A 72,089-nucleotide genomic window follows, 5' to 3' on the forward strand; every position below is an offset into this window, starting at 1 on the left:
CTCCAACAGTGGAGGAGGGAGTGAAACCTGATGGTAAGCCATGCACTGACACTACACACACAGAGCTCACAGTGAGGACAGGTGAGAAGCCTGCAGGGGAGAGCTCAGAGGTGGAGGGAGGGGCTGCTATGGGCAGTGTAGGGCCCCTAAGTGAATCCAGCCTGCTGAGTCGAGGGCCTCTGCAGAAAGAGGAACAGGCCATGGGGGGAGGGGGCGTCCCGGGAGAGGAGCCACCAGGTAAGGCCCCAGGGCAGGAGTTCCCCACATCCGGGATGTCAGGAGGCCAGGGAAGTTTGCTTGACCCGGCGACTTGGTCGGGGGCCGAGGGGAAGCAGGCGCTACCTGTGGTCTCAGCGGTCGTGGCCGCTGTTACCAGGAGTAGGAGCGCCGGAGCCCAAGGAGCCTCGCGGAGGTCCGACGGTTCCCCTCTCTCTGACCAAGCGGCTGCCGAGTCAGACAGCGGCCAGGAGACAGATCCCGGGGAGCTGACAGAGGAGGTTGCAGTTTCGTCAATTCTTGCCACATCGAGTCAGGGATTTCAGGCAGCGTTGGAAGCTGACACTAGCCTGAAAGCTCTCAAGGAGCAGGCGGCACAGCCTCCCCTGGAGTCCGACCACGAGCGAGTGGTCTGGGACCAGGGACGGCTGTACCGGGTAACGGTCCAGCAGGGTTCACCGGAGGCGTGGCCCAGGGACCGACAGTTAGTGGTACCCTATCCGTTCAGGGCAGAATTGTTGCGGATCGCACACGAGATTCCCATGGCCGGACCTAGGGATCGCTAAAACCAGGGCCAGGCTAGCTCAGCATTTCTACTGGCCAGGAATGAGGACCGAGGTGATTGCCTACTGCCGTTCGTGTGACACCTGTCAGAGGGTGGGGAAGGCGGGGCGGCAGCCCAAAGCCCCACTGGAACTCTGCCCATCATCGAAGAGCCTTTCTCGAGGGTGGCTGTGGATCTCATTGGACCTCTGTCCACTCCCAGCCGCTTCGGGAAATGCTTCATACTAACAGTAGTGGACTATGCCACCCGGTACCCAGAGGCGGTAGCTTTGTCGTCCATTCTGGTCGACAAAGTGGCCACTGCCTTACTGGAGATTTTCTCCTGAGTGGGGTTTCCCCAGGAAATGCTCACCGACCGAGGGACCCAGTTCATGTCGCAGCTGATGGAGTCTCTCTGTAAGCAGGTACAGGTGCAACATCTGGTAGCCAGCCCGTACCACCCACAGACCAATGGCCTGTGTGAGTGGTTCAATGGCACTTTAAAGCAGATGCTGAAGATATTGGTCGACTCCCACGGGAGAGACTGGGAGCGGTATCTCCCACACCTGCTGTTTGCCTACCGAGAGGTCCCACAGGCCTCAACAGGGTTCTCCCCCTTTGAGCTCCTGTATGGGCGACGTGTACGGGGGCCCCTTGCTCTGGTGAAGGAAGCATGGGAAGGGGATTTGGCTACCCCTGGAGTGTCGGTCATTGAGTATGTTGTGCGCTTCCGGGACAGAATGACGGCCTTGACACGGCTGGTGCATGACAATATGGCCCAAGCCTAGGCTGACCAGAAGCGGTGGTACGACCAGAATGCTTGTGAGTGGACCTACAAGGTGGGTCAAAAGGTGTGGGTACTGGTCCCCGTACCTCAAAACAAGCTTCAGGCGGCCTGGGAGGGTCCATACCTCGTGTACCAGCGGCTCAACGCTGTCACCTATCTGGTCACCCTGGACCACGCCCGTGGAAGGAGGAAGGCCTTCCACGTGAACATGATGAAGGCCCGTCATGAGCGGGAGGCTTGTGCCCACCCAGTGTGCAACCTTCCCGAGGAAGGATAGGTAGAAACCCTCCTGGATCTGCTCACCTAAGCCAAGGCGGGTGGATCCATCGAGGATGTGGGGGTTGGCCACCAGCTCTCGGAGGAACAACGTTCCCAGCTGAGGGTCACCCTACACCCCTTTAGGGAGCTGTTCAGCAGCCTGCCCAGAAGGACTGAGACAGCCGTCCATGACGTGGACACCGGCAATCACCCCCGATCCGGCTTTCAGCATATCGGGTCTCTCTTGAGGTGCAGCAGCACATGCACCAAGAGACAGACGAGATGCTGAAGCTGGCGGTGATCCAATAGTGCATGGGCTTCGCCTGTAGTCCTCGTCCCTAAAAAGGACCGAACTACGCGGTTCTGCATGGACTACCGGGGGCTCAACGCTGTGACGGTCACCGATGCGTACCCAATGCCGTGCATCGATGACCTGCTCGATCGGCTGGCCGGGGCCAAGTACCAGACAATCATGGATCTGAGCAGGGGGTATTGGCAGATTCCCCTGACCCCTGGGGCACGGGAACGCTCTGCCTTTATCACCCCATTCGGACTGTACGAGTCCACGGTGATGCCATTCGGCATGAAGAATGCCCCTGCCACTTTTCAGAGGATGGTCAACATGCTGCACGAGGGACTGGAAGGGTATGCGACCGCGTACCTAGATGACATCGCCATCTTCAGTCCCACCTGGGAAGATCACCTAGAGCACCTGGCGCAGGTGCTCGGGCGGATCCAGCGAGCAGGCTTGACCATTAAGCCTGAAAAGTGCCAGCTGGGTATGAGTGAGGTCCACTACCTGGGGCACCGGGTAGGTGGGGGAGCTCTGAAGCCAGAGCCCGGGAAGGTGGATGCCATCGCATCCTGGCCCACCCCCCAGGACCAAGAAGCAGGTGATGTCCTTCTTGGGGATAGCCGGGTGTTATAGGAGGTTTGTTCCACACTATAGTGCCCTGGCCAAGCCCCTGACGGACCTCACCAAGAAGAGGCTGCCCGTCGCAGTCGACTGGACAGTCGCCTGCGAGACAGCTTTCCAGGCGCTCAAGACCGCCCTTTCTAGTTCTCCTGTACTACAGGCAGCCGACTTCACGCGGCCGTTCGTAGTGCAGACCGATGCCAGCGACTTCGGCCTCGGTGCTGTGCTCAGCCAGGTCGACACTACGGGCCATGAACACCCCGTTCTGTACCTGAGCCGGAAGCTCCTACCGAGGGAAGTGGCCTATTCCACGACGGAGAAGGAATGTCTGGCAATTGTGTGGACCCTGCAGCATCTGCAGCCATACTTGTACGGACACCAATTCACCGTGGAAACAGACCACAACCCCCTCAGCTGGTTACACACGGTCTCTGGGATGAATGGGAGGTTGCTACGCTGGAGCCTCTCTCTCCAACAGTATCACTTCACCATTCGCCACAAAAGAGGCAGGGACCATGGTAACGCTGATGGGCTGTCCCGGCAAGGAGAGGGTGCGGATGGGCGCATGGGGGATCACAGGAATGTGATACCCCCTAGCGCCCTCTAAAGCAGGGAGGTGTGATGAAGGAGCAGCCGCCATCTTAGATATGGGGCCACATGTCTGAGCTTGGCATCCATTTTGGTCTAAGTTCAGGAATTACAGGCAGCTAACGGCTTCTATACCCCCCAGGTGCTGTGTACTTAGTAAATACAAGCAGGATTTAGTGTTCCAATGCTAAATCGCCAGGGCCATTGGTGTGATAATGAGGATAGGCCCAAAACAAAGCTTCAAAGCTCAGGTACGGAGCCGTGCCAGCAGGGGGCTGGAAAAAAGCGTAGGGCTTCAATTAGAATGTACCTGCTAGCAGACTCAGGAATATACGTCCTTTGTGTGTCCCAGACGCTTTGGCTCCATCCTAGGATCATAAATTATGAACTCATCTTTCGAGTTATGGACACATGAAAATATCCGAGTGACCCTGAGGAAATCGTGTATCTGGCAGTGTGACTCCCGAGTCGATTAGAGCACTGATTCCTGAGATATAGAGATTGGCCCTCTACAGTGACCCAATGGGGCCATCTTTGCACTCCACACGACAGGCAAAACAAACCGCATTCACTGGTACCTCTCATGTTCTGATCCGATCATGCTGTAGAAAGTTATCCCCTATCTTATATATTGGAAATAAGTTCTGCAGAGAGCTAAAAGGGTGGAGATTATTAGCCCACCCTCTGACACAGGGGGAGGAACCTACCATGTTTAAGGACTAGCAGCCCCTGGCAGACATTCATTCTTTCACACAGAAGATCCAGACGATGACTATCTAAGAAGGACCTGGAGACAGACCTGCCGAGGGGAGCAGCGGCCCATGCTTTGGGGGTCTGTCCGGCAACTAAGATTCTTGTACCTGTGGACTGCAGAGCTCCCCAGCACCCACATGACTCTACAATACAATCTGGTAAATTGACCTCCAGCTTAATATCTCTAAGCCTTGTACCCTTATTGTTATATCTTTTCTCTGACTGCAAATTTACTGTATATTTCTGTAATTATCTAGTGCGCCCTTAAGGCAATTAAACTATAAACTTAATCTTGGGCTGATGCTTTTACTCTGATCACAAATCTTAGAACCCCCAGCGGGTAACAGGACCTCCTCCCCGGCGACCATTTGCTCTAGGTGCAGTTCCCTTACTGACCTGAGAGACAAAGGGGCGCCGGAGAGTTGTGTCTGTGTAGTTACGTCACGGTGGTGACGTGGGAGGAACGGGTCTGAGTGTGCGTTCCTCCACATTGTCGTTGCCTTTTTGAACAGATTCCTTGCAACTAGCGAATCCCTTTCCTTACTACATTATAAATTCAGGCTTGGGATTTCAACCATATCGGGTATAGTAAAACAGACCTGCCGGGCATCGTGGGACTGTTTACAGGAGGAGTACATCTCACAGCCAACACCGGAGAGGTGGCTGGAGATTGCAGAAAACTTTTAAAAGATTTGCCAGTTTCCCAATTGCTTGGGTGCAATGGAAGGGAAGCACATAAGGCTTGTCAAACCAGCTGCATCTGGCTCAAAATATTTTAATTATAAAAATATTTTTCAGTTTTGTTGATGGCCATTACAGATGCCCAAGGCAAGTTTATAGCAGTGGATATTGGTGCCTATGGCCGCTCCAATGATTCTCAGGTTTTTAAAATGTCTGCAATGGGGCGTAATTTATATGGAGACACATTCCAATTTCCACCTCCAATACCACTCCCTGGAACCTCAGGGTCACCATTGCCATTTGTGTGTGTTGGAGATGAAGCCTTCCTACTTTCACCACACCTGCTCCAGCCATACGGAAGTAGTGGCTTGACGCCAACTAAAAGAGTCTTCAATTATCGGTTAACACGAGCGCGAAGAGTGGTGGAGCGCGCTTTCGGCATTCTAACAGCGAAATGGCGAGTTCTGTTGACTGAAAACTGAAGACTGAGACTGTGGATGAGGTGGTGAAGGCTTGTGTGGTCCTGCACAATTTTGTCATATACAAGGAACAGGTTGCCATGGATGACAATGTGTTTGAAACCACCTTGCGTGATTATCAAAATATTACGTTTCGGAGTGCTGTGGCAGTTTCCAGAAAGAGGGACTAATTTGCCGAGTACTTTATGTCACCGCAAGGAAGAGTTGAATGGCAGGATGAGATGGTTTGATATCTTTGGCTTTTGGTATAATGTATGTTGGAGTCCCAAACTTATTGCTATTGTCATAGTTGTGATTATACCATGACTTGTGTATTAACAAAAGTTATGTACGGTTCCTTGTTACATAAAGTTGATATTGTTTTGGTATTTTCCCCCAAGTTTTGTACCTTTACACCAAGTTTTTTACGTTTTGTACCTTTTACACAATGTGTTGTAACTTATTAAAAAAAGAAAAACAATAAATGTTTTTTTAAACCAAAAAATCTTTTTATTTATAAACTATTTACAAATTAGTATAGTGTGGGGTGGAGATAGAGCTGACAGGGCGGACCTTGTCAATAGTGGGGGAATGGAGACCGGGTCGGGGTTGATCTGAAATGGAAGGGGGGGAGAAAACATGAGGTTGCGCAGGGAGTGGAGGTAGAGTTGGTGTAGGTGGGAAATTGTACGGTGAATGAAGCTGTGCCGGGGAAGGACTCTGTAATGGGGAAAGAAGGTGGTACTGGGAAGGAATCTGGTACTGGGAAGGAGGGGGAGGAGGGGAGGGCAGGTGCGGGAGGAACTACCGGGGCCGGTGTAGGGGCTTGGGAGGTGACCTGCACTAGAGCAACCTGGCAGGTTTGCATGGCATGCATCTGGTGGTCAGGAGATAGCTTGTCCATGCGCTCAAGTACTGCCTGAAAAAAAGCAATGTTTCGGCGACTGACATGCATCCTATCCAGACAACTGCTCAATTCAAGCATGCTGTTGTGCAAGAGGTTGAATTCAGCACTCATTTGCTCGGCCAAAAGTTTGATTGAGTTCTGGAAGGCTGCATTTAGATGCAAGAACTCGGGCGCATAGCTCCTTTCCTGACTTCTCTGACGCTGCCGGCCAGAACCCCAAAGGTGTTCTAGAGGTGGCGGCAGTGTCAGGGGTGGGGTAAAGGGAACGCTACCTCATCACCAGCAATTTCATGTCACGAAGTTTGTCATGATGCACCAGTGCTGGTGGATGGGGCCGAGGGACCAGATGTGAGGGAAGGTTCAGACGGGTCAGGTCTCTCAACGTGGTCCCCGGTGGCGGACACCTGTGGGATCGCTCCAGAAGGGTCCAACTCAGCAGCATGCTCCCAAATGCTGCAGATGGTGCTGTCAAATAAAAAAAAAAAAAAAAGAATATATTGACATTGCATTGCTCTGGCTGAAACAAAAAAATAATGTTAGACATGTAAACATTTTGACTTAATAAATGGGTTGGGGAATATTTACCTTCTGCTCACCATCATTGAACGGAGGAACGACAGGGCTCTAGCGTACTTGTACTTGCTCCTGCGTGCTCCCTATCCACTTGGGGCATGCATCTCCTTGTTGAACTCCCTCTTGAAGCGATCCCTGAGTGACTGCCGCCGCTTGATAACCCTTTCACCTGTAAAGTGAAAGCACAAATAGGTTAGTATACCACACATTACATCCTGCATCATAACTTTCTGAACCGTGAATACTTACTCGCTTGATCCTGGGACAGAGCATCGAGGTTCTCCCAGTTGTCCACAAGTATGGCCGGGGTCACACTAACCGACGTAAAATACGGTCCGTAGTTTACAGGCGTAATACGGATGAATGACCCCTAAACAGTGCTCCGTAGGTCATCCGTAAGCAAGGTGTGGTCGCGTATTTTGCGCATATAAGCATCCGTATGTAATCCGTATGCCATCCGTATGCTGAGATTTTCTCGCCGGCTTGCAAAATGGACATATAATGGAGCCCTATGACAGGTTTTATAACACAAAAGAAAGAATAGATATAGACACATTATATATATATATATATATATATATATATATATATGTGTATTCTATATATATCCACATGTCATTGAGACACATATATATATATATATATATTTATATTTCACAGAGTTCTTCATAGCAGAATAGCCGCTAATTCAATTGCTGGCTTTTGTCAAATCATTCCCCAACCCGACATGAAATGACACATGGTTTACATACAGAAAAGCATTTCATTTCATCTTTTGTTTTGTATGTCTTTCATTAGTAATTAGATGAGGGTTGATGTGTAAAATTTGGGAGGTGTAGGTGTTAATTTAAGGGGTTAATTCGTTGTAAAAAAATGTGTGGGCTCCCGCGGTAATTTGTCAATGCGGGAGGCAATTGAATTAGCGGCTATTCTGCTACACTGTGTTCCAAATTATTATGCAAAAAGAGTTTCGGAGTGATAAGGTTAGAATTTTTTTGTTTGTCATTTAACCTCATTGATGGTGATGTGTGTCAGGGCTCTTTATATCACTGAGAGCAATTGCAGATACCTGTGCAAATTAGTTTGGCAGGTGTGTCCAAATAAAGGCAAGACTACTTATGAAGGCTGTTCCACATTATTAAGCAGCCTACATTTTTTGACAAAATGGGAAAGAAAAAGGATGTGTCGGCTGCTGAGAAGCAACAAATTGTGGAGTATTTAGGTCAAGGCATGACTACAATCAACATTGCCAAGACACTTCATTGTGATCATCGCACAATCAAGAAGTATGTAGCTGATTCCCAGCACACACGTGTGCGTGCTGATAAGGAGAGATTGAGGACTCTTTCCAACAGGCAATTGCATCAGGGTAAAAGAGCAGCTGCAAAAATGCCTTGTCAAAGCAGCAGACAAGTTTTTGAAGCTGCTGGTGCCTCCAACGTCCCCCGAACAACAAGATGCAGGGTCCTTCAGAGGTTTGCAGCTGTGCGTAAGCCATCCTGTCGACCACCTCTATCCACTGCACACAAGCAGAAACGGCTCCAGGGGGCCAAACGATACATGAAGACTGACTTCCAAACTGTTTTGTTCACCGATGAGTGCCGTGCAACGCTCGATGGTCCAGATGGATGGAGTGGAGGATGGCTGGTTGATGGACACCCCATGAAAACACGGCTAAGGCGCCAACAAGGAGGAGGTGGAGTAATGTTTTGGGCTGGAATCATGGGGAGAGAGATTGTCGGCCACTTTAGGATCCCAGAAGGGGTAAAGATGAACTCCATAATCTATGTGGAGTTTCTAAAACAGCACTTCCTGCCATGGTTCAAGAGGAAGAACCGTGCTTTACGCAGCAAGATCATTTTCATGCCTGATAATGCACCGTCTCATGCTGCAAATAACACATCTGCATCTCTGGCTGCTATGGCATAAAAGAGGACAAACTCATGGTGTGGCCACCATCTTCCCCTGACCTCAACCCATTGAGAACCTCTGGAGCATCATCAAAAGTAATGTCTATGATGGCGGGAGGCAGTTCACATCTAAGCAACAGCTCTGGGAGGGGATTCTGTCCACAGACAAAACAACTGAAGCACAAACCATCCAAAAACTGACAAATTCAATGGACGAGAGAGTTCAGAAGCTTCTTTCCAACAAGGCGTCCTATGTGCAAATGTAACATCACCGAGAATAAAGTTTTGACTTGAAAACTGTTTGATTTCATTTTGTAATAAGCTGATAATGCTTATCATTTCACAATTCACCATTTTTTGGTTCAAAATAAAAAGGTTGAAAACTCTGCTGTGCATAATAATCTGGAACATGCATTGTGAGTGTTTCTTATTTTTAAAAATATACTGTTTTCATAGGCAGTTTGTTCAAAAACATTGCAATTATACTAGAATATTAAATGACTGGAAAATAACAATGACTGCAATTCATATAGGGAATTTAGGGGAAATATGAGGAAATATTTTTTGCATAATAATTTGGAACACAGTGTATGTCAGAACTCTGTGAAATATTTATATATATATGTGTCTATATCTATTCTTTCGTTTGTGTTATTAACCCTGTCAGTGTGATTTTACTGTATAGCGCACTGAATTGCCAGCTTTTCTAAAGGACACCGGGTGCGTATTTCTCGCAAGTCACACATCTGGTCCGTGTGTAATCCGTATTTTTTAGTGCACCCATAGACATGCATTGGCGTACTACGGGCGTAGTACGCTGACAATTGTAGCATGCTGCGATTGGCACGGAGCGTAGAATACGGATGAGAAATATACGGCTGATGGGAGCAAACCCATAGAGAATCATTGGTTCGTGTGTAATGCGCGCTTTTTGCGACTCTCACTCGTCCGTATTCCTCTCTAGTGTGACCCCGGCCTATGAAAATAACTTGCTCCCAGAGGCGACAGGTGATGACACTGTCAGCATGCCGGCGGTCCGCCATGTTCCACAGCGGCTCCAGCTCTCGTACCTCATCGATGAGGCGGTCAACATCAAGGCCAGCCTCATCACCCTCTGAGTCGGGAGCACACTGTGAAGACTGTTAAAAAAGAAAAAAACAAAACATTAAACTCAAATCATCCACATGAACTAAAAAAATAATATAACTAAGGAAAAAAAAAAAAAAAAAAAGGAGGATACTTACTCTATGCTGACCGCCGCGACGCTCACGTCGACGACCCTGGGAGGTCCTCTAGGCCGAGCTCCAGAATGTGAAGACTATAGAAAAATAAAAATAAATAATAATTATGTGCTTGGATGGAGGCATATATATTGTGTGCACTGTGATGTCTGTTTTTTATGTGTTGGGTGTACTGTGATATCTGTGAGAATGTGTCTCTGCAAAACTTACACTCTGCGCGCCCGCTCCTGGCATCTCTCCACCCTATCCGTCTCTTTCTGGAAGCCCGTAGGGTTACAAAAAATGTTACCATCACAAAAAATAAAAATAAACGCTGTGAGGGAGGGCTCCCAGAAGAAGACATAATGGCCTGGCTTAGTCCCTGGTTTCTCAAATTATCTGCAAGTATAAAGACACTTGTTAGATATTATACTAATATTATTTCTGTGCTGTCCGCTGACTTAGGAAAAAAAAGGTAGCTCCAGAGCCATTAGGATTTCAACCCCTCCCCCTAAAAAAAATCCCCCTAGGCCCCACAAACAAAAAATGGTAAATACTTTAGTAGGCTCCTAAACCACCCCCTCTGTAATTCTAGATATGCGCGATGCGCAGGCAGGCAAATCCCCCCCAAAAAAAACAAACCTACACCTTGCAAACACCTAAAACTCTCCTTCCAACTTGAAATCCCTAAACCCCCACTTGAATATGTATTAAGCACAGATGTTATGTTTTAAAAACCCTGGGAAAATTTTAAAAACCCAATTTCTGCATTCCCCATTTGTATCCACCTTTTTTAAAAAAAAAAAATAGAAAATCAAACACCTCTGTACTGCATGTTGTGCTGTCCTGTGTGACATAAAACACAATTTTAAAGTGAACTTGGTGAAATCATACTACGGACAGATTTGGGATCAATTTTTTTTTTCTTTTTTTTTCTTTTTGTGAAAGCAAGTAGGAGCTACACTGCTCTTTATTTTAAATACAAGTACAGTAAGTGAAAAATAAATAAAGCTTTTATGGACACATACACGCCGCACTCACACTGGCTGTATGGCTGGCACATTGAGGTGTGGGGCCCTACCTGTCAGGTTTATACAGCTTTGGGGCTGTCTGGCCAACTGGCCACAAAATCAGAATTGGAGCATGCTCAGTTAAAAAAAACAGAATCCATTGCTGGATTCCGTCTTTTGACTGACAGCGACGGATCCAGCGCCCATTGGCTTCCATTATAGCCAAGGACGGATGGCGCTTGATCTGTCGCTGTCCGACTTTTCGATGCAGACAAAAAAACGTTACTTTGTCCGTCCTCTCCAGGCGACGGAAAAACAATTTCCGAGGAATCCAGCTCACGACGGACGAAACGTGAGGCCATCCGTCGCTAATACAAGTCTATGAGAAAAAATCGGATCCAGCGAGACCATTCCCTGGATCTGTTTTTTTTCCAAAAACGACAGATTTCGACTGACGCCAAAAAACTCTTGTGTGAAAGAGGCCTTACCTGATTTTGCCTTCAAATACTGATGTGAAATACTGAATGTGTGAATGTGGCCAAAGAGAAAGTGGTGCAGTTACCAATAGCAATCAATCCGATTTCAGTGTTCCCTTTTCTAAAGACCCTTTGGAATATGAGAGGAGGGAGACTTGAGCAGAGGCGATATCATCTCTATATCAAGCATATGGGGTCAGAAAACCCACTGGGGACCCTTCCCCGACTATCTGCTCTCATGGCTCATTTCTCTTTTGCAATTTCTTTTTCAGTCTATAAAAGGCTTCATTAGGCTGGTTTCACATTTGCGCTTTATAGCGCAGCGGCGGCCTGCGCACGGCCGCCGCTAAGCCCCGCCCCCTGCCAGCCCCATCCGGTCATCGCCGCCTACTAGCGCACATGGGCGCTTGCGATCTGTGCACCCTATCTTTAGCATAGGGTGCACCGATCGTGCGCTGGCCGTGCGCTAGCAGGATTTTGCTGTGCGCTGCGCACTTTTGAAGGTGCGCCCGTGTGCGCCGAAAGCAGCATGCTGCATTTCAGCGCGCACGGCGCACCTTCAAAAGTGCGCAACGCACGGCAAAATCCTGCTAGCGCACGGCCAGCGCATGATCTGCGCACCCTATGCTAAAGATAGGGTGCGCAGATCGCAAGCGCCCATGTGCGCTAGTAGGCGGCGATGACCGGATGGGGCGAGCAGGGAGCCAGCAGGGGGCGGGGCTTAGCGGCGCCGTGCGCTGCAGGAAATAAACGCTAGTGTGAAACTAGCCTTCGCGCAGAGTTTTGGGGGCTTTAAATATTGCTTCATTTTACACAGAGAACCCACTTAAGGGAATGCTTTTTTTTGACCAGTTTTTTGAGTTTTTCTTTCCCTGAAGAAGTTATGAGCTACGAGTTTTTTGCAGCCTTTTGATTGAACAGCGTCTAGTTTGGAGACGTTTCCTTCAGGATCCGCTTCCAAAAAGTGAAATGCACTTATAAGGATCTATTCACATTGAGGTTTTTTTTGCTGAGTTTCCGGAGCAGAAACTCTCCAAAAAACATAAGGATTTAAAAAAGCATAAAGATTGATTGGAGAGTTTGAGCATTTCAGTGTGAACACACAAAAAAACACTAAAAAAGCCTCATATTAACAACAAAGTGGATTTCCCATAGAAAAAAAAAATGTTGTATTCACTTTTGAAAAGGATCTGCGAAAGAAAAAAATGCTAAATAAAACCTTTACTGTGAACAAGACCTAATTCAGGGTCTGTTTGGGTATGAGCACATGACGGCCCAAATCCTGCCAAAAAAGTTCTCTAAAAATGCTCAAAAAAAATTAACATTTGCATCCCTGTGTAATAACGATGCGCTGTTCACATGTTCAGGCTTTTGAGCTTTTTAACTGCTTCAATTTTCAAAACACGACAAGATTAAAAGAAGTGATTGCTCCGTTATAGCATTTTCTGCTCCACAAAGACGCTATACAATTTATTGGAAAAGATCAAAAGATGCCAGGACTTATTTTTGAGCTTTTTCACAGCATTTTTCCATCAGCATGCGTTATGGTCCCTTCCCTGTTGAATGGGAAAAAAAGCAACCTCAGGAAAAGCCAGTAAAAACGATGACCCAAAAATGATGGAAAAACACTCCAAAAAAAATGCCAAATGTCAAAAACAATGAAGCTAGCCCTCATGAAATGACCAAAAAGACAGAAAAAAGGCGAAAAATGCCAGTGCCCGTAAGCGCCTTCCTCTTGGAAAACCCACAATGACGTCTCGTGTACTCACCCTTTACATACGTATTCTGCCCTTGATGACCTACACAAACTTCTTCTACACTTGTGCAGAGCATGTCTTAGGCTAGTTTCACATTAGCGTTTTTTTGTGCAGCGCATTGTGCGCACCCGTGCACCTATGTTTAACATGACGTGCACATGGTCTTGCGCGCACTTGCGTTTTCGTGCGCATGCGTTTTTTTGGCTTTCGCGCCAGACGCAACATGTTGCATTTTTTGGTCCGCCCTGTCTCGTCAAAAAAACGCATGTGCACGCTTGTGCACGGAATGCGCAAAAACAACACATTTAAGTCTATGGGAACGCATGCGTGTGCGCATGGTCTTGTGCACACTTGCGTTTTTTTGCGCATGCGTTTTTGAGGTAAACAAGTTTGGAATGTGGTCTAGACAATGGAAAAAATGTCACACCTAAAAACGCATGCGCATAAAAACACAAACGCATGCAAAAGCGCATGTAAAACGCAAGCAACGCTGCATTTTTTTGACGCATCAGCGTACGCATGACGCTAAAAAAAACGCGCGTTTGTTTTGCGTTTTTCTTTCGTTTTTATGCGCTCGATGCGCTGCACAAAAAAACGCTAATGTGAAACTAGCCTTATGCAAGTTTCATTCATACATCTGATTTCCCCCCCCTTCTACGTGAAAACAACTTCTGGAGTTCCATTGGTGTGTGGAGTCAGTTTTTACAAATTTTTTCGTATGCAGAAAAACGATAAAAAATAATTGCAAAGTTTTTCTACCCATTAGAATATTAAAAACGGAGAGCAAATTGCTCGCAGAAAGCATGGACTGGTGAACAGCCCCAAAGGCTGGAGCTACCCAGCAACGGTGTCGCGTGACAGCAATTTTCAGACAAGTAGTGCAGCCAAAACCATTTGTGCAACTTGCTGTTGTGCGACTATATTGGATTTGCAATTTGGCTGTGAAAAATTTAGAAAAATTGACATCTGAGTGAGACCAAAACAAAGTTTGGTAATGTTGGATTTTAACCATTTCTATCTCAACCTATCAGTCACTTCCACCCTTGTTGGTCTTGTGTCTAGGTTTCCACCGGTGATAGAAGAGTTCAGCTGAGTGTAATGAGGCGTCAGGTGAGGAGATGGTCGTGTGATGAAGAAGGTATAAAGCTCTGCTCCCTCAAACCTCTCATTGTGTGTCTTTCTCTGCAGTCAGGATGGAGTTGTGGGTCAGGTGGAGTTGGCTGTTATTGGTTCTGCTCTGTGGACCAGGCTTCAGCAGTTCTCAGTTCAGACATCGGCGTCAGTCAGATGCTTGGTTGAGAAATTATCAGCCTGATCGAGGATCTTCTAGAGGACTTGGACAACCTGTGTCTGGAGTTGGATCTTCTAGAGGCATTGGACTACCTTCATCAAGAGTTGGTCCTGCTAGAGGAAACCCTTGGTCTAATTCTGTGTCTGGTTTGGGGGCTCTGAGAGGTGTTCAGTCTGTCTCTAGATGGGATGGCAGGTATAATGGAAGGGACAATCTCCGGGACCTTGCTCAATCCTCCCCTATTAGTGTGCAGTGTGGTGAGGCCAAGATGGTGGTGATGGTGAACAGAGACTTCTATGGGAATGGTAAGCTGGTGAAGCCCACAGACCTGACCCTGGGCTCCTGCAGGCCTGGACAGCAGACTACAGATACTATGGTTGTGTTTGATAATGGCCTTCAAGAGTGTGGGAACAGTTTAGAGGTGAGTGATCCAAAAAAGTCTTCATAGCTCTGGATTATCACTGGGCTGGAACATGACAAACGTCTTGTTTTCAGGCCTGCTGGGCTATGACAGCCTTGATCACCTGTTTGTAGAGTTGACTTGTGCAAAAATAGTTTAACCCAGGGACAAACATGGTAGATGCAGAATCCTTATGGCTTGCATGTGACTGGTCTAATGAGGACTTTAATCCTCCATCTAAGGACCTGCTATAATTAGTCTTTCCAGCAAGATGGAAGAATGCTATAGACCTCTGAATCTATGCTACTTTTGGTCCTGTTCCTACAGTAAACTTTTTTTTTTTTTTTTTTTAGATGACCCTGGACTGGCTGATCTACACATCTAACCTGCACTATGCTCCCACTTCTTCCAGAAATATTCCAATTATCAGGTCAAATTCTGCTGTGGTTCCTGTCCAATGCTTTTACCCAAGGTAAGATTGTTGGTGACATGGGCCAGACAAGTTTAAGGCTGGAACCAGATGGTGAAACTGCATGCATGGATCCACACCATACCCACCTGTGTTGGGCTAATTTGGGACTACTGGTCACCGCGTATCTGATTCAGCTGCATCTTCTTGTCTTGCTTTGGTTAAAATTGTCACTTTAATGGGTGTTAAGGCTTCTGGGATTTGCATGAACACACCACACTCGCCTTTAGCTTCCTGGTATGACTCTCATGAGCCACAAGTCATTATCACTGCAACTTTACAGTTCATCTCCATGGTGGGATCAGTTTCTGAAAGAAAGTTTGTCCCTTGCTAACACCTTGCCTATACCATTCCAGCACCATGCTTGGTTAACTGAACATTACTCCCCTGCCATGGCACCAAAGCTTCTCCATTTTATAACGACTCTGGTGCTTTTTGTTGGAGTCCCCAGCCACCACCAAGTCTTGCATGCATTGTTCTACTATTCAGTCCTTAATCATATTTGTAGAAAGTTTGGCTCTTACCTGGCTGGTGTGCTGGAAACATCCTTTTTGCGTTGCATAGTGTTAGATGGTCTGATGTGCCTAATGCAATATTGTCCTCAGAGAAACGTCTCACTTCATATGTCAAGGGATTGTGACTGTTCAGCAACATGGGAATGTAAACTGCTAACGTCTTCTTGCAGAAGTCATCTAGGGTCTATCTTGTCTCCAACTCCAGACATCTTTACATGACTGAGTTAGTGGACCATTAGATGGTTCAGGTGTCTTTTCTAGTTAATCTTGTTTCCTTTTCTAGACATGGCAATGTGAGCAGTAACGCAATCAAGCCAACATGGACTCCATTCAGCACCACAGTGACCTCAGATGAAAGGCTGGCATTCTCCTTGCAGCTCATGACTTGTAAGCATGTTCCCAGCATTGGGGTAATGGTGCCAAGTCGGTCTCTGCTAATCCAGTATTTTCTCTTCAGCGGACTTTAGTGCTCCCAGTTCAATACTAGTCTTCCGGTTGGGCGAAATGTTGTTCATAGAAGCCTCTCTGGATATCCAGAACCACGTCCCCATGATCCTGTTTGTTGACCGTTGTGTGGCCACCATTATGCCGGATGTGAACTCTAGACCCAGTTATGACATAATCTCCAACAATGGGTGAGTTATAAACATCAATATTGTACAAGGTTTCTAAAAGCCCAAGATCTAAAACTGATCTGTTGCACAGGTGCATGATTGACAGTATGGAAGAAGATTCCTCCTCAGGCTTTGTTTCACCAAGACCTCAAGCCAACAAACTCCAGTTCATGGTTGATGCCTTCAGGTTCACAGACAGTGCTGTTTCTACGGTGAGGACTTGTTTGCATCAGGCTGGGTCTAAATCAACCCTCCATTTATCAATAAAAGCTACAATAAGTTCTCATCAGTTGCTTTTGATTCCCACTTGCAGTTTTTCTTGGTTTGGTGTTAAAGCCAGGAGAAATAAATAAGACTGCTCTAGATTTGATCAGAGACCACTCAATCTAAAAACCTGAATGTGTGAACACACCCTTAATCTACCAACCCATACTTGTTTCACAAGGCCCAAGTTTAATATACCATAATCTGAAAAAGTTGTGGGAATGGGGTTGTAAAACAGATGTACTACTCCTGGTAATCTTTTCTAGATCTACATCACGTGTACCCTAAGAGCTGCTGACATCAACCAGATCCCTGATCCTATGAACAAGGCCTGCTCCTACAACAAGGCATCTAACAGGTAAGACTGAAAGGTCCGCCTAATGTTTAGGACAATCTCCCTCTTAGAAGGTGGCTGACCATTCAATGGATGAGACACTTAGGTGACTCTCAATCTTTCAGTTGGTCATCTGTAGAAGGATCTAGTGGGATCTGCCAGTGCTGCACCACCAGGAACTGTGCTACTGCTGCCGGCCAGAGAACACAATGGGGATCCTCCTCCGGCAGACAGAGGGGATTTGGGAAGAGGGATGTTGGTAAGTTTACCAGATATGTAGAAGTTGCTTTTATACCCACCTTTCTCTAGTTGCAGTTTGTAGACTGATCCTCTGCAGATCTTGTTAATGAGAACATAATTTTTTTTTTTTCTATAGCGCTGACATATTCTGCAGCACTTTACATTTTGGAGGGGACTTGTAGAGACAAAAGACAATACAGCATAACAATCACATGGAGCATAAGAAATACCAAGAGGAATGAGGGTCCTGCTCGCAAGCTTACAATCCACCTTTGGTTTTTTTGGGTTTTTTTTTTTCCCCTCATAGATTGTAACAGTTACACTTATTATGGCTGGTCCATACAATCAGGGCAACAGTACAGATGCAGAGGGCTAATGGATGCATAAAGCATGTGGGGAACCTGGTTATGGTGAAACTTTTGGCTGTGCCACAGGGATAGATTGGGTTAATGTGTTCAGGCGGTAGGCCAGTCTGAATAAATGAGTTTTCAGGGCACGCTTAAAATTGTGGGGATTGGGGACTTCACATTCCATAACCTTGCTTTGCTTCTTCCATCAGGTTCTCATCTAGAGAAACATGGCACAGCCACCTTGGGCCCCATACTAGTGACTGGATCCAAGTCCAACCAGGTTACCAGTGCAGGAACCTTCCAAGGTTCCAGGATGACTGCAGACCGTGAACCTCTACAGCTGTGGGTGCTAGTGATCATCGGATCTGTCACTTCAATAGTTGTTGCTGTTGCTCTTACTGTGGCTGGAAAATGTCTTCTGAAAAGATCTCACAAAGAATCTGTGCAGCAATAAACTCAATTTGAGTAATCCTTGACTTCAAGTGTATTTTGTTTAACTCCTTCACCACCCCTTGACACTGGAATTGTGTAACATGGGTGAGGTACTGATGTTCCCCCAGCACATCAGATGAAGGGGGAGGTCCTGGCTAGCTGGGGGGCTCTACACCCTTAGGGGGGGGGGGGCTCTTATTGGCTCAGGCTGGCCAGGACCATGTGCTAAGTCAGCACCAGTCAAATCTCTAATCAATGAGAACTTGGAAGGGATTATATATTGTAGAGGGACAGTAAACATCTTGATAGTTCCTTTAATGATGCAGATTTTTTTTTTTTTTTTTTTTTTCTCCACCATTCCTCTCTGCAACTCTAGAGATGAGCAAATATGTCTGGAAACACTCACCTAATTTTTATATATTGGTACCCTATTTGTGCAACATTTGTTTGACGATCATCTCCAAACATATTTGCTCATTCAACTGCCATTGGTGCTCTGGCACAATATTCACCAGTGATCGGAATTCAAACTGAATATTGAAAACTTCACTCTACATCACCACAACCCAGATCAACATTAGCCCTGTTCAGCAAATGCCTGAAGATCCTCTTTCCTTCATGACCAGTGCTTATCTTCTGACTCCTGACTCCCACCTAGGACAATCTATTCATCACAAGTACTCAGTCCTGTCTAGGCCCTTTGCCTTCAATGGTCTTACACTGGACCTTTTCTGCTATGCATCCCCTCCAGGACCAGTCTCAGATAAATCACTTCTGCTCTGACTCTTCCTTCAGCCTGCTCTCACTTTAGGAACACTCCAGAATTTGGTACTGCTCACACAGGACTTGAGGCCTGGAGTACATAGAACAAGAACTGTCACTTTTCCTCTAACTCGCCTCCTCCCACTACGGGCAATCCTAAACATTAACTTTCCCTATCCCTACTACCAAATGACACACTAACATCTTCAACGCACACCACAACTCACACTTATAAATCAAATCTCACCATACTGCTCATGTACCCCCCCTTAAAACAAGTGTCTTTTCCTTACACTCGTATTACAGAGGATTGCCCCTAGATGGAACAAATGTCAATCAACCAGACCCATATAACAAGCATGTATACCTGATGGGTTTCCTTTATGAAACTCACTGTTTAGACATATCATATGTAAGGACATGGTTCACATACTGAAATTTTTCCAATTTTTAGTAGCTAAAAATATTACTGAAGACAATTCTTACTGGAATGTGTTAATGGGAGAGCTAAAGGATCGGATATGAAATGTAAATCTGACATGGAGCAGAAAAATGGTAAAACAAACTTCTAAATGGTTTGCATCAAATCAATGAACTTCCAGATTTAAGAAGCAAAAGAGAAAATAAAAGGGGAATGTGGGGGGGAAATAAAAAAGGCACCTATTAACATTTTTAAATCTTCATTGTTCCAACTATATGGTACTTAAAGGCTGGCATTGAACGCTGCAAACTGGAGCCAGAAAAAGTCAAATTTCTCACAATTTGCAACTACTCTTTGTGACTCTTGATTCTGTGTAGATATAAAAGGCTTTCAATCAAATCTGGAACTGCCATGAACTCTTGAACACTGGCCCAAGTGGTGGCTGCCACACGCTAACCTTCCTGAACCAATCAGCCACTTAATCGGTCCAAAAACAGTGTCCCAATACTGCCTGCAGCATAGCAGTGCTACTAATACAAGCTTTATGTAACGAGCGTCAGTTTACACCCTGAAAATAAAAGGGTGCAGTCGTGACATGGGGTAAAGATGAGTTGAATGGGGCACCAAAGCTATTGTAGAGTTTCCTGACTCAGTGCTTTTGCAGCCTTCTGATTGGACGCTGCTTAGTTTGGAGCACTTCCCACCAGGAGCCACTTCAAGGAAATGATAACCCCATTCTTCTCTCCTGCCAGGTGGTTTTCATCACCTGAAGAATAAATCTCAAAAAACTGAAGATCTGAACAGCAAAGACATTTTTCAATAGCAATTAGCCGTGTGTTTTGAGCAATTTTTATTTTTTCGGCAGCACTCACTCCAAAATTCTGTGTGTACAAACATTAAGAATAGAAGCGGCACGGTGATTGCTTCACAATGCTCACAGACTCGCTCATTTCCAATTTAGTGATATTTTCCTGTATTGCAACAATTTTTTTTATGGCTCTGTACACACTACGATTTACAGCAGATTTTTCGGCAGCCAAAAAAAGTTTGGTCAGAAAAAAAGTTATGCAAAATACGTGAGTTTTTGATGCATCATTCATTTGGAGGTGTCTAAAAATGCTGAAAGAATTGACATGGCAGTAGTGATGAGCGAACGTGCTCAGATATGGCGTTATCCGAGCGTGCTCGAACGCTAACCAAGTGACTTTGGTGTGTTCAAAAAATATGTTCATGTCTTCATGGCTGCTCGATCGCCACAACGCATGTAGGGATTACCTAACAAATCCATGCAACCAACCGCGACATAGAGTCTCCAATGTTTCCAGATGTGTTTGTTTCTGTTTCTCCAGCAAATAACGCAAAATAATTGCCCACGAGGTAAAAACAAAAGTCTCATGTAAATGTTTTGTACCATTGACCAAAACTATAACATGATCACAACATATGAGTTAAACTCAAAGGTTGCCTTCACACACTCAGGTTTTCAGATGCAGTTTTAAAATCCAAAGCCAAGTGTTGACTGAATAATAGGTAAAGACTTTCCTTCATAGGTGTTCTCTGTTTTATTTTATCTATCCCTGGCATTGACTTCAAAAGCTGCATCAAAAAACTTGAACAAGGGACGCACCCTATGAGATTCGTGAACTCCACTTCATCCCATGTCCTTATCAGATGTGGAGAAGAAGGTGGTCAGCTGAGTGTAATGAGGCATGAGGTGGAGCAATGGTGGCATGATGAGGAGGGTATAAAGCTTTACTCCCTCCACTTCCTCCTTGTGTGTGTTGCTTTGTAGTCAGGATGGAGCTGTGGGTCAGTTGGAGCTATCTACTAGTGGTTTTTCTCTATGGACCAGGCTTTGGTAGCTCCTTGATCAGACACCAGCGCCAATCTGATGATTGGTGGAGGAATTCTCAGCCTGGTCAAGGATCTTCTAGAGGATTAGGACAGTCTGTACCTGGAGTGGGCTCTTCTAGAAGAAACCCTTGGTCTCCTGCTCAGTCTATACCCAGTTGGGACAGCAGATATACTGGAAGATACCATAACCTCCGAGAGCTGTCTCTGTACTCCCCCATCAGTGTGCAGTGTGGTGAGGACAGGATGGTGGTGATGGTAAACAGAGACTTCTATGGCAATGGTAAGCTGGTGAATCCCTCAGACCTAACCCTGGGCTCCTGTAAACCTGGAGCACGAACTACTGATTCTGATGTGATCTTTGAAAATGGTCTTCAGGAATGTGGTAGTGCTTTAGAGGTGAGTGGTGACACAGTGTAAAATTTGTGGTTATATTACTCCATATTAAACTGTTGGTACTCTACATGTTATGGTAAATAGACTGGACCCAGACTTTAAGCTTTTGGCTATCACTGGTATACAATGGCTTTCTACTTGCTGAACTCTAGGTAAAATGAAAGATCAGGGTTTCCCAATAGTCAGTTGCTCATATTACAATTGCTATAATCAAGGCTTATGGGTCTCCTGTTGCCACTGCGGTGTAAGGCCAGGTTCATATTGCGTTAGAGCAGTCCATTCAATGCATGTGTTAAATGGACTGCGCTAATGCTACTGTGTTCTGATCGTGTCATGCGATCACGCTAGCATCTGCGCTATCAGTGATGGACCTTCGGACGCTGCAGACCGCGTCTGAGGGTCCGTCACAGAATGACGGCACATCGCTAACACATGCAGATTATGACATGCGTTAGCGATGCGCTCGTCTATGGGTGCGTTAACGCATCTATTATACAGCGTCAATACCGCTAAGTAATGGATGCGTTAAACGCAGCCCCCGAACGCAATATGAACCCAGCCCTAACACTTAAAGGAAAAAGGTCTGTAGATTTTTGTCTTCTCCGAGCAGCAGGAAAAAAAAACCTGATTCATGGGTGGGATTTGGGTCTGTGCCCCTAGATTATGCTACTGACGGCTTCCCTTAACTTTTCTAATCTGTGTTCATGGGGTTTTTTTTTTTTTTTTTTTTTCTCCCCTAAGATGACTCCAGACTGGCTGATATACACAAGCCTCCTGCGCTACTCTCCCACTTCTAGCAATGTGCCCATCACCAGATCCAACCCTGCTCTGATCCCCATCCTTTGTTACTACCCTCGGTGAGTGTCCAATAGTGTAGTTTAACAATGCAGAGATTATCTCCTACAAACCATCTACTCAGTTTGTGCTTCACTCAAAAAAAAAAAAAAGGCTCTGTAGGTACACCCAATCATGGGGTAATGCCTTTTATATTTCCTTGTGCTGTAAAAATGGATCATATAATTAGTATGGGCTTAGTTGACTTTGGATACCATATAATTGAGAAGTCAAGTCTAACAACCCAGACTGTAATATACAGAGGTGTTCAATGTACCTATTTGGTTGACCAGAAGATGGCTGGCTTAATTATATTCTGCATCTAATTGCAAAGTATCTGTTTTGTCTAGACATGGTAATGTGAGCAGTAACGCCATCAGGCCAACATGGACTCCATTCAGCACCACAGTGACCTCAGAGGAGAGGCTGGTGTTCTCCTTGCAGCTCATGACTGGTAAAGAGCTTCTGGCACTAGGGTAGTGGCGCAGAGTCTGTTGGCTCTATGCTAATGCTCCAGTGTTTTCTCTTCAGCGGACTTCAGTGCTCCAACTTCAGTATTGGTCTACACTCTTGGTGAGATGTTGTACATAGAAGCCTCTCTGGATATCCAGAACCACGTCCCCATGATCTTGTTTGTTGACCGTTGTGTGGCCACCATTACTCCTGATGTAGACTCTAGACCAAGTTATGACATAATCTCCAACAACGGGTCAGTTATAAATGTCAAAACTGAACAAGACTGCAAGGAGTCTAATATCTACAACTAGTCTGTTCTCCAGGTGCATGATGGACAGCATGGAAGAAGATTCCTCCTCGGTCTTTGTTTCTCCAAGACCTCAAGATGAGAAGCTCCGCTTCATGGTTGATGCCTTCCGGTTCACCAACAGTGATGTTTCTTTGGTAAGGACTCTGGAAACCAAATTGATGATGGCTCAGCCCACCTTCATATATTGTCTATTATTGGCTTACTGCCAAGACTTCACAAATGTCTAAACTTGCAGCTAGATGTAGTATGTGCCACTAATTACTTTAGTATATCTTCAGCCTGCCTAGACTAGCAATCTTGCAGTCTACATAGGTTGATGATGAACTAGCAAAAAAGAAATTTGTCAGGTGACAAGACATCTTGTGCTACTCAAAGTAAACGTTTGTTCTGCTGAGAACAATAACAGCCTATGTGCATCCTATGACAGATTTAGTGTGGATGTGTGGTGCCCCTGAGGCTTCAGTCGCCACAGAGGTACTGCACCTCCTCCTGAGGTGTGGTGCCCCACCATCCAGGTAAGGTGGGAACTCCTAACCACGCTCCAACACCTGCACCCGTGACCACAAAGTAGTGTAGCAAAGCCACATTGCAGCTCCTTGCTTAGAGAGTAGCGGAGCACCTTTTGGTGGTTCCCTGCTTGGAAACACGAAACGTGCTGGGAGGTGGATGGAGTTTAGAATATATAAAAGAGCAGGAGGGGAAAGGAGTTAGTTAGGTCAGTCGGTCAGGAGAGCCACTCAGAGAGGAGTGAGGAGAGAGGATCCCTAAGAGAGGGATGGAGGAAGGAGTTGCTGCAGCAGATCTCAGTGACCTGGGTCTGCTGGCATGGGAAAGGAAAGAAGAGAAAGACATTGAACTGAAGCCTGAGCATCCATAAGAAAGAAAGACAAGTATGGCACGTAGGAGAAAAAGGGAACACAAAGGACGTGGGTTAGAGGAAGAACCCTGCCTAGAAGTTCTAAGCGCAAGGCCGGGTGCGCGGTCCCCGAGGTTGTATGGACACTAATGGTTCTGCAGCAGACACCGGTGGAGTAGTGGGCTGTAAATGCACTACTCCCATCTAAGACTTGGGGCACAACAGCAGCTTGGATAGTGAGCCGGGAATCAGGAGTAGGGAGTCCCTGAAGCAGGCTACAGCTGTCTGCTGTACAAATAGAGTTCTTGGGAACATCTGTCAGGATTCACTCCAGTGTAACTCAGTACTAGGAGTACTTCACTTAAAGGTGCTATAGAGAAGACGTTCAGAAAGGTACATGTTGGTGGAGTGTTGGAAGGGAGCATCCTATCTTGCCTGGAGGTTGACTGAGCCCAGGACCTGGAGGACACTTATTCCCGCACTACTACATCTGGGCACCAGCCTCTACACTGCCTGTGCCTCTCCTCCATGGCTACATCTACACTGCCCTTGGACTACAGCTCCACCTGTGGGGAGCTTCACCATCTTGGCTGCAACCCACCACCAGTCCCAGAGGATCTGCATGCAGCGTCAGCCTAACACCTCACTTGCTGAACACCACAGGTGGCATCATGAACTATTCATAAATTTTATTTCATTGTTCATTCATCCCCTTTTTGCCATGGAGCCCCAGGGCCACGGACCGGGTCACAGCTTCCGTGACAACTCCCATTGAGATCAACAGGCCCGTACAGAGTACCCTGCTAGGCCCTGGTGGGGCGCTCCAGATGCTATACAACATTCAATTATCTTTATAGATCTACATCACATGTACCCTGAGAGCTGCTGACATCAACCAGACCCCTGATCCCATGAACAAGGCCTGCTCCTACAACAAGGCATCTAGCAGGTAAGGCCCACCCTAACTTGGTTCAACATCTTAAATTGCACCTCCTTAAGTGTTCATTGATGTTGTGAGTCTGACCTCAATCTCTTCCAGTTGGTCATCTGTAGAAGGATCTAGTGGGATCTGCCAGTGCTGCACCACCAGGAACTGTGCTACTGCTGCCAGCCAGAGAACACAATGGGGATCCTCCTCAGGAAGGCAAAGGGGATTTGGGAAGAGGAATGTTGGTGAGTCAGCCAGATTTCAGTTGCCTTTACTCGCACTGCCCTACATTAGATGCTCTGGGAGTGGACTATCAATTTGCATAAAGGTGTTGTAATCGTCCAGTTGCACAACTTTATTTACTTGCAAGGCACCAAGCCATCATGCATGGGATGTCTGTATACCTTTCCAAAAAAAATGAGGGAAAATTTGGATGTGCCATGCTTCTGGCTAAACTTGGACTGCTACTAGTTGGCTGTCCTAGTTTTGCAAGCTTGATGTGTCAAATGTTCTAAGCGCTAGTAGGTTCTTCCATAAAACTGATGCATATAAGATGGTGCGTGTACTTCAGAAATGTTCTTGGCCACACAAGCACACACTGTTCCCACCAGTTGGCTATTACAGTGTGTTCTGTGAGACCAGTATACTGTTCAATGAACCTCTGCAAATGTTACTTATTATATTGATTCTACCACCAGGTTCTCATGTAGAGAAACATGGCACGGCCACCCTGGGTCCCATACTAGTGACTGGTTCCAAGTCCAACCAGGTTACCGGAGCAGGAACCCTCCAAGCTTCCAGGATGACTGCAGATCGTGAACCTCTACAGCTGTGGGTGCTGGTGGCCATCGGCTCTGTCACTTCAGTAGTTGTTGCTGTTGCCCTTATTGTAGCTGGAAAATGTCTTCTGACAAGATTTTCCCATAAAGAATCTGTGTAAAAATAAACCTTTTTGTAGAATCTGTGTTCATGAGTCTTCTTGAAATTTTCAACACTCACATTCCCCTGCCCCACTAATATACTGTATCTCTATATGGGTTGCCTAACTTGGCCACTACTGACACGGCAGACACTCGTGAGAGCTTGAGTCATAATTGTACAGTAGCTGCCACACTTGGAGCAGGTTAGTCTTGGTGGTAGTGGACTGCCTCTTCTGTAAAGGAAGAATGCAGGTATAGATGGGACTCCAGTCAGACAACGATTTTTTTTTTTTTTTTTTTTTCTCTTCGCCACGAGAGCACCCACTGAGAGAGGGGATCCGCCCCTAGGAACAGGAAGCCTACAGAGAGATAAATGGGGCGGTCCCCCTCAGTTTTGTTTCCTGTTCCTAGAAGGAACCCACAGAGAAGAAGATTCCTGGACTAGTAGCCGCCCGCCGTATATGAGCAACGGGGGCCCCAGAGCTGGAAGCAGCGACGTGCGGATCCAAATCTGGGAATTCCCCCCCCCCCAGCTGGTAATGCGGGTGAGGCCTTGGTGAAGGCTGCCTGGCTTACCTAGGAGTGCAGTGGAGCAGCACCAGAGGATTTCCTTTGCTGGGGATATCACATTACTGAGCGCGGCACAGCGTCGGGGAAAACGCCCCCATGGAGATGGCGAGGCCAGGGAAGGAAGTGGGTTTCCTGAGCTCGCGCAGGAGGTGTTGGGAGCGCTGAAGAGGAGAATCGACATACCAGATGATGTGCAGCGGTATTTCGCTCTGGCAATGCAGGGGTAGCGTCGGGTGACGCGCAGCGGCCAGAGGAGGTAAGGAGGCTGGCGCCAGTATGCAGAGACCAGGCAGCCCGGAAGTGAAGGAGGAACTTCCGGGGCAGGGGGAAACATCGCGGGATTGCCGAGCGCGACCGCGCATGCGCAGAAAAATGGAGGACGAATAAAAAGGGGGGAGAGAAAATGAAACTGGAAAGCTGCATAAAAGCACCGGCCAGAGGCATACTGGTGTGCAGCCATGTCGTCAACAAAAGACCCGGTTTAGCTCCAGGAGGTACAGCCAGGGAAATCCCCACAGGGTAGCACTAGGAAAAGTGGCAGCACAAGAAGGACTGAGGGCACCAGAAGAAGCAGCAGTTCCAGGAGAGATACTAGTGAACGCTCAAGGCAGAGCGAACCCTCGGAGAAAAAACGGATAAAGTCATCTTGCGCCTCACCTCAGCCTGAGTCTCGAACCCCGCAGCCGGTATAAAGCTGACGAACTTCACGGGTGAGTGTTTGGAGTCGAGCTCTTAGCTGATGGTGTCCTGTCTTTGTCTGTTTATGTACCCTTAGGCCAAAAGAACGGAGAAAAATAAAAACAGGGAATGTGTTTTATGCTCCCAACCCTTCCCAGATGGCCACCCTAAGAGGTTGTGTCAGACCTGTATTCAACAGACCTTGAGAGAGGAATCCTCAGGTGGGAAGGAGGATATCCGGGCAATAATCAGAGAAGAGTTGCGGGCCTTAGGCGGTTCCAGTACTCAAGGAGGCCAGACCTCCGTTAGGGGGATAGCCTCACCAGCATCTAGATCACCTTCAGAGGCGGGGGAATTGAACTCAGATAGATCTCAGGAGTACCCAACCTCAGAAGAGGAAGAGCAGGCTTGCTTTCCCACAGACAGTGTGAATAATTTGGTTAAATCTGTGCGGAATACCATGGGGTTATCTGATGTTAAGTAGCCCAAGACCCCGCAGGAGATAATGTTTGCGGGTATCTCCCAAAAATAGGTCAGGGCCTTCCCAGTAGTACCAGCAATAAAAGAGCTGGTAAAAAGGGAGTGGGAGAAGCAGGGGCAAAGAATCTTCATCTCCTTAGCTTCCAAACGGAAATACCCGTTTGACGATGACGATTTGACGTCTTGGTCAAGAGCCCCCACGGTGGATGCGGCAGTGGCCTCCACCTCCCAACTATCTTCCTTGCCAGTAGAGGACACGGGGACATTATTGGACCCATTAGACCGTAAGGCTGATACTTTCCTCAAACGGTCTTGGGAAACATGCGCAGGGGCCTTCAAACCGGCTATAGCGGCAAGGTCCATGATAATATGGCTAGACGAATTAGAGGAGAAAATAAAAAGCGGAGCATCCAGAGACAGGCTCCAGGCCTCTATTCCCCTGATTAAGGGCGCAGCCGCCTTTTTATAGGACGCCTCAGCTGACTCCCTACGTCTATCTGCCAGAGCGGCAGGGTTAACCAACGCAGCCCAGCGGGCCTTGTGGTTGAAGGGGTGGAGAGGCGATGTACAGACTAAGACTAAACTCTGCGTTATGCCCTGTCAGGGTAAGTACCTGTTTGGCGCACAGTTGGACGAGATCCTGACGAAAGCGGGAGAGAGAAGGGATTCCCTAACCCATACATTCCCTTCAACAGGAGAGTCTTCAGGAAGCCTCCATATGGTAAAAAGAAGAATTTCAGATCCTAAGACCGCTGGGGCAATAAAGATCCCAAGCAGAGAGGCAGCCTATTTGGGAAACGTCCCTTCAGATGGGGAGATAGGTTCCTGTAGCGATAAATCACCGGTAGGTGGCAGGCTACTAAAATACAGCCACCAATGGGAAAAAATAACTTCCAACTCCTGGGCCATTAATATTGTATCATCGGGCCTAAGGCTAGAATTTGTTCGGTTCCCACCGAACTCCTTCCTATTGACTTCTCTGAAGTCCCCAACGCAGCAGAAAGCGTTAGAAAAAGAGATAACGACGCTCTTGTCTAAACACGTACTGGTAGAGGTGCCAAAAGATGAATGGGGAATGGGATTTTATTCTCCCCTATTTCTAGTCCCTAAGCCGGATGGTTCCTTGAGAACAATAATTAATTTAAAAAAAGCTCAATGCATTCCTGAGATTACTGTCCTTTAAGATGGAATCAATATGATCGACAATAAAACTCTTGTTTCCTAGGTGCTATATGGCAGTTTTGGACCTAAAAGATGCCTATTACCATCTCCCTATTTGCAGAGAGCACCAAAAATACCTATGAGTGGCAATCTTGTTAGAGGATCGAATACAACATTTCCAGTTCACGGCAATGCCGTTCGGGTTATCCAAGGCACCCCGCGTTTTTACCAAGCTAATGCCAGAGGTGATGTCATATTTAAGACTAAAGGACACCTTAATAATTCCGTACTTGGACGACCTGCTCATAGTAGGAAATTCGGTTTCCCAATGCGAGAGTAGGATTGCTGATAGTATCTCATCCCTACAGAGACTAGGCTGGCTGATCAACTGGGAAAAGTCCAGACTGCAACCAGTAACCTGTCAGACGTTCCTGGGCCTTCAAATAGACTCTGTAAGTCAAAAATGCTTTCTGCCAGAATCCAAAACACGGGCCATTATTAACAAGGTATGGAGGGCAGGTAATAAAAACATGATGTCCTTGAGAGAGGGCATGTCCTTATTGGGGTCCCTAATATCATGCATTCCGGCGGTACAGTGGGCCCAATTCCACTCCAGGAAATTGCAGTGGGACATTCTGCGAGAAGCAGATAAACTACAGGGCCGGTTAGAGGGGAGAATATCCCTATCACCAGAGGTAATCAGCTCCTTGGAGTGGTGGTTGAACCCAAACAATCTATAAAAGAGAAAGAAAAAGCACCACTGCAAAAAGCGCACACTGAACCAACAATATAATATGAAAAATGTGAAAATATTTATTGATGCAAAAGAGTTATACATTAAAACCATGATAAAAACATGACAGGCATCCCACGAGTACATAGCAATTAAATGTAACATATGAAAACATATAAAGCATGATATAATTGCCCATACCCAGTCTGACCCAACTATAAAGATATATCAGCAAGCCTCCCTACAACTAGGCTCATGGGGACCATAAGGCCCTAATACTAGACAATCACTGAATTAAGTTATTCAATCTATATAGCCATTCATGCTAACTGGTTTGAGCATACAGGCCATAATAGGCCACACAAAAAAATCACCAAAATTAACAATGCAATACTCAAGAATGCCAAACCAGACAATATCCAAGACACAATGGGAGGTTGAAAGCTGTAATACAAAAGCAGACAAGACTAAGCCCCGGAAGTATTTTGCTGTGTTGCGGGGCTTATTTAACCGGCACATGCGCAGTCCGGCTTTTCCCGCAGTTGGGCAAAGCATACTGCGCGTGCGCTATCTATGAATGCTTAGCGCACGCGCAAAAAATGGTCTACACCTACTCCAATTCAGCAATAACCTGCGGACAGCGGGCAAGGATGGGGAGGCGGCACACATCGGCAACACCGCCCATCGGACCGGACCGACCTCGTTTTCATCGCCCGCCAAAGGGTAGGTGACAAATTCCCTTTAAAGATGTACACGTGGTTCTCCTTGGTGGTGGAAAACAAGTTTAGAAATTAGTATATAAATACGTGAAAAAAAAAGAAGAAAAAACGTATAATTATGTATAGATGTAAATCACTGATCTAGCAAAATTGACTAAAACATGGCGGTTCCTCTTTATCCTCTGTAATCCAAACTGAGGGAGCGAGGGGACCGCCCCATTTATCTCTCTGTAGGTTTCCTGTTCCTAGGGGCGGATCCCCTCTCTCAGTGGGTGCTGTCGTGGACTCTACAAAAGAGTATTACCGGTAAGTAATCCATTTTTTTTTTTTGTTTTTTTTATATTTTTTTGTTTTGCTTTGCTTTACATGAGGTTGACCAGTACAAATGCTAAAAAAGCTGCAATTTTACTTTCTCGCCATCTGCAAAGTCTTGGCTCACACAGAGCTTGACCCTTTGATATATCTAAAATGTCACACTTGTTCAGAAACTTTAAGGTGTTCATAAAATCATGATGGCGAGTCGACAACTGGTGTGTATGTGTAAAAAAAATCTTCCAAGAAATAGGCTGCAAAAACCACCACAAATGTTGGTTTGTGTATATGCATTTTTTTAAATCTAAATTCTAGACCTAATGTAAATGTCCAGTTAAGACTTATTTTGATGGTCACCTCTATGCAATAATCCACTGCATTGACTTGTCTGACACACTCGCCTTTAACCCACCATCTTCAGTCACTAGTACACCGGTGGCAATCTCCCAGCCATCTGTAGTGACTAGTGACACTCCTCCACACTTGTGCAGTCACTTAGACCTGTCTTGTGTGGTGATATCTGTGCTCCTCACAGGTGGTTACCACTCTACCAATTACAGGTAAATGAGGCTTGTTCTCCTGCACCAGTCCAATGGTGACTTTCTGAATAAGCCTTTGGACTCCAGTGGGAAAACGCCCCTTGGTGCATACTGCTTTCCAGAATTGGGTTGGCTGTGAGCAATTTTTAGTCTAAGTGGGTGGTGGCTAGTGTCAGACTGGAGCACCTTGGGCCCACCAGAGAAAATCTGGGCTTGGGGGCCCCTCGAGCAGTGGGGGCCCTTGGAGCAGTGGGACCCTAGGCACATGCTGGCCAGTATGCCAGCAGGAGTCAGTGCCTGGGCCCACCGCAGAATCCTCCGGTTCTGCGGTGGGCCAGTCCGAGCCTGGTGGTGGCAATAGCCATGACCCCTTACCAGCCTGAGCATACCAGTCCCCAGCTGTCTGCTTTAGCAAGGTTGGATGTCAAAAAAATGGGGGGAATCGATGCTGGTTTTAAATTTATTTTGAAAAAAATGAAATTGGGACCCCTCTATCCTTGATAACCAGCCTTGCTGAAGCTGACAGCAGAGGGTTGCAGTTTTGGCTGGCTGGTTATCACAAATACAGGGGAACCCCCCCTTTTTTTATATATAGGGGGAGAGAGCAGGCGTTGACTGATGAATGCTTCTAGCCACTGACTCTGACTGCTCTCACTGCTATTAGCAGCAGGTATACTAGTGTAGTAAGGGCCAGATTGGGGGGTGGTCCACTGCTTACCGCGCTCAGATGACACAGAGACGAGACAGGGGCAGATTTTCGGGTACAACAGGTCCGAGTTTATTGGCCGTCCTCCTGACGACCGTAGCAATACACCACAGTACCTTTACAGCTCTCCGTATTCAGGCCCGGGTACCTGCACCTTCCTTCTGCCATAGTGACGTTCCTCGTGGCTCTTTCACTGGGGCTGCCCTAGGCCTATCTACCGCCAGCGCTTCACCAGTCCGAGGTCGTCGTCAATTTGGTACCCCCGGGCCTCGTCTGTTCTGCGGCTCTTCGTGTCGGGGCCACCCCCTGACTTCTTTTCTCCTCTGTCCCCTGGTCGAGCTCTCCTCTACTGTTCATTCTCCTTCACTGTCTCTTCTCCTTCTGAGCTCCTCCCAGGACTGGAACTCTCTGGAACCCTCTCCTGTCCTATTTATCTCCCTCCTCAGGAAATCCCCTCCTGGGTTCCTATCTCCCCGCCCCCCATGACTAAGCGTTTTCGTAGCCCTAAGCTGCTGTAAAGTCCTGTTCTCACGCTCCCCTCTGCCATCTTGTGGTCAAACTTAGGTACTGCATTCCTATTCCATTTTCCCCAGCTGTTTCCCTTCCACTATTACAAGCATCCATCTTCAGTGCACCAACCATCCCTTCTCTCCCTACAGACAAGTCCGTCCATCAGGTCACCTTCCCTACACTAGGAGCAGTAGTCCCATTAGCTGATGCCTGTGATTGGAGGTAGTCTTTTTACCTCTGATCGCAGTTACAGGCTCACGCTGTCATCTGATCAGCGGTATTAATCTTACCACTGATCAGAGGCAGTGATTGCCACTCTGTCATGCCCATAATACTGAGCGTGGCAAACACTGGATGTTCGGGGCCCCCCCCCCCCATTCATGTGAATGGGGTACAGGTAGTGTTCTGGTACGCAAATAGAATTTTTTTTTTAACTGTTCAGCAGGACCCAAACATCCAGGGGTTCACCCATCTCTATTAGTCGGCAGAATCAAGTTGTGGGGTCATATTTGTCTCAAAATAAACACTGTAAAAACAATTCCAAAAATTGTTAATTTTTTTTAACAACTTCTCACCACTTGGATTTTTTCCCCGTTGTCCAGTAACATTATGTGATAAAATATAAATGGTGTCCTTAAAAAATGCAACTCGGCCCCCAAAAATAAGCCCTCATACGACTATGTGGACAGGGGAGAAAAAAAAAGTTATGGGTCTGGGATGAAGGGGAGGAAAATGACACCGCAGCAATGACGTCCATTGGGCCAAACCATCCCTTTAAATATGGTGATTTATGGTTCCATTATAAGAAAACGAAACATCTGAAATCTCTGTATGAGGAAACACGGCTCATCCACTATAACACATGAGTGCACATATACTGCAGCACAGATATTTATATTACTATTGTATAATTATTGTTCTAGAAACCAATGATATTAATATTCTGTCATACGGGTATTATTGATAGCTATGCCGCCCTGTTGCGTAGGTTGAAAAAAGACCCCAGTCCATCAACTTCTCTCTTTCTCCACCAAATATACATTTTGTCACTAATTTAACCATAGAAACAAAATAGGAGAGAGGAGGGGGCGCTCCTGATGTTATAGCCGATGGTCAAGTGGAGGAGGTTAAAAACAAAGTACACGAACCTGCCGCCGTTATGCTGCCGGTATAACCACATTTGCAGAGCGTGCGGGGCTTATAGTTCACCCTTTGCCGTCCCGGTTTCCGGGATCGGAGGTTAGCCGATAACGTGGAACGTCACGTGATGCTGATGTCACCGCAGTTCCTCCATCTTTCAGGTCCTGCAGGATGGTTGATAGTCTGCTGGGACCATGCTGCACCAAACCGCTCACCCAGAAGGGTGTAAAATGCAAGGAAGGAAAAGTACTGCTGATCAGGGCGCTCAGAAAACAAACTTCTTTACTTGGTCATTATCTCCCCATTATCTCACTGCCGAAAAGCTTTGTGAGGAGATAATGACCAAGTAATGAAGTTTCTTTTCTATCTAAAACAGGTGTCTGTCTTGGTCTGAGCGCCCTTAATCAGCCATACCTTTCCTTTCTTACTAATTTAATGTGAGGTAGCGCTGTCATTTACTTAGGGGATTCTCGCTAGGCAGCGAACAAATCACATCCGGCACGGATTTTCCATAAACCACAGCAGTCCATGCGGTTTATTATTCATCATAAACCATCACAACAACAGACAGTTCACTTAACATCTGTATAGCGTCCATTATAGTGCTTCACTCTGGTTATCAGTGTCCAGTACGCAGGCTCTCTTAGCCTCACCATTATCTCACCCATGTCAGGGCTCCTCATGCGGCTTCAGCATCCCGCACACGTTTATCCCCTCCAGGGAACTCTCAGGCACACATCGCCATTGCTCACAGCGTCCACACGTGCTGTCAGGCAGGAAGCTCCATCTCCTAGCGGGACCTTCCACACTGGACCAACCAGGTCCCAGCATTCACCACATGTGACCTACCCTGGCCACATTATATGGTCTATAGCCACGCCCACCGGGTCACATGACACTGACCTCATCACAGGTCCTTCACACACTCACATAGCCTTTTAATACAGGCGTTTTCAGACACACCCCAGGGTGGGTTTGTAGGTAACCACAACCCGCCCATCTCTCTAGTTACCTGAAGACTTCTCCCTTTGAAACAACACCTCAGCAATGATATTGCTGATCACACATACACAAGTCTCCATCTCAAAGCCACCCACTTTGAGATACATAACCATCCTTCAGGATTCTGCCACTCATCCGTTCTCCGACACAGTTGTTACTACACCACATACCTCGCCCCTCTGTTCAAACTTGTGGGGTTGAACACACAACATTACATCAGGCTCTCGAGACCGGGCACTCATCACACCTTGCCCCACAGGTCGAGAGAACCTTTTCCAACTGTCATATTGCCTCCTCTCTACGTTAGGCCTCCCCCGCCCCCAGCGGTCAGAATATCGGTCCTGCTCTTTGACCCTCCAGTTACAGTCTGTCTGCGTCGTCTGACACTGTCTAGTCATCACATTCCTCTCTGTTTGTTCCGTTCCCTGACCAGCTTCCCCGGTTGGTACGGTCATCAGTCTTAATCAGGCCTACTGCCTGGCCTGAGTCTGACTCATTCAGGGTCTCACAGGAACTACGGTCTCTCAACGTCATCTTGCCAGTCGAACTACCACTTGCTGACATTCTTCGGCCATCTGCCCTGTCACTTCTTGGTGGAACCCTTCGGGTCCTTACATCTTGTTGGGTTGGAGGTGGCCGCCACCTGGTATTCCGTACTTCTTTATTAATTCGCCGGCGGTCCAGCCTCAACTGCTCAATTTCTTGCAGGTACCCCACTCAATACTCCACAAGCATTCGAAAGTCTCTCAGGCTTTCTACAGAGCCAACTACCATGATGGGTATCCTACCCACCTCACTGGATACCGGGTCTTCATCATAAGGAGGGAGCCTCACTCTCACCACACCGGAGATATTCACAAGGTCTTGCATTACCTTCCCGGATCTTCCAATGATTCTCCCAATCAGAGCTTTGGGTACCGGCACCACATCTTTCCGCAAACCCAGCTGATCCATAGCCTCCCTTGCTAACTCTAGGCGTCGAGCAGCCTTCACATTACTCTGCCTGACCCGCTGTTTGGTGTGGAGACATTGTAGATGCATCTCTTTCAGGACAGCTACTCGGTTTGATGTATCTTCTCTGTCCGATACTATCACCAACTGCCGAGTCTCAGGTGCCCAGCGCACCTTACACGCTTTGACCGCTTCTTTGAAAGCCTCATGCACACCTTCTTCCACACAGGCTTCTTGCATGTCCTCTGGTACATCAATCACAAACTGGAAGGTTGTGGTCTTGCTCTCTTCCTGGACAGAAGGCTCTAGATTTACCACGGACACTTCCCTCACTGCCGTTGACCCGACCGGGTGACTATCTTCCTCAGTTCTTAACTCACCAGCTTCACCCGATTTGACCACTTCATGACCCTTTGCCACGATGGCTACTGGCCGTTCTGACCTGTTATCACTTGCGCTCACCCGCGGTAAGTCTTCGTCCAACTTCTCCTTCAGAAGACTTTTAACTACTCCCCTGAGCTCTTCCATTTCTTCCCTACGGGTTTTGTTCACATTTTGCCACATTGACAGGTGACCTCTGAGCTCCACGACTTCTTTCTTAAGCCCTTCCACCTCCTTTCTTAAGGTGTTGTTCACGCTGTGCCACATTGACAGGTGACCTCTGAACTTCAAGACTTCTTTCTCGAGCTCCTCCACTCTGTGCTCGGCCGTTTGTCTCATCATACTTTCCCGTTCGAGATGTTCCTTCACTGTCTCTTTTATTAACTGTGTCTCCTGCTCTTGTTCTCTTTTGGCCAGCATGTGTTGCACCATTACTTCTTTAATTACATCGTCAAAGGGTACTCCTGGGTTAGTCCCATCAGTCGAGCCCCGTTACCCTCTGACCGTGTTTCTACTTCCGTTATCTTCTCGACCAGGTTCCCATCAGTCCTGTCACGAGTTTCAGTCAGCACAGCACTAGATTCTGTCCTAGAGGTGGCTACTGGCAACAACACGTCACAATCACACCACACTGTACGGTAAACCCCCAAGGTACTCTCTATCCGTGTGTCAGCTCTGCTCTTTTTGTTTACCACACCCTTCTCATTCACACTGATGTACCCTTCAGGTGACGTCAGGTCAGTAAATTCGTCTGACGCGATTCTTTCTCCGGTCGCCCCTACGTTTGGCCTGTCCATGTTAGGAGGCGTCAGCGTCTCAGTGTCTGCTAGCCCTACAGTAGAAACGTCTCTATCCTCCTCCCCCACATCATCAAATAGGACAAAGTCCCGGCGCTTCTCAAAGGTATGCACTAAGTTTGGTGATATCCTACCACCTTGGCACTCCCCCGTTTTCATCTCAATCAGGACTCTGTCCACCTTATAATTCACAACGCCCCCGTGGACACAGCGAACTCTGATGTTTTTCTCGGTCAGAGATAAAATGAGCGGAGTTCCTGTCAGAGTCACCTGACTCTTTGAGTCCAGCCTACCAGAGACTCCTTCCTGGTACAGCATCACGGTACACACCTGGGGCCCGTCATTACTACCCGGAAAGGATATCTCACATTCCTCCCAAGACATACACATACACTGCGGTACTGCAGACATACCCACTGAGTCAACCAGTGCTGCCATTTCCTGAACCACCCCAATTTGGGTTACCGCCCCCTCCCGGGACTCCATCCCTTTTTGGGTTACCACTCCAATTTGGGCCACCGCCCCCTTCTTGGACTCCTCCCCCTTTTGGGCTACCACCCCGATTTGGGTCACTGACCCCTTCTGGGACTCCACCCCCTTTCAGGATCTCCCCATGTCCGTTATACCGGTCTTCTCAGACCACAGTTCACACAACACAGTTTATGTCTTAACGATACCACACAAGTCCTTGTTGGCACCACCACAGCTCCTGCTGTCACCGATCACCAACACCACCGGCTGCTGTTCACACACACAGTGGCTGGAGTCACTGCAGCTCCTGCTGCGCCGTCTTCGTGGACCTGCTGATCCACCAGAAGCTGCTTGTCCCCTTCGTAACCCCAACGAGTTACTGGAAGCTGCTTGTCACCTTCGTGACCCCACTGAGCCACATCAAGCCGCTTATCACTTTCTTGACTCCCACTGAGCCACCGCAGGCTGAGTTGAGAAAAGAAGAAAAGAAAAACACCACACAAAAAAACTCAAAAAACTCACGTGTCCTTTCTGTGTGCTTTTCAGGATGTACCATCTCCGCCTGAGACCGTCCAACACACAGGGCGCACCAGGTGCTATGCAGGGAGTGACCCTCCTCCCAGGGTTTCCCAACACACCGGCCACACCAACACAAGACTCACGTGTCCGGTCTGTGTGCTATTCAGAACGCACCGTCTCCACCTGAGACAAGTCTAACACACAGGGCGCACTGGGTGCTATTCAGGGAGCCAACCCTCTTTCCAGGGTTTCCCAACACACCGGCCTCACCAGGTCCAGGGGCTTAGAGGGTGCTATTCAGGACATCCGTCTCGGCCTGAGGCTGCCCAACATTTACACCTCACCAGGTCCAAGGTCATACCACGTGCTCCAGGGATCTTCCCAACACTGACCCTCCAGGACCTTGTTCACTGAACCCTCCAGGAACACAGTCTTTCCCACTGACCCAGGTCAGTACAACACGGCTTTCACGACCGTCACCTGCTGGCCGCGCAGGTTCTCGGACCCCTCTACAGCAGAGGTATCCTATAAGTCTTTTCTCCTGAGGAAAAGACCGCACTGGGCTCACCGATTCGGACAGTGCCTTACTCACCAGGCCGCCCCATGTTTCCAGAACCACAGCCGGGCAGTGGCTTCCCCAACCGTCAGCCGTCCTGGCTCAGCGTTGCCAGCACTGCAACATATGCTTTTTTGAAACCGTTGCCCTTAGCAACCGACTTTGCAGTCCTCTTCCATTGCTCCCAGCAACAAGGCTACAACAATGCCCATAGCTTTCTCCACCAAATGTGAGGTAGCGCTGTCATTTACTTAGGGGATTCTCGCTAGGCAGCGAAAAATCACATCCTGCACAGATTTTCCATAAACCATAGCAGTTGATGCGGTTTATTATTCATCATAAGTAGTGTTGAGCGATACCTTCCGATATCGGGAAATATCGGATCGGATTGGATTGGACCGATACCCCAAAAATATTGGGTATCACCTATTCCGATACCGGAAACCCATGCAAGTCAATGGGGCACAAATATCGGAATGAAAATAAACCCTTTCTTTCCTTGCACATCCAGTTCGGGAGGGGGGAAGAGTGTGGGCGGTGCGTGGGCGGAGACTGTGCGTGTGTGTGTGTGTGCGGGGTCTGTACGGGCCTCTCGGGGGTCTGTGCGGGCCTGCCTGGGGTCTGTGCGGGCCTGCCGGGGGTCTGTCTGGGCCTGCCGGGGGTCTGTGCGGGCCTGCCGAGCGTCTGAGCGAGCCTGCTGAGGGTCTGAGCGGGCCTGCTGAGGGTCTGTGCGGGCTGCCGGGGGTCTGTGCGGGCCTGCCGTGGGTTGTGTGTGTGTGCAGGCATCGTCCGATGGGACTACAAGTCCCATCGGGCTATGCCTGCTACAATGACAGTGATTGACACATTAGCCAATGATGGGACAGTAGTAGTCCCATTATCCAGCTAATGTGTTGAATGTAAAAAAAAAAAAAAAAACATACATACTACATACATACATACTACATATATACAACATTCATACAACATACATACATACTTCATATATACTACATTCACACAACATACATACATACTACATATATACAACATACATACATACTACATTCATACAACATACATACATACATATATACTACATTCATACAACATACATACATACTACATATATACTACATTCATACAACATACATATATACTACATATATACTACATTCATACAACATACATATATACATAGTACATACTACATACATACTTCATATATACTACATTCACACAACATACATACATACTACATATATACAACATACATACATACTACATTCATACAACATACATACATATATACTACATTCATACAACATACATACATACTACATATATACTACATTCATACAACATACATATATACTACATATATACTACATTCATACAACATACATATATACATAGTACATACTACATACATACAACATACATAAAACATGCTACAGACATACAACATACATACTACATACAATACATTCATACAATAAATACATATAGACATACAGTACATATAACATAGAGTACATACTCACCATCACTTGTCACTTTGATCCCTGAAGCCAGTGTCATCTGTAAAAAATATTAAAATAACAAACAACCAATATACTCCCGATCCGCAGAAATCCACGAGTGTCCCACGACGATCTCCCGTGAAGAACAGCAGCATCAGCTGATGCAACCGCTCTCTATGGGCTCCAGGAATACAATGACGGGAGGTAGGTAGCCATCCGCACTGTATTCCTCCGCCACTGTAAAAAAAATAGTCCCTAGTCTCACTTTTGGCATTGCTGTGTGAGAAAGTTCCCACGCAGGTTTTGCCATAAAGTGAGACCAGTGAACTATAGTAAACTCTCAGTGATGCACTGCAGGAGATCGTCATGGGACACTCGTGGATTTCTGTGGATCAGGGAGTATATTGGTTGTTTGTTTTAATATTTTTTACAGTGAGATGACACTGGCTCCGGGGATCAAAGTGACAAGTGATGGTGAGTATGTACTCTGTTATATGTACTGTATGTCTATATGTATGTATTGTATGAATGTATGAATGTATTGTATGTAGTATGTATGTAGTAAGTATGTAGCATGTTGTATGTATGTTGAATGTATGTAGTAAGTATGCAGTATGTATGTATGTTGTATGAATGTAGTATATATGTGGTATGAATGTAGTATGTATGTAGTATGTATGTAGTATATATGTAGTATGTATGTAGTATGTATGTATGTTGTATGAATGTAGTATATACAGTATGTAGTATGTATGTATTATGTTGTATGAATGTAGTATATATGTAGTATGTATGTATGTTGTATGAATGTAGTATGTATGTATGTATGTTGTATGAATGTAGTATGTATGTATGTTGTATGAATGTAGTATGTATGTATTATGTAGTATGTATGTATGCTGTATGAATGTAGAATATATCTAGTAGGTATTTAGTATGTATGTTGTATGAATGTTTTATATATGTAGTATGTATGTTGTATGAATGTTTTAAATATGTAGTATGTATGTAGTATGTATGTTTTTTTTACATTCAACACATTAGCCGGATGATGGGACTACTACTGTCCCATCATTGGCTAATGTGTCAATCACTGTCATTGTAGCAGGCATAGCCCGATGGGACTTGTAGTCCCATCAGACGATGCCTGCACACACAACCCCCGGCAGGCCCGCACAGACCCCCGGCAGGCCAGCACAGACCCCCGGCAGGCCCGCACAGACCCCCGGCAGGCCCGCACAGACCCCCGGCAGGCCCGCACAGACCCCCGGCAGGCCGCACAGACCCCCGGCAGGCCCGTACAGACCCCCCCGGCAGACCCGCACAGACCCTCGGCAGCCCGCACAGAACCCCAGCAGGCCCGCACAGACCCCCGGTAGGCCCGCACAGACCCCCGGCAGCCCGCACAGACCCCCAGCAGGCCCGCACAGACCCCCGGTAGGCCCGCACAGACCCCCGGCAGCCCGCACAGACCCCCAGCAGCCCGCACAGACCCCCGGCAGGCCCGCACAGACCGCGCATCATGATGACATCATTTCAGCAGCCAATCACAGCCATGCCATTAGTTAACATGGCTAACACAACTGGCTCATTGCATTATGGGAACTTCCGATTCCGGTATTCGATATTGTAAAAATATCGGAACTCGGTATCGGAATTCCGATACAGCGAATATCGGCCGATACCCGATATTTGCAGTATCGGAATGCTCAACACTAATCATAAACCATCACAGCAGCAGACAGTTCACTTAACATCTGCATAGCGTCCATTATAGTGCTTCACTCTGGTTATCAGTGTCCAGTACGCAGGCTCTCTTAGCCTCACCATTATCTCACCCACGTCAGGGCTCCTCATGCGGCTTCAGCATCCCGCACACGTTTATCCCCTCCAGGGAACTCTCAGGTACACATCGCCATTGCTCACAGCGTCCACAAGTGCTGTCAGGCAGGAAGCTCCATCTCCTAGCGGGACCTTCCACACTGGACCAACCAGGTCCCAGCATTCACCACATGTGACCTACCCTGGCCACATTATATGGTCTATAGCCACGCCCACCCGGTTACGTGACTATGACCTCATCACAGGTCCTTCACACACTCACATAGCCTTTTAATACAGGTGTTTTCAGACACACCCCAGGGTGGGTTTGTAGGTAACCACAACCCGCCCATCTCTCTAGTTACCTGAAGACTTCTCCCTTACACTTTGAAACACCTCAGCAATGATATTGCTGATCACACATACACAAGTCTCCATCTCAAAGCCACCCACTTTGAGATACATAACCATCCTTCAGGATTCTGCCACTCATCCGTTCTCTTGGGACATCCACACAGCGCCCCCTAGCGGACACAGTGGTTACTACACCACATTAATTACATAATTTAACCATAACCATCAATGTTATGTGTATAGCGGAAATCATCCAGCCCTTGCATAAAAGCTGATATAGTGTCGGCCATTACTACCTCTTGTGGTCGGCATTCTGCAGTCTGACTGCTCTAACTGTAAAGAACCCTTTCCTATTTAGCTGCTGGAATCTCCTTTCTTCCACCTGTAATGAGTGCCTCCTCATTCTCAGTATGGTCTTTGGAAGAAATAAGTCATGTACTGTCCTCTGTAATGACTGGTATATATATATATATATATATATATATATATATATATATATATATAAGATCTCCTCCGAGGCATCTTTTTTCTAAGCTAAACAAGCCCAACTTTTCCAACCTCTCCTCATATGATGGGCATCCATCTCATATAATATAGGAGAGGTCTCCATCCTCTAATAAAGGAGGGGCCTCTATTCCATGTAATATACAAGCGGCCTGCATCCCTTGTTATATAGGAGAGGCCTCCATTCCGTGCCAGTATAGGAGAGGCCACCATCCTGTGTAATATAGGAGAGGCCACCATCCTGTGTAATATAGGAGAGGCCTCCATTCCGTGCCAATATAGGAGAGGTCTCCATCCTGTGTAATATAGAAGAGGCCTCCAACGTAAGTAATAGTAGGAAAGGTCTCCATCCTGTGTAATTTAGGAGAGGCCTACCATCCCATGTAAGATAAGAGAGGCTTCCATCACTTGGTATAGAGGAGAGGTCTCCGTTCCATGTAATATAGCAGAGGCCTCCATCCTATGTAATACATGAGAGGCCTCCATCCCATGTAATATATGAGAGGCCCCCATCCCATGTAATATAGGAGAGGCCTCCATCCCGTGTAATATAGGAGAGGCCCCCATCCCATGTATTAGAGGAGAGGCCTCCATCCCATGTAATATAGGAGAGGCCTCCATACTGTGTAATATAGGAGATGCCTCCATCCTGTGTAATATAGGAGATGCCTCCATCCTGTGTAATATAGGAGAGGCCTCCATCTCGTGTAATATAGGAGAGGCCTCCATCCCGTGAAATATAGGAGAGGCCTCCATCTCGTGTAATATAGGAGAGGCCTCCATCCTCTGTAATATAGGAGAGGCCTCCATCCTCTGTAATATAGGAGAGGCCTCCATCCCATGTAATATAGTAGAGGCCTCCATCCTGTGTAATGTAGGAGAGGCCTCCATACTGTGTAATATAGGAGAGGCCTCCATACCGTGAAATATAGGAGAGGCCTCCATCCAGGGTAATATAGGAGAGGCCTCCATCCTGTGTAATATAGGAGAGGCCTCCATCCCATGTAATATAGGAGAGGCCTCCATCCTGGGAAATATAGGAGAGGCCTTCATCCCATGTAATATATGAGAGGCCCCCATCCCATGTAATATAGGAGATGCCTCCATCCCGTGTAATATAGGAGAGGCCTCAATCCCGTGTAATATAGGAGAGGCCTCCATCTCGTGTAATATAGGAGAGGCCTCCATCTCGTGTAATATAGGAGAGGCCTCAATCCCGTGTAATATAGGAGAGGCCTCCATCCCGTGTAATATAGGAGAGGCCTCAATCCCGTGTAATATAGGAGAGGCCTCCATCTCGTGTAATATAGGAGATGCCTCCATCCCGTGTAATATAGGAGAGGCCTCAATCCCGTGTAATATAGGAGAGGCCTCCATCTCGTGTAATATAGGAGAGGCCTCCATCCCGTGTAATATAGGAGAGGCCTCCATCCCATGTATTAGAGGTGACGCCCCCATCCCATGTATTAGAGGAGAGGCCTCCATACTGTGTAATATAGGAGATGCCTCCATACTGTGTAATATAGGAGAGGCCTCCATCCTGTGCAAAATAATAGAGGCCTCCATCCTGTGTAATATAGGAGATGCCTCCATACTGTGTAATATAGGAGATGCCTCCATACTGTGTAATATAGGAGATGCCTCCATCCTGTGTAATATAGGAGAGGCCTCCATACTGTGTAATATAGGAGATGCCTCCATCCTGTGTAATATAGGAGAGGCCTCCATACTGTGTAATATAGGAGATGCCTCCATACTGTGTAATATAGGAGATGCCTCCATACTGTGTAATATAGGAGATGCCTCCATACTGTGTAATATAGGAGATGCCTCCATACTGTGTAATATAGGAGATGCCTCCATCCTTTGTAATATAGGAGAGGCCTCCATACTGTGTAATATAGGAGAGGCCTCCATACTGTGTAATATAGGAGATGCCTCCATCCTGTGTAATATAGGAGAGGCCTCCATACTGTGTAATATAGGAGATGCCTCCATCCTGTGTAATATAGGAGAGGCCTCCATACTGTGTAATATAGGAGATGCCTCCATACTGTGTAATATAGGAGATGCCTCCATCCTGTGTAATATAGGAGATGCCTCCATACTGTGTAATATAGGAGAGACCTCCATCCTGTGTAATACAGGAGAGACCTCCATCTCGAAACATCCATCCATCCATCTAGGACACGCGGCTTATTCCATTCATGTAAGCTATTTTGTTAGACTATTTAGATCGCGGTTTTTGCTGTCTATGATTCACACATGCTCCTTAAGCAGTGCTTATAGATTTTGCATGTAGTCATGCTTTTTTCAAATTAGACCAATAATGAATAACCTGCGATCTTTATTACTATGAAAATAGAGAGTGAGCATATGGTTAAATTCAGCTAATTGTCATGGGAGCTTAATTTATTTGATCTTTTCAGCTATGAGTAATTCAAGCTATATGGCTATAATGTATTGTTAGGTGGTTTCCGATGGCATATTATTAATTATGCACATTTCATACTCATTTTTGTAAGGCACCATTTGTTCATTCTTTTTTCATGTGACATATTATTATAAGCCGTGTTTGTGTCTTTTCACAGAGGATTTATCAGTTTTTTGTTTTAATATGTTTTCAATAAAAATATGTTTTATTATAAATTTGTATAGTGTTATTTCTGTTCCTGGATAATTCACACTATCAGTGGGACAGACGGGTTTGAGTATTGGATTTTGGCACTTCTAAATCATTTGTTGGATCTTGGTTCCTGATTTAATCTAATCTCTTAATTTGGCCTCACTGGTGATCCGACATCTGACTTTGGGTCAGAACAAAAACAGCTACAGTTTTGGCGCCCAACGTGGGGCCGTGGTAGCCAGCCTATTCGGAATCCGTATGTGGGAGTTTCCTGAGAGATTAGAAATATAAATTCCACCTGCAGCAAGGTAAGGAGCCTTATTCTTACACTCTAGGTTTTGTGCGTGCGATCTCTCTGTATCTATCCATATCTCTGGGTAAAGGCTGCAAACACAGTTCAAGAACCGACATCATCAGTAAGTTTTGTGATTTTATGTCTGTTTATGTCTGTATGAGAGTCAAATAATAGAGTAACAACATAATAAGTGTTATCTGTATTATCTGTCGATCTACTAACTGGTTGTGTAGTGAAGAGCTGGGACAGTCTTTGTGCAGTTTTATTACTGTGATGGTACTGTATTAGCAGTACTTTGTATCAGGCTGTGTTTTATGTTTATGCAGTTGGCTTCGGCCGTTTTTGGAGTGTCACTGAGCACTGCAGTCCTCATAAGTTGTGCTAATTCCTAGGTATAGTAGGCAGACTGTGTGAATTTTGTTTGTTTATCAGACCCTCTGAATAACATGAGTGATGAGTAACTGAGTATAAGGGACAAATAAATAAGTCCCTGATTGATGAGGGGTTCCGTCAGGTGTGGTCCACTGTACGTCAGAGAGGACGTCATTCATATCACTTTGACCTGAATCAGGCGGAGTGATTGAGATAAGGGATTCTGTTCTTTTTTTGTAAAATCAGCTGACTTGAGATCGCTGGGAAATAATCCCTGAATGAGCACGTATCAATGAATCATCACACACCATTCTGTGAAAGGTACAAATGTATCCTGGGTGTAATGTGTCAGGGGGTTGAGGTCTACAGGATTTTTTTCATGGATTCCTGATACCAGTGGCGTAACTACAAAGTTATGGGGCCCGGTGCGAACTTTCATATGGCCCCCTCCCGCCATACCAAAATATTTTCCACCCAAATTCACCCGGTCCGTTAACAAGCCTATACCGGGTCAGAAACCAACCCCAGGTAGAATATAAGTACTAGCCGGACTCACAGATGTGGTAAATTGGGATTCGAGGTAAAAGAGCAGCCCAAAATTAATTGATATTTTAATTGTCAAAAGGCGCACTAGATAATACAAATATACACAGTGTAATATACAGAGGTTACAGCCAGAAGGACAGATAAAAGAAGGGTACAGGTATGAGATTGCAGTTAGCTGGATGTGTCACGTTACTGGTTCGTATATCTTGTGGATCTAGGGAAGCACTCGAGTCCACAGGTACCTTCTTAGTTTCTGGTCTGTCTCCACACATGACCTGACGCAGCCTCCGTGGCAGAATAATAACACTGGTAAATGGTGTGTGGCTAGCTTTTAACCCTTAGCTCACCCCCTACCATATTTCCCACCGCCCCTAAGGACCGAATTAAAATCTTCTCCCCTGACCTCCTAGCTGAAATAATTCCCAATATCGAGAATGGGTCATAACTTCCTAGTGGGAGATCCAAACGAGACTACTGACGTCTCAAAGCATGGGCAGACATATCGCTGGTTCAACCGGTGCAACTGCACCCAGAGCGGCAGGGGGCCCCCGACGGACCTACAAAGCAATGTTGTGAATGACAGCCAGCGGCAGTATTACCGATAACAGGAGAAGCAGGGGGGCCCGCTCTGCTGCACACATGTGATATGACGGCCAAACGGGCCCTCTTCCTCACCTGATAGCATACATTGTCCAGCCAGCTGTCACTGGTGCAGTCTGCAGTGAGGTGAGGAGCAGCAGAAGCAGGAAGAGAGGAGTGATGGAGTGATGAAGAGGGAGGGAGGGACTCTCAGTGAGTCACTGAAGCTGCGGCTCTGCTTGTGACTCTCTGCTGCTGCACACTCTTCCTAGAGCCTCAGTGATCCACGGGACTGGGTCCTGGATACACATGAAAATGGGGGGGATGAGGGGAGGAATCACTGGTCTATGTACCGCCAGGAATAAATGTACTGAAATGATCCATTATATAGGGGGATGGGATGGAGATCTACAGAGCGCCCCCTGGCAGAAGGGAACATCCTTCTAAGTGCACATCGGCTTGCCCATGATGTGATTGCGGGTCACCAATGGGATACTATGACAGCATGAAGACCTCCTGAAGACCTCCGTTCTTGTCGTTATGGAGCTCCTTTGAAACCCTGTCTGTAGCCAGGTTTCAAGGAGACCATGATTTGCACTATATACAGCGATGAGGTGGTGTGGCGCCCCTGAGGCTCAGTCGCCACAGAGGTACTGCACCCCCTCACTCCTAAGGTGTAGTGCCCCCCATCCAGGTAAGGTGGGAACTCCTGACCACGCTCCAACACTCGCACCTCACAACAGAGTAGTTCAGCAAAGCCACATTGCGGCTCCTTTCTTAGAGTGTAGCAGAGCACCTTTGGTGGCTCCCTGCTTGGAACACTAAATGTGCTGGGAGGTGGGTGGAGTTGAGAATACATAAAAGAGCGAGAATGTTTAGGATTACAGGTCAGTCAGACAGTAGGAGTCTGAGGGAGGAAGTCACTCAGAGAGGAGTGAGGAAAGGAGATCCCTGGAAGAGGGATGGAGGAAGGAGTGCTGCAGCTGCCTCAGTGATCTGAGCCAGCTGGCACGGGAAAGGAAAGAAGGAGGAAGACATTGAACTGAAACCTGATCTTCCATAAGAGGGAAAGAATAGTACGGAACAAAGGAGTAGAAGAGAACAGAGAGGACGTGGGTTAGAGGATGAACCCTGCCTAGAAGTTCTAAGTGCAAGGCTGGGGCCTGGTCCCCAAGGTTGTATGGACACTAATGGTTCTGCAGCAGACACCGGTGGAGTAGTGGGCTGTAAATGCACTACTCCCATCTAAGACTTGGAGCACAACAGCAACTTGCATAGTGAGCCGGGACTCAGGAGTAGGGAGTCCCCGAAGCAGGCTACAGCTGTCTGCCATACAAGTAGAGTTCTTGGGAACATCTGTAAGGAGGAACTCCAGTGTAACTCAGTACTAGGAGATCTTCACACTTAAAGGCGCTATAGAGGAGACGTTCAGAAAGGCACATGTTGGCGGAGTGTTGGAAGGGAGCATTCCATCTTGCCTGGAGGTTGACTGAGTCCCTGACCTGGAGGACACGGCACGGAAGCGGGCACTACAGACTGTGAGTAAAGCTTTGGAACTACAAGCCCTGGTGTCCTCCATTCATTCTTGCGCCAACGCACCCAGCACCGCTACATCTGGGTACCAGATTCTACACCGCTTGTGCCTCTCCTCTTCCCCTACATCTACATTGACCTGGGGCTACAGCTCCACCTGTGGGGAGCTTCACCATCTTGGCTGCAACACACCACCAGCCCCAGACGATCTGCATGCAGCGTCGGCCTAACATCTCGCTTGCCGAACACCACAGGTGGCGTCACGAACTATTCATCTAACTTCATTCAAACCATCACATTCCCCCATTACTTGGGCACCCAGGGCCACGGACCGGGTCACCGCTGCTGTGACACATCCCGCTGACACCGGCCCGGTACCGAGTACCCCACAGCCCTGGGCTGTCGACCCAGTGGCATCTTTGTATATCGCACAAGCCAGGGGCGGACATACCACATATGCAACCTGTACAGCTGCACAGGGGGCCCAGAGGTGGAGGGCGGCCCCTGCAAGATGGCTAATAATGAGGGCAATCTGGCCTGTTTATCTGGCCCCGAGGCATCGTGGAACTCCTGACCAGATTGCCCTCATGTGTGGCCGGCAAGGAGAGATCCCTGCAGCTCCGCTGCCTGCAAGAGGAAATGTAAGCAAAGTAGAGCTGCAGTGATCCGTCCTGCTTCCTGCCCGCACTTCCTATCTTACACGGCAGTCAGAGGCACGGCTGGATGACATAATCATTCAGAGCCACAGCTGTGCCAGTGAGAGGCAGCTGCCAGCGATGCTGCGTCCTCAGGATAACGTGCAGAAAGGTGAAAGGTGCTGTGCGTGTGTGGCGATTAGTGGACTTCCAAGGGTGGACCCGCTGGGCCGTGACAACGAACCTCCCACGGATGAGCGGACCAGGTGGACCACCCCCTATACAGGGAGCGTTGGGGGCAGGCCCGAGGGAGACTATCGCCACGGCAGCTGGTACCTGGGAAAGAACAACAGACCTCAGCGAGGAACTAGGCTGATTGGCAGCAGACAGACAGGGCTGCAACACGGGAACACGGAGGGGACGCAGACACTGGTAGCCAGGCACGGGTGAGACACAGGAACCAGGTGGGTTGGAGACACTGGCAGGAAGACACTGCTGGAACACAGGTACACAGATGGAGAGACTGGCAGGTAGACACGGTGGAGGTACGGGAACACAGACAGGTCACGGAGACACTGCTCGGTAGGCACTAGGAGAAAGCACAAGGAGGATTAAGGTCAGAGACTAGGCGGTGGGGTTAGCAACGGAGAAGATAAGGTGCACAAGAGGATGTGGGGCCAGAATCACTTGTATAACATAAATGACAGTCAGGCACAGCTCGGAGGAAGGGGCGGCCTGAAAAGCAGAGTGCGCAGAGGACTTCCGGGTCAGTAACCCCCAGACCATAGAGCAAGCTGGAGAGAGAGGCCAGGTTGTTAGGCATGGTTGCCTAGAAACGGGACGCGCGTGTGTCACTGAACTTAGTGCGCCCGTGCCCCCTATGAAAGGCAGGAGCCAAAGCAGGCACGCGCCGGGACGCCTAGGCCCGGTATGTACAGCGGGGCTCGGGGGAAGGCGGCGCGATGGGCGGAGGCCGCGGCAGGGAGGCAGGAGCAGGAGGCGGCTGCAGCGGCGGTGTGACAGGGGGCGGCTGTAGCGGCGGCGTGACAGTACCCTCCCCTTACACGCCCCCCTCCGACAGCTGGAGAAAAATTTAGCCAGAATTCGAGGAGCCTGGATGTTCTCCCAGGGTTCCCAAGATCTCGATCTCTCCTCAGGGCCAAAACCCTTCCTATCAACCAAAAAAAAGTTTTGCCTCTTAGTTTTTTCATGGCGAGGATGTCCCTAACCTCAAAAACATCATCAGTGGAGACTGGCTGAGGCAAAAGAGTGGTAGAAACATGAAACTGATTGAGGATGACTTGGTTTCAAAAGAGAAACGTGAAAAGAATTGGGAATACGGAGCGAGGCGGGTAGCCTTAACTTGTAAGAGACATCATTGATGCGAGCCAAGACCTCGAAGGGTCGGATGAACCAGGGGCCCAGCTTATGCGAAGGGATCTTTAGGTGGATGAATTTAAAAGACAGCCAGACCTTATCTCCCGGGTGATATAGAGGAGGGTCTAGGCGCCTCTTGTCTGCGTGTGTCTTCATTCTGTCCTGAGCTTGTTCGAGAGCGGTATTGGTCTCCTGCCAGATCTTGGAGAACTCCCCGGACAGCAGATCCGCCGCCGGCACACCTGAGCCAGGGGGCACCAGCAGGTGTACACCAGGATGTTGCCCGTGGACGACAAAGAAGGGTGACTTGGACGAAAATTCGCTGGCGTGATCCTTGTATGCGAATTCAGCCCACGGGAGTAGGTCGGTCCAGTCGTTCTGATGGGCGTTAGAGAAATGTCGGAGATAGGTTACCAGAGTCTGGTTAGTGCGTTCTACTTGACCGTTGGTTTGCGGGTGGTAGGCCGAGGAGAAGTCAAGCGTGACGTTCATGCTGTTGCAGAGATCCCTCCAGAACCGTGAGGTGTATTGGACTCCCCTGTCCGAAACAATATGTTGTGGAAGGCCATGAGCACGAAAAACATGATGGACGAAAATCTTCGCTAGCTCGGGTGCTGAGGGTAAACTTGGAAGCGAGATGAAATGAGCCATTTTGGAAAACCTGTCCACCACCACAAGGATGACTGTGCAGCCCGAAGACTGAGGCAGATCAGTAATAAAGTCCATCGCAATGTGCTGCCAAGGAGCCGAGGGAACTGGGAGCGGGTGCAAAGACAGGAGGGAAGCTGTCGAGGGACCTTGTTCTTGGCACAAGACGGACAGGAAGCTATGAAGTTATGGACATCTTGAGGAAGGGTCGGCCACCAGTAGTAGCGGGACACGAGGATGAGAGTTTTTCTGAGGCATACATGGCCAGCCAGTTTGGAGGCATGACCCCAGGGCAGGACTCGCCTTCTGTTGTCCACGGGAACAAAGGTTTTACCCGGAGGCAGGGAAGTGAAACTGATGAGTGCTAGCGTGATGACCTTGGAAGGATCCAAGAAGGGCGTGGGCTCCTCTTCTGTATTTACTGACAAAAAGAACCTGGACAGTGCATCAGCTTTGAGGTTTTTATTGCCGGGGCGGAAGTGGAGCTCAAAATCGAAACGAGCAAAGAATAAGGTCCATCTAGCTTGCCAGTGTCATGATCTCAGTGCGGGTTTGACTCGCACACATGGGGTTAATGTCTAGAACCAGTGCTGATGACTGGCATTTCGGCATTTCTGGGGTTAAAGGTTGTGATCCCGGTGCAGGCTTACCTGCACACCTGGGGCTGTGATTGTGGTCTCTCCCTGGTTCTGGGAGAGGCTTCTTATAGCCTCAGGACGCTCTCATCCCCGTCAGTTATACTCTTGCCCTTGGCATTGTGTGGTGACCCCTGAGAATGTTTGTGCTGTGTTCTGGTTACTTGATAATCTGTGTATGACTCGGTCTGTTCTCTGGATATTGCTTTGGATTCTGCTTGGTACCTTCTATGTCTGTTTGGTTTTTGACTTCTGCTTGGCCCTGACTCTCCGCTCTGTCTCACCCTCGGTACGTTACTGCTATCTCTGTGTATGATCCCCGTTTTGCCTGACTCTGAGTAATTCTGTATAGTGTCTTTCCATCTCTCTAAGCAGGACGCTAAGCCCCGCCCCCTTGCAGTCACATGACCGTAGATCCCGTATCTGCTTGCTAAACTTCAGCATCCACAGGTCCTGTGTATCGGTACTTTCTGGCTGTACCTGACTCAGATACCCCTACAGTGCGGGTAAGTTCCTGCTCAGCGGAGGCTGCACGCCGGCGCTGACAGGATCCTGACACTCAGGACACGCACACTGACTCAGTGAGCAAGTGCGGTGCGGTGTTCATGACATTATAACTGACCATTAAGTTTTTTGGGGGTTTTTTGTGCAGAGAGTTATGGATCCCATACAGTCTCTGGCTGCCCAGATGAAAAGTCTGAGTCAGATGTTTCAGGGTTTATCTCTGGAGCAGCAAGCTCTGGCTCGTTCTCAGCAGCAGGTTTCTGAGTGCGAGGGGCTTTATCTGCTGGGTCTCTGGGGGCTGGGGCGAGGGATATTGTTCTGGTGTCCCCGGAACCACCTGTTAAACTGCCTGACTTTTTTTCTGGGAACAGAAAGGAGTTCAGGGTCTTCATGGAGGGGTGCAAACTTTTTTTTAGTTTGAGACCACGTTCCTCTGGGGACAAAAACCAGAAGGTAGGGGTCATTATGTCTTTATTAAGAGGGTCCCCACAAGCTTGGGCTTTCTCCCTTCCTCCCACTGCCCCTGAGAGACTGTCTGTGAATGCATTCTTTGAGGCCCTCGGGTACAATAATGATGAGCCTGACCGAGTGCGATTGGCAGAGGACATGGTGATGAGCGTCTGTCAGGGGAAACACTCGGCTGAGTGGTTTTGTACTGAATTCCGCCACTGGGCCGCAGAGGTCTCTTGGAACGATGCCGCACTCCGAGGACTCTTTTGCAGAGGCTTGTCCGAGCGGCTGCAGGATGCCTTGGCGTTACATCCTCCACCTAACTCTCTCGAGGACGCCATGACTCAGGCCGTCCGGATGGACCGTAGGCTGCGGGCCAGAGGGGTGATGCAGGTGGAGACTCCATTGTTTCCCAGTGGAAAAGAGACTGCCCCTGAGCTCATGGATGTAGGCGCCCTCTCCTTGAAGGATACGGAGAGGAAACGCCGGAAGGACAAGCAGTTATGCTTTTACTGCGGTAAAACAGGACATTGGAAAAGGGAGTGTCCTGATTGCCCATCTTTGACCCGGTCGGCGGGAAACTACTAGGTCTGGGTAGTCAACGGGGAGACTACTCAGACCCTCAGGTACCCTTTTCCTCGTTTTCTAAAGTGTTACTTCATGTGGAACTGTTTGTGGACGGTAGTTCTTTTCCCTCTACAGCCTTCGTGGACTGCGGATCATCGATTAATCTCATTTACTCCCAATTGGTCACACATTGCAAGATATCGACAGTTAGGCTCAAGGTTCCGATCAAGGTGATGGCCATTGACATCTCTCCCCTCACTAAGGAGGGAATTCTCTTTATGTCTGACTTGTTTTCACTCAGAGTGGGCGCTACTCATGTGGAAAACCTAAGTTGTTTTGTTCTGGACAATCTACCTGCAGGGTTGGTGTTGGGCATGCCCTGGATACAATGCCATAACCCAGTTATTAACTGGGAAAACGGGGGAGATTGTTCAATGGGGGTTTAATGATTTTAAGTTATGTGATAAATCCGCACTGCTGGTTGAACCTGTTAAATCTGTGTCTGTATCATCTGTCGAGCTGGAAGGTATTCCGTAATGCCTGAAGGACTTCGAAGATGTTTTCTCTGAAAGCGAGGCCGAGACGTTACCGCCACATAGACCCTTTGACTGCGCTATTGAGCTGGTCCCGGGGGCTAAATTACCTAAAGCCCGTCTGTTTAATTTATCCGGCTCTGAGCGCTTGGCTATGAAGGAGTACATTGCTGAGAGTCTGCGCAAGGGACACATACGTCCTTCAGTCTCACCTGTGGCGGCAGGTTTCTTTTTTGTAAAGAAAAAAGATGGCGGGTTACGTCCCTGTCTCGATTTTCGGGATCTTAATCAGATTACTGTACGGAATACGTACCCCCTTCCGTTGATTCCCGATTTGTGCAACCAGCTATCAGGGGCAAAGTGGTTTTCTAAACTGGATCTTCGGGGGGCATATCATTTGATAAGGGTCCGGGAGGGGGATGAATGGAAAACGGCGTTCCTCATGTCCGAGGGACTGTTTGAAAATTTAGTCATGCCGTTTGGTCTTACCAATGCCCCCGCTATATTTCAGAATTTCATCAACGTGGTATTCTCGGATCTCATTGGTCGTTTTGTCGTTATCTACTTAGACGATATTTTGATATACTCCTCCGACAGGCATTCTCATCTGGAACATGTACGAACTGTTCTCCAAAGACTGAGAGAAAATCATCTGTATGCTAAATTGGAGAAATGTGTATTTTGTGTGCAAGAATTGTCTTTTTTGGGATTAATTGTATCCGGTGAGGGCTTTCGCATGGACCCCAAGAAGGTGCAGGCCATTGCGGATTGGGTGCAACCCCGAGATCTTAAGCGTCTTCAGCGCTTTTTGGGGTTCGCCAATTATTACCGCAAATTTATCCGGGGGTTTTCGCAGGTGGTCAAACCTCTCACCGATCTAACATGGAAAGGTGCGGATGTGAGAAATTGGTCCTCGCTCGCAAAAGAGGCCTTTGCGATGCTGAAAAAATGTTTTATGTCTGCTCCTGTGTTGGTACAGCCAGATCCTTCCAAACCATTTGTGGTGGAGGTGGATGCCTCCGAGGTGGGGGTGGGGGTGGGGGCAGTGTTGTCCCAAGGGCCTGCCACTCTAACCAACCTCAGGCCATGTGCTTTCTTTTCCAGGAAGTTCTCTGCTGCTGAAAGAAATTATGATGAAGGCAATAGAGAGCTTCTTGCGGTCAAGTTGGCGTTTGAGGAGTGGAGGCACTTTTTGGAGGGGGCCAGTCACCCGATTACTGGTGATCACTGATCACAAAAATTTGTCGTACATTGAGTCTGCTAAAAGATTAACGCCCAGACAGGCCCGTTGGTCACTTTTTTTTTCTCGTTTCCAGTTTACTATTACATTCCGTCCAGGGTCAAAGAATGTCAAGGCTGACGCCTTATCTCGTAGTTTTCACCCTGTGTCTGCCCCTGAGCCACCGTCCTCCAATCTGCACCCTGGGGTGGTGTTAGCAGGGATCTCGTCTGAATTGGAATGGGAAATTGAGGGGGCCCAGTCACTGGCTCCTGCGGTCAAGCCAGGGGGCAAGTTGTTTGTCCCAGAGCAACTTCGCCTTAAACTCTTGCAAGAGTTCCACGGATCCTAGTTGTGTGCTCACCCTGGTATATCAACCACGTGCCTGGCGGTGGCTAGGATCTTCTGGTGGCCTACCCTGGGTTCTGATATAAAGAAATTCATTTCTGGTTGTGGGGTCTGCGCTCGTTCTAAAAGCTCCCATAGCCGGCCGGCGGGGGAGCTGATGCCCTTGGAAGTTCCCGAAAGACCATGGACCCATCTGTCCATGGATTTTATTACCAATCTTCCCTCTTCCAGGGGTAATACGGTGGTATGGGTTGTGGTGGACAGATTTTCAAAGCAGGCTCATTTTGTACCCCTGTCCGCACTACCGTCAGCTGAGACCTTTTCCAGATTGTTTGTGCAGCATGTGGTCCGCTTGCATGGGGTACCCCTGAATGTGGTGTCTGATCGTGGTGTGCAGTTTGTGGCTAAGTTTTGGCGTGCTTTCTGCAAAATATTTGGGATATCTCTGTCCTTTTCGTCTGCATATCATCCTGAGAGTAATGGTCAGACGGAACGCACTAATCAGTCTCTGGAACAGATCCTCAGATGTCTGACTTCTGCTAGACAGAATGACTGGTGTGATATACTACCGTTGGCTGAATTTGCTTTCAATAGTCGGGTGAGTCAATCATAGAATCATAGAATCATAGAATCGTAGAGTTGGAAGGGACCTCCTGGGCCATCTGGTCCAACCCCCTGCTCAAAGCAGGATTCGCTAAATCATCCCAGTCAGATGTCTGTCCAGCCTCTGTTTGAAGACTTCCATTGAAGGAGAACTCACCACTTCTCGTGGCAGCCTGTTCCACTCATTGATCACTCTAACTGTCAAAAAGTTTTTTCTAATATCTAATCTGTGTCTCTTCCCATTCAGTTTCATCCCATTGCTTCTAGTCTTTCCTTGTGCAAATGAGAATAAAGTTGATCCTTCTACAATGTGACAGCCCTTTAGATATTTGTAGACAGCTATTAAGTCTCCTCTCAGTCTTCTCTTTTGCAAACTAAACATTCCCAAATCCTGCAACCTTTCCTCATAAGACAGGGTTTGCAGACCGGTCACCATTCTGGTCGCTCTTTTCTGAACTTGCTCCAGTTTGTTGATGTCTTTTTTAAAATGTGGTGCCCAAAACTGGACACAATATTCCAGATGAGGTCTGACCAAAGAGGAGTAGAGGGAAATAATGACTTCACGTGATCTAGACTGTATGCTTCTGTTAATACATCCTAGAATTGCATTTGCCTTTTTTGCTGCTGCATCACACTGTTGACTCATATTCAGTCTGTTATCTATTAGTATACCCAAGTCTTTTTCACATGTGCTGTCACTTAGCCCTATTCCTCCCATTCTATATATGCTTTTTTCATTTTTATTGCCCAGATGTAGTACTTTGCATTTCTCCCTGTTAAAAACCATTCTGTTAGTTGCTGCCCACTTCTCCAGTTTATTTAAATCTTTTTGAATCCTCTCTCTCTCTTCTCTAGTATTAGCTATCCCTCCTAGCTTTGTGTCATCAGCAAATTTAATCAGTTTACCCTCAATTCCTTCATCTAAATCGTTGATAAAGATGTTGAACAATACAGGGCCCAGGACAGAGCCCTGTGGTACCCCACTTGAGACATTCTTCCAACTGGATGTGCAGCCATTTACGACCACTCTTTGGGTCCGATCACTAAGCCAGTTATGAATCCACCTAACAGTTGCCTTGTCCATTCCATACTTAGTCATTTTTTCAATAAGGATTGTATGAGAGACTTTGTCAAATGCTTTGCTGAAGTCAAGATATACTATATCTACAGCATTTCCTTGATCCACCCATTCAGTGATACCGTCATAGAAGGAAATTAAGTTAGTCTGACATGACTTATTAGTTAGAAACCCATGCTGACTCTGTTTAATCACTTCATTCTTATCCAGGTATTGACATACATGTTGTTTAATAATTTGTTCAAAGATCTTTCCTGGTATAGAAGTCAGACTCACTGGCCTATAGTTGCCTGGGTCCACCTTCTTCCCCTTTTTGAAGATAGGAACAACATTTGCTCTTCTCCAGTCTTCTGGCACTTCTCCTGTTCTCCAAGAATTTTCAAAGATTATGGAGAGGGGTTCAAAAATTTCTTCTGCTATCTCCTTCAGTACTCTGGGGTGTAATTCATCTGGACCTGGAGACTTGAATTCATTTAGGTTAGCTAAGTGTTTCCTCACTATCTTTCTGTTTATAGATATCCTGGATTCTTCTATTCCCTTAATAGGACAGTGAATAACAGTTGATGTTGCATTTCCTTTCTGAGAGAAAACAGATGCAAAATAGGAATTTAAAAGTTCAGCCTTCTCAACATCCTGTCTTACCATTTCATCATTTTCATCCTGTAAAAATCCTATAGCATCTTTGACTTTTCTTTTACTTTTGACATATCCCCAAAATCCTTTATTATTGCTTTTGACATCTCTTGCAAGCCTCAGTTCATTTTCAGCTTTAGATAATCTGATTTGTGCCCTGCAGGTTCTGCAGACAGCATTATATTCTTCTTTAGATATGCCTCCCTGGTATGTCCCCTTTCTTGATCAACTATGGGTTCAGTCCTCATTTTGGTGAGTTTTCTCGTCTGGATTCGGGGTGTCCCGGGGCTGAGGACTCTGTTCAGCGGTTAAAAAATACATGGGCAGAAGTCCAGCGGCGTATATCTAGGTCTCAAGGCAGGTATAAGTTTTTCGCGGACAGGAAACGAACACCTGGTCCCATGTTTCAGGTTGGAGAGAAAGTTTGGCTCTCCACGCGAAACATTAAGTTAAAGATTCCGTCAGCCAAGTTGGGCCCCAAATTTATTGGCCCGTACAAGATTGTGGAAAAAAATCAACCCAGTAGCGTACAGGCTGTGCCTTCCACCCTCTTTCAAGATCCCTAACATCTTCCATAAATCTCTACTGAAGCCTTTCGAAGCAGTCCAGGGAGAATCCGAGTCCGCTGCTGCTCCGGTTTCGGTTGAGGGACATGTGGAATATGAGATTGGTCACATCATAGATTCTAGGTTGGTACGGCATTCAGTACAGTACCTAGTTCATTGGAAGGGGTATGGATCGGAAGACAGGTCCTGGGTACCGGCCCGGTTGATGCATGCTGATCGCCTGGTGCGGGCTTTCCATGCTAAGTACCCGGGCAAGCCTGGGGGTCCAGAGGGCCCCCGTTGAGAGGGGGGTACTGTCATGATCTCAGTGCGGGTTTGACTCGCACACGTGGGGTTAATGTCTGGAACCAGTGCTGATGACTGGCATTTCGGCATTTCTGGGGTTAAAGGTTGTGATCCCGGTGCAGGCTTACCTGCACACCTGGGGCTGTGATTGTGGCCTCTCCCTGGTTCTGGGAGAGGCTTCTTATAGCCTCAGGACGCTCTCATCCCCGTCAGTTATACTCTTGCCCTTGGCATTGTGTGGTGACCCCTGAGAGTGTTTGTGCTGTGTTCTGGTTACTTGATAATCTGTGTATGACTCGGTCTGTTCTCTGGATATTGCTTTGGATTCTGCTTGGTACCTTCTATGTCTGTTTGGTTTTTGACTTCTGCTTGGCCCTGACTCTCCGCTCTGTCTCACCCTCGGTACGTTACTGCTATCTCTGTGTATGATCCCCGTTTTGCCTGACTCTGAGTAATTCTGTATAGTGTCTTTCCATCTCTCTAAGCAGGACGCTAAGCCCCGCCACCTTGCAGTCACATGACCGTAGGTCCCGTATCTGCTTGCTAAACTTCAGCATCCACAGGTCCTGTGTATCGGTACTTTCTGGCTGTACCTGACTCAGATACCCCTACAGTGTGGGTAAGTCCCTGCTCAGCGGAGGCTGCACGCCGGCGCTGACAGGATCCTGACACTCAGGACATGCACACTGACTCAGTGAGCAAGTGCGGTGCGGTGTTCATGACATTATAACTGACCATTAAGTTTTTTGGGGGTTTTTTGTGCAGAGAGTTATGGATCCCATACAGTCTCTGGCTGCCCAGATGAAAAGTCTGAGTCAGATGTTTCAGGGTTTATCTCTGGAGCAGCAAGCTCTGGCTCGTTCTCAGCAGCAGGTTTCTGAGTGCGAGGGGCTTTATCTGCTGGGTCTCTGGGGGCTGGGGCGAGGGATATTGTTCTGGTGTCCCCGGAACCACCTGTTAAACTGCCTGACTTTTTTTCTGGGAACAGAAAGGAGTTCAGGGTCTTCATGGAGGGGTGCAAACTTTTTTTTAGTTTGAGACCACGTTCCTCTGGGGACAAAAACCAGAAGGTAGGGGTCATTATGTCTTTATTAAGAGGGTCCCAACAAGCTTGGGCTTTCTCCCTTCCTCCCACTGCCCCTGAGAGACTGTCTGTGAATGCATTCTTTGAGGCCCTCGGGCACAATTATGATGAGCCTGACCGAGTGCGATTGGCAGAGGACATGGTGATGAGCGTCTGTCAGGGGAAACACTCGGCTGAGTGGTTTTGTACTGAATTCCGCCACTGGGCCGCAGTGGTCTCTTGGAACGATGCCGCACTCCGAGGACTCTTTTGCAGAGGCTTGTCCGAGCGGCTGCAGGATGCCTTGGCGTTACATCCTCCACCTAACTCTCTCGAGGACGCCATGACTCAGGCCGTCCGGATGGACCGTAGGCTGCAGGCCAGAGGGGTGATGGAGGTGGAGACTCCATTGTATCCAAGTGGAAAAGAGACTGCCCCTGAGCTCATGGATGTAGGCGCCCTCTCCTTGAAGGATACGGAGAGGAGACGCCGGATGGACAAGCAGTTATGCTTTTACTGCGGTAAAACAGGACATTGGAAAAGGGAGTGTCCTGATTGCCCATCTTTGACCCGGTCGGCGGGAAACGACTAGGTCTGGGTAGTCAACGGGGAGACTACTCAGACCCTCAGGTACCCTTTTCCTCGTTTTCTAAAGTGTTACTTCATGTGGAACTGTTTGTGGACGGTAGTTCTTTTCCCTCTACAGCCTTCGTGGACTGCGGATCATCGATTAATCTCATTGACTCCCAATTGGTCACACATTGCAAGATATCGACAGTTAGGCTCAAGGTTCCGATCAAGGTGATGGCCATTGACATCTCTCCCCTCACTAAGGAGGGAATTCTCTTTATGTCTGACTTGTTTTCACTCAGAGTGGGCGCTACTCATGTGGAAAACCTAAGTTGTTTTGTTCTGGACAATCTACCTGCAGGGTTGGTGTTGGGCATGCCCTGGTTACAATGCCATAACCCAGTTATTAACTGGAAAATGGGGGAGATTGTTCAATGGGGGTTTAATGATTTTAAGTTATGTGATAAATCCGCACTGCTGGTTGAACCTGTTAAATCTGTGTCTGTATCATCTGTCGAGCTGGAAGGTATTCCGTAATGCCTGAAGGACTTCGAAGATGTTTTCTGTGAAAGCGAGGCCGAGACGTTACCGCCACATAGACCCTTTGACTGCGCTATTGAGCTGGTCCCGGGGGCTAAATTACCTAAAGCCCGTCTGTTTAATTTATCCGGCTCTGAGCGCTTGGCTATGAAGGAGTATATTGCTGAGAGTCTGCGCAAGGGACACATACGTCCTTCAGTCTCACCTGTGGCGGCAGGTTTCTTTTTTGTAAAGAAAAAAGATGGCGGGTTACGTCCCTGTCTCGATTTTCGGGATCTTAATCAGATTACTGTACGGAATACGTACCCCCTTCCGTTGATTTCCGATTTGTGTAACCAGCTATCAGGGGCAAAGTGGTTTTCTAAACTGGATCTTCGGGGGGCATATCATTTGATAAGGGTCCGGGAGGGGGATGAATGGAAAACGGCGTTCCTCATGTCCGAGGGACTGTTTGAAAATTTAGTCATGCCGTTTGGTCTTACCAATGCCCCCGCCATATTTCAGAATTTCATCAACGTGGTATTCTCGGATCTCATTGGTCGTTTTGTCGTTATCTACTTAGACGATATTTTGATATACTCCTCCGACAGGCATTCTCATCTGGAACATGTACGAACTGTTCTCCAAAGACTGAGAGAAAATCATCTGTATGCTAAATTGGAGAAATGTGTATTTTGTGTGCAAGAATTGTCTTTTTTGGGATTAATTGTATCCAGTGACGGCTTTCGCATGGACCCCAAGAAGGTGCAGGCCATTGCGGATTGTGTGCAACCCCGAGATCTTAAGCGTCTTCAGCGCTTTTTGGGGTTCGCCAATTATTACCGCAAATTTATCCGGGGGTTTTCGCAGGTGGTCAAACCTCTCACCGATCTAACATGGAAAGGTGCGGATGTGAGAAATTGGTCCTCGCTCGCAAAAGAGGCCTTTGCGATGCTGAAAAAATGTTTTATGTCTGCTCCTGTGTTGGTACAGCCAGATCCTTCCAAACCATTTGTGGTGGAGGTGGATGCCTCCGAGGTGGGGGTGGGGGCAGTGTTGTCCCAAGGGCCTGCCACTCTAACCAACCTCAGGCCATGTGCTTTCTTTTCCAGGAAGTTCTCTGCTGCTGAAAGAAATTATGATGAAGGCAATAGAGAGCTTCTTGCGGTCAAGTTGGCATTTGAGGAGTGGAGGCACTTTTTGGAGGGGGCCAGTCACCCGATTACTGTGATCACTGATCACAAAAATTTGTCGTACATTGAGTCTGCTAAAAGATTAACGCCCAGACAGGTCCGTTGGTCACTTTTTTTTTCTCGTTTCCAGTTTACTATTACATTCCGTCCAGGGTCAAAGAATGTCAAGGCTGACGCCTTATCTCGTAGTTTTCACCCTGTGTCTGCCCCTGAGCCACCGTCCTCCAATCTGCACCCTGGGGTGGTGTTAGCAGGGATCTCGTCTGAATTGGAACGGGAAATTGAGGGGGCCCAGTCACTGGCTCCTGTGGTCAAGCCAGGGGGCAAGTTGTTTGTCCCAGAGCAACTTCGCCTTAAACTCTTGCAAGAGTTCCACGGATCCTAGTTGTGTGCTCACCCTGGTATATCAGCCACGCGACTGGCGGTGGCTAGGATCTTCTGGTGGCCTACCCTGGGTTCTGATATAAAGAAATTCATTTCTGGTTGTGGGGTCTGCGCTCGTTCTAAAAGCTCCCATAGCCGGCCGGCGGGGGAGCTGATGCCCTTGGAAGTTCCCGAAAGACCATGGACCCATCTGTCCATGGATTTTATTACCAATCTTCCCTCTTCCAGGGGTAATACGGTGGTATGGGTTGTGGTGGACAGATTTTCAAAGCAGGCTCATTTTGTACCCCTGTCCGCACTACCGTCAGCTGAGACCTTATCCAGATTGTTTGTGCAGCATGTGGTCCGCTTGCATGGGGTACCCCTGAATGTGGTGTCTGATCGTGGTGTGCAGTTTGTGGCTAAGTTTTGGCGTGCTTTCTGCAAAAAATTTGGGATATCTCTGTCCTTTTCGTCTGCATATCATCCTGAGAGTAATGGTCAGACGGAAAGCACTAATCAGTCTCTGGAACAGATCCTCAGATGTCTGACTTCTGCTAGACAGAATGACTGGTGTGATATACTACCGTTGGCTGAATTTGCTTTCAATAGTCGGGTGAGTCAATCATAGAATCATAGAATCATAGAATCGTAGAGTTGGAAGGGACCTCCTTTCTTGATCAACTATGGGTTCAGTCCTCATTTTGGTGAGTTTTCTCGTCTGGATTCGGGGTGTCCCGGGGCTGAGGACTCTGTTCAGCGGTTAAAAAATACATGGGCAGAAGTCCAGCGGCGTATATCTAGGTCTCAAGGCAGGTATAAGTTTTTCGCGGACAGGAAACGAACACCTGGTCCCATGTTTCAGGTTGGAGAGAAAGTTTGGCTCTCCACGCGAAACATTAAGTTAAAGATTCCGTCAGCTAAGTTGGGCCCCAAATTCATTGGCCCGTACAAGATTGTGGAAAAAAATCAACCCAGTAGCTTACAGGCTGTGCCTTCCACCCTCTTTCAAGATCCCTAACATCTTCCATAAATCTCTACTGAAGCCTTTCAAAGCAGTCTGGGGAGAATCCGAGTCCGCTGCTGCTCTGGTTTCGGTTGAGGGACATGTGGAATATGAGATTGGTCACATCATAGATTCTAGGTTGGTACGGCATTCAGTACAGTACCTAGTTCATTGGAAGGGGTATGGATCGGAAGACAGGTCCTGGGTACCGGCCCGGTTGATGCATGCTGATCGACTGGTGCGGGCTTTCCATGCTAAGTACCCGGGCAAGCCTGGGGGTCCAGAGGCCCCCCGTTGAGAGGGGGGTACTGTCATGATCTCAGTGCGTGTTTGACTCGCACACGTGGGGTTAATGTCTGGAACCAGTGCTGATGACTGGCATTTCGGCATTTCTGGGGTTAAAGGTTGTGATCCCGGTGCAGGCTTACCTGCACACCTGGGGCTGTGATTGTGGCCTCTCCCTGGTTCTGGGAGAGGCTTCTTATAGCCTCAGGACGCTCTCATCCCCGTCAGTTATACTCTTGCCCTTGGCATTGTGTGGTGACCCCTGAGAGTGTTTGTGCTGTGTTCTGGTTACTTGATAATCTGTGTATGACTCGGTCTGTTCTCTGGATATTGCTTTGGATTCTGCTTGGTACCTTCTATGTCTGTTTGGTTTTTGACTTCTGCTTGGCCCTGACTCTCCGCTCTGTCTCACCCTCGGTACATTACTGCTATCTCTGTGTATGAACCCTGTTTTGCCTGACTCTGAGTAATTCTGTATAGTGTCTTTCCATCTCACTAAGCAGGATGCTAAGCCCCGCCCCCTTGCAGTCACATGACCATAGGTCCCGTATCTGCTTGCTAAACTTCAGCATCCACAGGTCCTGGGTATCGGTACTTTCTGGCTGTACCTGACCCCGATACCCCTACAGTGCGGGTAAGTCCCTGCACAGCGGAGGCTGCACGCCGGCGCTGACAGGATCCTGACACTCAGGACACGTGCACTGACTCAGTGAGCAAGTGCGGTACGGTGTTCATGACAGCCGGGGGTTCAGTCTCTGTGCCGATTGGATATAGGCCAAGTTTTTATGGTCCATAAAGATCTTAAATGGATGTACGGACCCCTCCAGTAAGTACCTCCATTCTTGCAATGCCAGCTTGATGGCCAACAGCTCTCTGTCACCAATGGAGTAGTTCCGTTCCGAGGAGGAAAAGGATTTGGAGAAAAAAACGCAGGTGACAAGCCGGCCGGTGGTAGACCTCTGGGAATGTACCGCTCCGGCCACGGTGGCTGAGGCATCTACCTCCAGGATGAAAGGTTTGTTGGCCTCAAGACGGTGGAGAACGGGTGCTGTGGCGAAGGCTCCTTCAGAGACAAGAAGGCATTCTCGGCCTCTGACGACCAGACGTGAGGATTGGCCCCCTTGCGGATTAGAGAGGAGATGGAACCGGTCAGTGAAGAAAAGTGAGGGATGACCTGTCGATAGTAATTCGCAAAGCCGAGAAATCGCTGGATCGCCTTAACACCATGAGGACGCGGCCAATTGAGCACGGCGGACACTTTTTCCGGATCCATGCGCAAGCCAGAGTCGGAGATGATGTACCCCAAAAACGGGAGAGACGATTGCTCAAGGGCGCACTTTTCAAGCTTGGCATAGAGGCGATTCTCCCTCAGGTGTAGCAGTACTAGACGAACGTTCCTTCGATGGGTAGGCAGATCTGGGGAGAAAACTAAGATATCGTCCAGGCACACCACCACACAAGAATACAACAGGTCTCGGAAAATATCATTCACAAATTCCTGGAACACTGCGGGGGCATTGCACAAGCCAAAAGGCATCACCAGATACTCATAGTGGCAGTCCCGGGTGTTGAAAGCGGTCTTCTCTTACATTCATCACCAGAACGGATATGGATGAGATTGTAGGCTCCACGCAGATCTAGTTTGGTAAAGACTCGTGCTCCCCTCAGCCGGTCAAACAACTCAGGAATGAGAGGGAGCCGGTACTTGTTCTTCACCGTAATAGCATTGAGATCCCGGTAGTCGATGCAGGGGAGAAGAGACCCATCCTTCTTCTTAGCAAAAAATTACCCCACGCCTGCGGGGGATGAAGACTTCCGAATGAAACCCTTGGCCAGATTTTCCTGGACCTACTCGGTCATGGCTTGAGAGGATTTAACTGATAAATACGGCCTCTGGGCGGAGAGGAGCCTGGAAGCAGGTCGATCGGGCAATCAAATGGACGATGTGGGGGAAGAGTTTCTGCTTCTTTCTTATTGAAGACGTCAGTGAAGGACCAGTAAGGCGGAGATAGATCTGCAGGTAATGTGGCGGACGGAGGAGATTTTAACACCTGAACGGGAAGCAGGTACTTGGTTTGGCAAGATTGACCCCAGCGTATGATGTCACCAGATCGCCAATCAAGGATGGGTTCATGGACTCTCAACCATGGGAGGCTTAATAGTAACGTATGAGACAACGAGGGAAGCACGTAGAAGGCTATGTTCTCCCGATGCATGGCTCCAATCTGTAGCTCCACCTCCTCGGTGACCAGGGTGACAGTCTCCTGCAAAGGCTTGCCGTCAACCGAAGCTATCTGCCGAGGAGTCTCCAAGGACCTGACAGGAATCCGGAGTCTTTTGACCGCCTCGAGCTGGATGAAGTTCCCTGCGGCCCCAGAATCAATATAGGCCACCTCGGAGAAGCAACAAGAGCCCATATTCAATAAGACAGAGAGGGTCAAGGGTAGAGAGGTATCAGTGACACCTAGGGAGGCCTCTCTTACCTGGCCTAGGCGGAGGCGTTTCCCGGCCTCTCTGGACAGGAACGGAGCAGGTGGGCGGCGCTGCCACAGTAGAAGCAGAGACCCTGAGCGACTCTCTCTCTGTGACGCTGTTCTGCCGGCTTGAGGCGGTCGACCTGCATGGGTTCAGGTGCTGAGGCCGTGGAGGCGGAAGGGAGTCGCGAACGAAGAGGGCTGCGTGTGGCCAAGGATAGACGGGGAGGTCTCCTCTCCCTGGCGGCTTCATGGGAGCGTTCCTGGAAACGCAAGTCAATGCGAGTTGCCAGGGAAATTAGGTCCTCCAAAGATGTTGGCGTGTCCCGACCTTCCAGCTCTTCCTTGATTCGGGAAGACAAACTGCGCCAAAAAGCTCCCACCAAGGCCTCATTATTCCATCCCAGCTCAGAGGACAGGGTATGGAAGTGAATGGCGTACTGGCCAAAAGAGAGGGTGCCCTGGTAGAGATTAAAAAGGGACTCGGTGGTAGAGGCCACACGTCCGGGCTCGTCAAAGACTTTGCGAAAAGTCTCATGAAATGTAATGGGTTGGGAGACCAGAGGGTCGTCTCGCTCCCAGAGAGGGTTCACCCAAGCCAGAGCCTCAGCCTTCAGGTGTGATACCACAAAGGCCACCTTGGCCCGATCAGTGGGGAATTGTAGTAGCAGTAATTCAAAGTGCAACTGGCACTGATTGAGGAACCCCCGACATAATTTGGGATCTCCGCTGTACCGCGGAGGTCTGGCCAGGCGGGGCGGTGGGTGTTGCGCAAGAGGATGTGGGACCAGAATCACTTGTATAACACAAATAACGGTCAGGTACAGCCCGGAGGAAGGGGCGGCATGATAAGCAGAGTGCGCAGAGGACTTCCGGGTCAGGAACCTCCAGACCATAGAGCAGGCTGGAGAGAGAGGCCAGGTTGTTAGGCATGGTTGCCTAGAAACAGGATGCGCGTGTGCCACTGAACTTAGTGCGCGCGCGCCCCTGATGAAAGACAGGAGCAGGAGCCAGAGCGGGCACGCGTCGGGACACCGAGGCCAGGTATGTGCAGCGGGCTCGGGGGAAGGCGGCGCGACGGGCGGAGGCTGCGGCAGGGAGGCAGAAGCAGGAGGCGGCTGCAGCGGCGGCGTGACAGGGGGCGGCTGTAGCGGCAGCCTGACAGTGTGTGTACAGATGAGTGGTGGTGGTGTGTATGTGTATATACGTGTGTGTGTATATATATATATATATATATATATATATATATACATACACACAGTTGAGTGGTGGTGGTGTGGTGTGTGTGCGTGCGAGTGTAGCACTGCAGGGCAATGTGCAGAGAGATGAATGGGGCTGTATATGTCTGTGTGCGTGTAGGTGGATGGCTCTATATAATCCAATACGTAAGGGTCAGTGCTGTACATAACAAGACAAGGCACTGTATAATAAGGGACGACAATATACATTATAAGGGAGACTATGCAATATATATACATGTATGTGTGTGTGGCTATATATATATATTATTATTATGCATTTATATAGCGCCATTTATTTCATGGCGCTTTACATGTGAAAAGGGGAAATATAGACAAGTATAGTAAACATGTGTAAGACAAGGGACACACAAGTACATAAGGAGAGGGGACCCTGCCCGCCAGGGCTCACAGTCTACAGTTATATATATATATATATATATATATATATATTTTTCGCCATAAAAGGAAGGGGGCCTAAACACATTTCTTGCACAGGGGCCCCAAGCTGTCAGTGTCTGCCCCTGTCTCAAAGGGTTCGTTGGGGCTTGATCTATATGGAGAATCCTGACCTGGGTGTGCTAAGTGGTTCTGGAGAGCCAGTCTTGCTAGCTCAGTGTCTGGCACAGCTAGAGAACAATGAGACCAAGGTGTGTAAGCAGAGGGCTCCCAGGATTCTGGTGGTATATTGGACTTAACTCTGAGATGCACAGTGCTCTAATAATTCATCTCTATGTGTTGGCACCACTCCGTCTAGGGCTTCCATTGATAGCTGGCTGCCCTGCACAAAAGACAGCAGGGGGTCCTCTAATTCTCTGGCCATATGGCAAGGTCCTGTTCTTTTTAGGAATTGTGTATTTATTCCATGGGTGGGGGCCACAGTTCAGTAGCATGAAGTCTGTATAATATATTTGGCCTGAAATTAATAAATCAAAAATGGTGTCTCCCTCGTCCCTCACACCTGGGTATGAAATCTGTGTCTGTTGGTGAAACCACTGCCCCTTCCCTTGAGTTACGGCCTTTCCAATCCACTGTCCATGAAGCAGGCACTGATGCCTCCTGCCCACAACCTGCAGTTGCACAGACACAACAGTCAGCAACCACATCCAGTTTATTGTCTCAGCGCAGCGTTCACTTGTCCCTGCCCCAGACGCTTAACAGAAAGCAGAAATATCAACCCACCTACAGGATAAAACGGTAAACACCCACATTGGCAGATTGGTAGCCCTGGAAATGTTGCAGTTTCGATTCGAGTCTTTCCATGACCTCTTGGTGATGGCATCCCCACAGTACTCGATTACCATCCCACACTATTTTACTGGTGTGCCGTCAACGCGTTGCAGCCGTGTAACACAATATCAGCCATACTCTGGCCAACGCAGTCACAGGGAAGGTCAACCTAACCACAGACACGTGGACAAGTTATTGTAGACAGGGACGATATATTTCCCTTATGGCACACTGGCTGAACCTGGTGGAGTCTGGGACATCACAAATCTTAACCACACCAAGAATAATGGGTCCAACTTCCATCAGGGTTTCAGTCTCCTCGTATTACAGTTTCTCCTCCTTCTCACCAAAACTAGCCTCCCCATCACTTCCCAGCTGGGAGGTCTGCAGCACTCCCTTGGCGAAGCGGCAGCACGCTCTGCTGATGCTCATCTGTTTAGGTGATAAAGCTCACAATGCAGGAAAGCTGTTGAAGGTGATAAAGGAACAAACCAATCTGTGGCTCTCCCCGCTGAACTTCCAAACAGGTCTGGTTGTGTGCGATAATGGGTGTAACTTGGTGGTGACTTTATTCTCGGCAATCTGGTACATGATCCATGCATGGCCCACGTACTGAACTTGGTTTTTACAGTGTTTTTTAAAAACATACCCTGACTTGCCTGACCTACTTGCCAAGGTACAGCATGTCAGCGCACATTTCTGAAAGTCATCTCAGGCTTTCAGCTAACTAGCTTTGCTGCAGCAGCGCTTTAATTTGCCTCATCACTGACTGATTTGTGACCTGCCCACACGTTATAATTCAACCTTTAACAATAATAATAATCATCATCATTTTATTTCTATAGCACCAACATATTCGGAGCACATTACATTTTACAGGGGACTTGTACAGACAATAAAAGACATTACAGCATAACAGTAATCACATAAACAACAGATACCAAGAGGAATGAGGGTCCTGCTCACAAGCTTACAATCTATGAGGAAATAGGGGAGACACGACATGTAATAAATCGGGTGTTCATGTAATGCTGCATGAACCGTTAACCAACTGTTAGGAATCTGGTTTCTACAATGCCTATGCAGGAATCCAGATTCTCACATTTGTCTCCAGAGGCTAAGTCCTTCATCCCTTCTTCTGAGCATGCTCATGGGATGAGCTCCCATTGGAGTTCGGGAGTCAGGTGCTCAGGTCCTGCTCCTGATTCCATTGGTTATGCTCAGGGCTCTGGGGATTTCCGGCAGGTCCCGTACGCTATAAAAAGTGCGCATGGCCGTTCTGCCGTGCGCTAGTATTCTCATACTTTTATGCTTGCAGCTCTGTGAGTCCAACAGAGCTTGCTCTTGTGCACTTGGTGCAGTTAACCCTGTGCACGTTACTGCCTTAGTGCTCTGCCTCTCTCAGCAGCGGTTTTGTCACCTACCGCACGGTGGACCCCGGGCGGCGAACATGCTTTATTTATATTTTTATTTAGCGTGTTCCGCCGTCCTTAACACCAACAAGTATTGGTAAAAGTACAGACACAGAGGGCAATTAAATGCATAAAGCATGTGAGAACAAGATACAAGGATCCTGGTTATGAAGAAAATTTTGAATGGCCAACACAGGGACAGTTAGATAAATGTGTTGAGGCGGTAGGCGGTTTATATGTTGGGAAGGTTTAGTGAGCAGCAGAGAGCAGTGTTTGAATTCCAGCTTCTCAATGCCCGTCAGATTAACAACACTCAGCCCCCTCAAATAAAAACTGCCGAGTGGGTGTGGATGGATGATATTTCTGAGGTTCTTCAAAACTTTGACTACTGCACCAAGATGGTGAGCGCTGATGACGCTATTGTCAGCATAACCATCCCGCTGTTCTGTCTATTAAATCATTTGCTGCAGAATCTCAAAGAGGAAGCTTTGAATGCCAAGCAGGTGGCTTTGGAGCAAGCTTTTACAGTGGCTGATACCACACAGCCCAGCCTCACGCAATATTCTCAAGCCACATTGGGTGATGACGAGGAACAGGAGGAAGAGGCGGCGGGACAGGAGATTTTGGTCTGCACTACAGAGGGGATTCCCAATCCCAGCTTCATGCCTGTCCAGCATGGATGGCCTGAAGAGTGGAAGGAGGAGGAGATGGTTAGTGTTCTTCCTGGTGAGGAGACTGAACGTTTGACTCTTTGTAGTCTGCCACACATGGCAGAGTTCATGTCCAGATGCCTTTTCCAAGACCCTTGTGTGAGAGACATTTTGTCCACCATGAAATACTGGCTGTGCACCATTCTTGACCCACGATACTAGGACGAGAAATTTGTTTCTCTCGTGTCTGATGCAGATGTGCCGTTTTCAGTGCATGCATGCCATATGACCGTTGCGGAATACTTGCTAAAAAGAATACCCTCAGACAATGCTGCTGGCCGAGGTACCGGCTCTTTTCACCCACAAGGATTACAGGGTAGGGCCACGCACATCAGGTGCAACTTGGGGGGGGAGAATGTCCACCAACTGACCGTCACATCAGCAAGGGCTATCTGTGGGTGTAACTATGACGAGGAGGGAGAAGTTGACCACCAATTAATGGATAGCATTACTCTTGGACACTGAGACCATTATACATGCAAACCTCTACAGTGTGTACTCTGATGAGGGTCCATGAGGACCGAAATGTCACACCTATACTGTTATATATATATATATATATATATATATATATTAAAAGTCTACTCTTATCACCCTTACCTGAGTGCCAAGTTCATCTTCTGATTTGAACAGCTGACATGTGCCTCTAACAGCCGCAGGTGGAATCGCGATCCATCCGTGGCTGTTAACCTGTTAAATGCTACTGTCAATCATTAAAAGTGTGTCACTAACCCCGCCCATCGATGCCCGTGTCTCATGACCGCGGGTCGCTGATGGGTTGGCATGACAACCCAAGGACTGAAGCAGACCACTGTGGTTGTCCTTGCCAGATTGGTATGAGCGCCACCCAGCCGTCTGAGTTCATAGCAAGTGAGCATTTCTGCTACAGACAAGCGATCTGATCATTGCCTGTATGTAGCAGAGCCGATCGGACAAGTGCAGCTTCTAGTCTCCCATGGACACTACTGAAGCAAGTGAAAAGTAAGAAAAACATTCTTTTTAAATATATTAAAAAAGAGTAAAAGTTCAAACCACCCCCCCTTTCAAAATAAAATTAAAAATTAAAAAAAAACACATATTTGGTATCGCAGCATTCAGAATCGCCTGATCTTTCAATATATAAAAAGAATTAATCCAATCGTTAAACGGCGTAATGAAAAAAAGTCAAAACGCCAGAATTACGATTTTTTTGGTTAGCGCAACATTGCATTAAAATGCAATAACAAGCAATCAAAAGATCGAATACACACCAGTATGGTATCATTAAAAATATCAGGTCAGTGCGCAAAAAATAAGCCCTCACCCCAGATCATGAAAAATGAAGATGCTTTGGGTCTCGGAAAATGGTACTTTTTTTTTTTTTTTTACAAATTTGGGATTTTTTTCACCACTTAAATAAAAAAGAACCTAGACATGTTTTGTGTCTGTGAACTCATAATGACTTGGAGAATCATAATGGCAGGTCAGTTTAAGCTTTTTTAGAACATGATAAAAAAAAAACAGTTGTGGAATTGCATTTTTTTTGCAATTACAACGTACTTGAAACTTTTTTCCCGTTTTCTAGTACACGACATGGTAAAACCAATGGTGTCATTCAAAAGTACAACTCATCTTGAAAAAACAAGCCTTCACATGGCCATTTTGGCGGAAAAATAAAAAAGTTATGGCTCTGGGAAAAAGGTGAGTGAAAAACAGAATCACAAAAATGCAAAATGGCCCTGGGGTAAAGGAGTTTAAAAAAATTATCTTGTGTGCATGAAAATAACCATCAAATTTATGGTAATTTAAAGTGAATCTGTCAGCAGAATTGTGCTCAGTAACCAACAGACCCTGTCACGTTGGCACTGTTATACTGATTAAAATGATAGCTGTCACAGCCCCCCAAGGAAGCT

General features: G+C 47.6%; 1 protein-coding gene across 1 annotated transcript; it reads left to right on the top strand.

Moving 5' to 3' along the window:
• Positions 1-14,220: 14,220 nt before the first annotated feature.
• On the top strand, positions 14,221-25,736 carry LOC141049908 (uncharacterized). The gene is made up of 16 exons (XM_073546747.1): positions 14,221-14,765; positions 15,098-15,216; positions 16,012-16,115; positions 16,186-16,363; positions 16,434-16,554; positions 16,873-16,964; positions 17,066-17,199; positions 17,740-17,982; positions 20,887-21,395; positions 22,134-22,249; positions 22,577-22,680; positions 22,758-22,935; positions 23,006-23,126; positions 24,706-24,797; positions 24,888-25,021; positions 25,475-25,736. Exons 1-16 carry the CDS (start codon positions 14,247-14,249, stop codon positions 25,714-25,716), a joined length of 3,006 nt encoding a protein of 1,001 aa, XP_073402848.1. The 5' UTR covers positions 14,221-14,246; the 3' UTR covers positions 25,717-25,736.
• Positions 25,737-72,089: the final 46,353 nt, after the last annotated feature.

Source organism: Dendrobates tinctorius, unplaced genomic scaffold (assembly GCF_039654945.1).
Source record: "Dendrobates tinctorius isolate UK_male_01 unplaced genomic scaffold, ASM3965494v1 ptg000151l, whole genome shotgun sequence".
NCBI classification, from domain to species: Eukaryota; Metazoa; Chordata; class Amphibia; order Anura; family Dendrobatidae; genus Dendrobates; species Dendrobates tinctorius.

Bases quoted from the DNA above. Each gene is read 5' to 3' on its own strand.
- LOC141049908 (XM_073546747.1), top strand. From the start codon at position 14,247: ATGGAGTTGTGGGTCAGGTGGAGTTGGCTGTTATTGGTTCTGCTCTGT. The intron at 21,396-22,133 runs GTGAGTGGTGAC...TTCTCCCCTAAG, and splicing joins AATGTGGTAGTGCTTTAGAG to ATGACTCCAGACTGGCTGAT. The intron at 22,681-22,757 runs GTAAAGAGCTTC...TTTTCTCTTCAG, and splicing joins CTCCTTGCAGCTCATGACTG to CGGACTTCAGTGCTCCAACT.